Source organism: Castanea sativa, chromosome 9 (assembly GCF_040712315.1).
Source record: "Castanea sativa cultivar Marrone di Chiusa Pesio chromosome 9, ASM4071231v1".
Lineage (NCBI taxonomy): Eukaryota > Viridiplantae > Streptophyta > Magnoliopsida > Fagales > Fagaceae > Castanea > Castanea sativa.
Genome location: NC_134021.1, coordinates 24,187,914 through 24,248,861, shown reverse-complemented (window position 1 = coordinate 24,248,861; position 60,948 = coordinate 24,187,914). Strand labels below are relative to the sequence as shown.

The 60,948-nt window shown below is 35.7% G+C and overlaps 3 protein-coding genes across 3 annotated transcripts; 1 reads left to right on the top strand and 2 right to left on the bottom strand.

Annotated features, from left to right (window-relative positions):
- The first annotated feature begins 1,358 nt into the window (after positions 1–1,358).
- LOC142610002 (zinc finger protein 8) lies at positions 1,359–2,668 on the top strand. The gene has a single exon (XM_075781720.1). It carries the CDS (start codon positions 1,713–1,715, stop codon positions 2,463–2,465), a length of 753 nt encoding a protein of 250 aa, XP_075637835.1. The 5' UTR covers positions 1,359–1,712; the 3' UTR covers positions 2,466–2,668.
- An 18,895-nt stretch (positions 2,669–21,563) lies between these two features.
- Positions 21,564–31,252, bottom strand: LOC142611373 (uncharacterized). Its single transcript, XM_075783486.1, has 6 exons — positions 30,991–31,252; positions 30,841–30,891; positions 30,405–30,456; positions 30,244–30,302; positions 30,066–30,111; positions 21,564–21,930 (listed from the first exon to the last, which is right to left on the bottom strand). Exons 1-6 carry the CDS (start codon positions 31,117–31,119, stop codon positions 21,788–21,790), a joined length of 480 nt encoding a protein of 159 aa, XP_075639601.1. The 5' UTR covers positions 31,120–31,252; the 3' UTR covers positions 21,564–21,787.
- A 5,530-nt stretch (positions 31,253–36,782) lies between these two features.
- Positions 36,783–42,124, bottom strand: LOC142608946 (uncharacterized). The gene is made up of 4 exons (XM_075780597.1): positions 42,058–42,124; positions 40,411–41,889; positions 38,588–39,760; positions 36,783–37,177 (listed from the first exon to the last, which is right to left on the bottom strand). Exons 1-4 carry the CDS (start codon positions 42,122–42,124, stop codon positions 36,783–36,785), a joined length of 3,114 nt encoding a protein of 1,037 aa, XP_075636712.1.
- Positions 42,125–60,948: the final 18,824 nt, after the last annotated feature.

Below are 60,948 nucleotides of genomic sequence, written 5' to 3'. Positions count from 1 at the left end.
TTATTACATTATGGTCCAGTCACTATATCTTCTCAGCATGCTTTTGAATCCATACATGATGAATCATTACATACCTTTAGATGATGATTTGTGCAAAAAAATTCTTGATTGTACATTAACAAAACTTGCTACGATCCTAAGAACGTGAACATAGAGGTGATATAACATTAGTTAGTTTTTTTTTTTTTTTTTTAATGAACATATAACCTTTGTTGATATGCACTCAAATGAACTAATGAAGCCAATTTCATGGCCTTAAAAATCAGAAAAGGGATGAGAAGAGACGGGGCCCATACAACTTGTGAAAGAACTTTCAATTATGATCATCGTATTGACTTGATCATAATTGATGACTGCCTTCTACCTTGTGTCTTTCAAACTCCAGTAAGCTGTCACTTCTTGCAGTAATAACATTGTAACGTACGTTGGCATCATACTGATAACTAGAGGATGCATGTGTTATGCACCATTGAAAAGAAGTAAAATCTGCATTGATAATTTGAAAATGCTAGGAAAGCAAAATATTTAATATGAACCTATTTCTTAGCATACTAAAACTTTGGCATTTAAATTTTTTTTTTTTTTGAAATAGAAACCTTGGCATCAATTAATTAATAAAAATTCAAATAAATTTTGTAACAATCAAAGTCGCTCCCTATAGTTTCTACCAATACCTATAAAGACTTCGCAACTCTTAAAATAGAAAAAAAAAATACTAGTACTAGGCTACAGAACTGAAATTTTGTTCACTTCTAATCAATTAGACATTTATATATTAAGTATATTGCACTAACAAGTAATTAAAATGCACGTTCTCTTCTCTTTTTATTTTAGTTTTTCATGGTACGTAATTATCATGTTCGTAATGGAGGCCCACTAGAATAGCAGAGCAATTGATGTAGGCCTGCCACTGGCTTAGCATGTTCTTATTTGGTGTACTAAAACAACCATAGTAAATGTTGTAAATATTAAAGTACATCGCCAATTAACTTATGGAATTATCAGTAAAATGTTGTAATACATCAACGATGATGCCGTTTATTGATATGTGTTTTTTTTTTTTTTGGAGGAGGTTCGAAGCTTAGTAAATTTAGGATTTGTAACACAAGAAATATTCATCTACAAATGTCGCGCTATTAACTCATCCTCTTTTGAACCATAATAAGTGGATTTAATAGTTCCTAAGGTCTTATGAGATGTATAAAGTATTGGTTTGAAATTTTTAACCACTAACTTAGAGACGCCACGTCTAATGAATTCTTTACTATAATTACCTGGTGCGCGAAGAGAAGCTTCCCAAAAAAAAAAACTCTCTTTTTTTAGTGACATGGGGGAGATACAAATTATCAAAACTTAGAGGGTGTAGTTGTGTAAAGAACTTTCCATATCAAAGGAAAACTGAGTGAAAGGAGGCAAAGGTGGTACTTTGAGTTTGAGAGGAGCCGAAGCCACTCTCAAAAAATAACTTGAGGGCTTTGTCAGGCTTCACTCTCAGATGGGTCAGCCCCAATTGTCTAAAAATCAGACCTCTCCGCCCTCCTCCCCTTTATAGGTCCCACCACACACAATACAATCTCTCAATACCAAACCTCTCTCAGCCGAGGTAGTAGTACTAATTGATTCACCCATTTTTCTATACCTATATCTCTATTTCTCTCTTTCTCTCTCTCTCTTTCTCTCTGAATCTCTGTGTTCATCTTCTTCTTCTCCACATGGACAAGACGAGTGATAGAGAAACCCATGACTTCATGAACGTTGAATCATTCTCTCAGCTCCCTTTCATTCGACCAGCACCAGTTAAAGAAAAAAGCATTAGGCTTTTTGGCATAGAGTTTGGCAGTGACAACAACATCCCAGCTTCCACCACAGATGAATCCGAGTCAGCTGAGCTCAACGCATGCGATGATATTACAAAAGACAACAACAATAGCACCAACAACAACAGTGAAAACGGTGAGAGCAACCGGAGATTCGAGTGCCATTACTGTTGTCGAAACTTCCCTACCTCTCAAGCCTTAGGGGGTCATCAAAACGCACATAAAAGGGAACGTCAACACGCAAAAAGAGCACACCTTCAGTCAGCTATGGTGCATAGTAGTCTCTCTGATGCACACGTCTATGGCCTCATGAATTACCACCGGCTTGGCTCTTCTCCAATGCCACCTATGACTTACCCTTCATGGAACACTAATAATTCTAACACAGCCAGGTATTATGGAAGCCACACTAGCTCGTATTCTCAGCCTGCACCTATAAATGGGAGTCCTTTACCTTTGTGGAGAATCCCAACTGTCCAAAGTAGTAACCCTACTACTCGGAACTCGATGCACCCTTTGCCACTGTTTGCTGGTGATGAGTTAAAGCCTTCACACTCGCAGGTTGGTGGCTCTACTTCACAAAGCAGGTATGTTTATGAATCCAAAACGAGCGTGACAGACCATGTCAGTTTGGATCTTCATCTTTAGTGATATATTTCATCAATTACATCGTGAAGAAGAATTTGAGATTTAGAGCTGCTGGCAATCTTTTGATAGGCAAACGAGGAAATTCTAAGGAACCCCCATAACTGTTTTTTTTTTTTTCTACTTTTTTAATTTGACATCGTAATTTTAGTACGAGTTAATATGTATATGAAATGAAAAAAAAAAAAAAAAAATTGTTTTGTTAATTTTTATGTCTTTGAATATGGGACAGCATGTTGTTCGGGTTAATTAAGAAAGCATCATTAGGTTAACATTTGGAAACACTTTTCTTGGTTTGAGAAGCAGAAACTACACACTAGTTTATGCTCTTAAGTGCCAGATAAGTGATTTGGAGTGCTAACGGTACAGTTTACCAATTGGTTAATTTCTTTGTTAAATTCCATTGAATTTTGTAAGAAAAAGATAAGAAAATACTTCTCTAGTGCAATCTATATCTCTTCCTTCAGTGTTTCACACGTGTGTGGAATATAAGGTATCATTTGGGTGAGCATGAAGTCTGCTTGTACACACGTGTGCATATATCTATTTATGTTGCTAGACAGGTGGGGTGGGAAGGGAGGTGGGATTCGTTTCAGTGCAACAGAGAGATAAGAAAGATCAGGTGATAAGGTTTGATGTCTCTTCTGCTTATGATGCAGAAAGATAATGATATTTCCATGGCATTTGGGGGTGGCATAGTTCCCAATCTTTAATGCATATTCTACCTTTGCTTCACACACTTACTGTGAGCAAAACATTGAGTGTGTAAGAGTGAGAGAGATCTGTATGTATGTGTTCCTACTAAAGTTCAATTTTTGTCTTGCCTCTACTTAAAAGAGTGCTGTTGATCTTCCTGCCATGAGGCCTAGGGCTGAGGAAACAAAGTCAGTAATTGTAAGACCACTGCTCTTTTTCTTTTTTCTTTTTTCAAATAAAAAATATGATTGTACTTGGTGTCATATAGTTTGTTCTTATGACCCAAGTTTGTGAAAAAAGGGAAGATTTATATTGTAGTAGGTTAATGGTAGACTAAAATTTCGTGACTTTAATATTAAAGGACCCACTATAGATATTCATTGGGGCATCTCTTAACATATAGTCCATCATGACTAATTTGTTGTTAGTCCATAGTCGATCTGATAATATTTGAGACTAAAGCTTGGTTGTTGTCGACATATTAAAAAAAAAATATGTATGATGGAATTCGTAATTAGATATCCAAAAACCTACACCATCTGATATTGATCATTTGGGGTTTAGAGTTGTGGGACCTTGGTTGTTATACAACATGTTGAAATTAACTGGTTGCGATGTAAGACACAACATGTTGGAGTAGCGGAATGAAAACAAGATTATTCAAAAATAAAGTGACATGTGTGATTACTAAGTTGATGAGGGTCTACAACTAGGAAGGCATGGGCCACGTCTCTGTGGCTGTTTCTAAACACAAATTTTCAACATTCAGAGGCAGCAGTACCAAAGCTTTCATGGCTTTAAAATGGCAAAACCGACCCTCGGAAAAGGATGTGTCTTCCTTTTCCCTCTTAAGGAATCGAACATATGAACATGGTAGTTAGACTGCCACCTTTATTTTTACATCTTTTGTACCTCTGCTTTTATGTGTTTGTTTGTGTGTGTGTGTGTGTGTGAGAGAGAGAGAGAGAGAGAGAGAGAGAGAGAGGTGTTAGGTCGCTTAGATTTAGGTGAGTAGAGCAGTGGAGTTTAGAGATTCTTCTCTAGGGAAGAAGAGGGCATTTTTCTCTCGGCAATAATTCAGTGATAGTTAGTACTTATGGATCTATCTACTTCTTTAATTTAACTGTTATTTTGGCAGCAGAACTTGGTCAGAGTTTTAGATAATAATTGATACGGCTCAATGAATCCCTTACAAAATACGGATAAAGCAGTCAATTATAAAGAGTAAAACTTTTTCATTGACATTGATTTTGGGATATGTGTTCTGTCTCAACCATCTTTCAAGAAAAATGTGTTCTATAGTGTTTGAATACAGTGATCTTTTTATTGCTATAGATCTTTTTCTCGTTGAAGTTGCTTGATTGAAGAGGAGAAAGCCCTAAACTTGGCATGTTCTGCACCTTTCTTAGGGAATGACATCAAGAATTTCATGTTTCCCAACATGAATTTCAACACATTAAAATAATAAAAAGAAGAATGATTTCCTGTTGAACTGGTAGAGCAAGTGTAAATTGCATGAATAAAAAAGTTAACAACAATGTTAAGTCAGAAACCATAATGTTGTTCCAGTTCAAAGTACCTTCATGAATCTACGAGCACAAAGAGAGTCTGTGCCAGCTACTTGAAGCGTAATGAATCTACTTTTGCATTACAGTGTGTTCTTAGATTTTTTTTTTTTTGGAATTCTAATATCTGTGATATGCTTTCCTATAGTCGAGTCGCTATCATTGATATAAAAGGTCCTTCACCAGAATATATAAATAACTAAATAACATGCCATTTCAATATAACTTGAAGGGATTTCGTTGTTAACATAAAAGCAATTCCTAAATGCTGTATTACCACTTCAAAGTCGACCATTAATTTCATATGATACATCAGTTGCAGCAGAACAAAGCCCATGTTATCACGTAATAACAAGTCCAGCAGCCTCAATTATTTATTTATTTTATTGTTATATATATTGGGTATAAGAAATCTAAGAACACAAATTAATTCAAAACTTCTTGCCAGAATTGTGACGTGGTAGAGTATGAACAGTAGAAAAAAAAAGTTTGTTCATGTTTAAATGATAAACAATTACAAGTCATTTACTATATCAAATATGTGACAAAAAAGTTGTAAAATAATTTGTAGTAAAGAAATTTATTTTAAATTAACCATTGATACTATGTTTCCAGCTTCCTTACAATTTACTACTAACCATTACATGCAATGACAGAGCCACGTTAGTCAATGGGGGCATCCCCACCACTCCCCCCCCCCCACCCCCCCAGTTTTGAATTTCTTTTACCATTAATTGCGTTCTTTTGAAGATTTTTAGTTTTTACAATTTGGGTATTCAAAAACTGACTTGGGCCCCCTAAAATTTTTTAGTTTATTCAAAAGAGAAACATTTGCGAGTCGGAACAATACCTTTCGGGAAATGAAAAAAAAAAAAACCAACTGTATTCTAGATAGGTAGCCCCCTAAAATAAAAGAAAGCTTTTTAACACCCCACCCATTTTAACCTATGGCGTCCGCTCCAGATAATAATTCTTTATTATCAGACCAAAACACTAATCAGTTTTTGGTGTAGGCAGGAATTGAATTCCAGATATCTTATTCAACCATTAGAGACTTTACCAATTGAGCTAACTAGAACCCACACATTTTTATAATTAGTTATTCATTTGTCATAGATATTATTTTCTTTATATATATAGACAAATATTATATATAATGCTTTGATTTATCAAAAATAAAGAATCATTATTATTATTATTATGGATATTTTTGTATATGTTCAAAGAAAACTAGATAACTTTTGTATATTCCTTATAATTTAGAAAGATAATAAGTTCTCTTTAATACATACATACATACATATATATATATATATATATATATATATATATATATATATATATATATATCATTTGATAAATTTATATACAATATGTCAATGAGTTATAACTTATTTTGCAATTAAAAAATTTTAATTTGTATTTTTCAAACACACATTGTAAATTTGTATACATTTGTGTTTTTCATACACACATATTATAAATTTGTATGCATGTCTTTTGAGTATATTTTAATTGATTTACTAAAATCATAACTTGGCTCCACCACTGATTATTCGGGGAAAAGTACTAAAACTATCTGAGTTAATCCAAAAACAAAATAGTTTTGTTTAAAAAACAAAACAAAATTGTTTGCACCACAGTAGGAAGATCCTGAAACTCCTCATAAGCCGGCACCAATTGATGCCAGATTAGCCTCAATAGTTGCAACATTGGGAAGAAAACTAGTCACGTAAAGAAGTCATAGAAATTCTCTCATTGTCATTATTGTACCTAACATAGTTTAAGGCATTTTGGAATACGTCCATCATTAGAAAACATCATACTTAACCCTGGCAATACGAAAAGTTTAAATAAGGGTATGCGTTTTACAGAACTAATTACACAAAATGTATTATTTCCTCTTTAAAGAAAGACTTCCATTGTGGACAGAACGACTTTTAGTAACCGAGAAGAAATAGATCTTAAGAAATGAACAAAAAGTGTATCGTGAAGAAGACTTCATCAAGAAACCCCACAACCATCTTTAGTAGCACCTAGCAGTTATTAAAGTAATGTGATTTAACAGATACTAAAGGATCAAAAAATTTAGCGGGTCCCTGCAGAGATGATAATCAAGCAATGGGCAATTTCGTTTCTAATTCATGAACTTGCAAATAGTTAGGTGGAAAATTTGTTTCTAAACCAAATTCAGAATGTGTCTATCAACAGAGGCTTTAAACTTTTATCTAAATAATCCCCCAAATTGAAAAATGTTAAAAGTACTACAAATCACTTACAACATTGATATGATGATAAATATGATTGATGCTATTTTAACAACATAATAATTAAATATTGAATTATTTTTTGTGATTAATTAGTGATTTGTGATACCTGAATTGATATAGAAAAATATGCTGTAATTTGCGGGTTACTCCTCAATATATATTACTTTGGTGGCTATAAAATGAGCCAAGACGGCAAGTTGAGCATTTAGATGTTCAAAGCTTGATTCTGTACTTTTTTTTCCCTAGAGCTAACAACAGGCTCAATTTTTATATTCAAGTTTTGTTCATTAGTTTCTCAATAACTTAATGAGGTTGAGCTTGCTCATGAGTTCTACTAAGTTGGTTAAGTTTATTAACTTAGTGCAATTTTTACTTAAGAAACCTATGTTTATACATTTCTCAGTGCATTAGCTACCAAACTTTATACTAAAATTGTTTATAAAAAAAAAAAACTAGAATTTACTAGTTCATTATGTACACTTCATTAATTATAGTTTTTATAAAACAGGAAGCCAAATGTGTGCATTTTTGGATAAGTGCTTCTTTAATGTTTCAAATTATAGAAAGTACTATATATTATAGTTAATGTTCACGAACATATATAGCAAGCGACGCTTGGCTTTGTTCAAGCTTGGTTCATTGCTAATTGAGCTTTACAATTGGGACTTGGTTTAGGTTTAGTGCATCTAGTACTGCACTGGAACTTGTCAGATGGTGACATTTGTCCAAAAGTGAACACATGTCATCATCTCAATAGGTCTAGTACTACTAGATACTAGAATTAAGCCTAACCCTTACACGTGAAATCAAATATTATTTGTATAGTTGAGAATATTAGGGGCAATTTGGAAACTCTATAAAGAATTCATTTCACTGATTCCATAAACTAAAAGGACAAAGATTAGCTCTAATTTAGTTTGGAGAAAATTTTCACAATCAACTACGTGGCGAATTATAAGATTATTTATGTATATCATTTGAATAAGTTACATAATTCATTGAAACCGTCATGTGACTAAAATTGTACAAAGATATGTCTCTTCAATTGCAACATAATGGGTTGAAGGAAGATAACTCCAAATCGAACTGGAGCTAAAATTTTTTCAAAATAAAATGCATTTTATATTTCATTTAGGTTGTGTTTGGTTAATTAGATTTGAATTTGGATTTTGAGTTTGAATTTTTAAGTGATGGATTTGAAATGCTTTCATTCCAAATCCATAAATATTAAAATCTATGAGTTTATGATTTATTTCAAACTCAAGAATTTTAAGTAGGGGTATCAATGTTTGATACGACCCTTAAACACGACACTAGTTTTTGTGAGTTATGGTTGGGACTTAGCCGGTTTGGGTTATAAACGGGTCGACTCGAAAGTGACGCAATAAGAAATTAATGTGTCATAAGCGAGTCAGCCCGCATGATCTGCAATAGACATATTTGACATGCCAATTTATTTGTGTTAACCTGAAATGACACATTTAACACACTTCGTTTAATTCGTATAACAAATAAATATTCATTTTATTTTAAATTTGTCAAATACCTTTTATATCCAACCTATATTTCAAACCTTAAAAAAAGTGAGTAATTACCAAAACTTATAAGTGATAAAATTGTAAATTGAAACTTTACAAAACCCTGGATCTCTAAACCCTACAAACTTTAAATCTCTAAACATTCTTATAATTTGTTGAACTGACTTGAAGTGTATGTATATACTACTTTTCGGATGTAAATAACTTATTTCTATATGGATGTTAATTTAATATTAAACAGGTTGAAATGAGTTGTATCATATTCGTGTCAACCCAACATGACCTATCTATTAAGCATGTCAAGTGAATTGGATTATGTCAACTCACTTCATTAACAGACCGGGTTAGGCTTGAATGATCATGACACAATTATTAAATAGGTTGAATTTGGGTTAAGACATTTAGTCAAATATTCTACCTCGACATAATACAAATATGACACGCTAACCCATATTGATACTTCTAATTTTAAGATTTAAAATCTTTGATATATTTGTCAAAATCCAAACCTTTAATAATTTTTAAACTGTCTAAATAAAATATTTGAATTTTAATCACCCAAAATCTTGTACTCAAATTCTTCCATCCAAACATACCATTGTGTGTTTGGTAAGTTGTTTTCAAATTCACAAGTCTCTAATTTTGCATTCTAGTTATTAATTTTGCTAAAGTGTATGGGGCCCACTTAATGTACACAGTACACCACACGGCCCCTCGACTCTTTTGAACCTGTTTCTTTCCCCTTTCCTTCCTCTCCTCTTCGGTTTCTCATCTCTCTGTACATCTTTTACTTCCTCAATCCAAAGTATATACAAACCATTTAAATGATGCAATAACAACTTCGTTGCCGATGAGGAGCCACCAACAATGGTGGCTTGGAGGCTAGGCAAATTCATTGATGGGCTCACGGTGAGTTGGTAGTGGTGTGAGCCTCAATTGAGGTTTTGTGGGTTTGGGGTAAGAATGGTGACCTATGATGGCATTCATGGCAATAAAGGTGAGGGGTTTCTGTCTTTTGGAGGAGTTTTCCGGCCGAGTGAGGCTGATAATTTAGCAGTGGTTTAGATCCTGGATGATGACTCAACGACTTTGGGGTTGAACTCTAATTGGTGGTTCTGATAATGGCGCTTTAAAAAAAAAAAAAATTAAGTGAGGATGAAATGGGTTTAGGAGAAAGGCTAATGGGAAATTTGGGAGCTGTGGGTGGGAATCCAATTGTTCGTGGAAGAATTGAATATATTTGATGAATAAGGTGTATGGGTAATCAAATCAATTGAATTATTTTAAAGAAATTGTTAAATAAAAAATGGTTAAAGGTTTTAAAAAAACAATTTGATAAACTAACAATTTATTTAGGCTAAAACAATTTAAACAATAATTATATTGTAGGATGGTCACTAATAAATTTAAAGTATACAAAATCTAATAAAGAGATAATTAAATATATTAATGTAAAAAAAAATACATATACACAAAGTATTGCAATTTATTTCTACTAACAAAGAGAAAAAGAAAAAGAAAAAGAAAAAAAAAAGGGATTGATAATAGATAAAGTAAAAAATGAGGGAGAGATAAAGTTACTTGCTTCCTTTGTTGAGCATTGCCGAACAGATGAAGGCTAGATTTGAACATCCAATGCTTGGTTGTTGAGGTTTTTAGGTTTCTAGATATGCACAAATTTGTTTAAGAATATCTAGAAATATGTGAATGGAAAGTTTTGATGTCCCAAGAGGTTACAACTTTGATGTTTGATAGGGTTAGTATGACTTATCTTTGGAAAATGCTAAAATCATAAATTATTTTATAAATTACTGATGTAACGAGTGGTTATTGAAAAACAAAAAAATAATGTCAGTGATGGGTTTAAATAAGAACTAACTAGTAAGAATTTGTCATATTAATTGTTTGTAAAAATGTTACAATAAAGATTGTTACAGACTTACGAGACCTATAAATATGTTTCGCAGTGGCCCCCTTGGGAGCCATATGTCATACCAAAAATTAATTGCATTTTCGTTTCCTCTTTGTTAGGTAAGCCCTTGCTTAGTGTATGTTTGACTCCAGCTTAGAAGTTCAGCTTATTTTACTATTTAACTTATTTTTGCTACTATTTATGGGTTTTACTGCACTTTTTGATATTATTCATGAGTTTCATTGTACTATTTTAACTAACTTTTACCTTTATCTACAATACTTTTAGTAAAATGTTTTCAATTTTAGCAAAATAAACAGATTCTAAACAAGCCTAATGTGGCTAATACCTCTCATTATAGCTTTCCAGATAAAGGAATCCGTTGTTCTAGTAGAAGCTAGTAAACATGAGGTTTTGAAAAAGTATTTGACTTTTAGTAACTGGGGCAATCGGCAATTTACATTAGTTTATTTTTAATAAATAATTTTGCATTAAAAAAGAAAGGACAATATACTTGCTAACAATTTCCTCATTTTCTCCAATGACATAGTCATACACAATTCCATTCATAATTACTTTTTAGTAATAGTTTCAGCGTATTACCAAATGCAAATAATTTAGAAAAATGCAATCTACCATAATGCATTTTTGCATTTTAATAAAATGCATTTTCCTGGAATACATTCATAAATATAAAAATAAAAAAAGTTACCAAATGTTACTTTAATGAGCGGACACAATTAATCTATTCATTTTACAATCCTATTTGATTTTTCTCCTTCCTTCACTAATATTTTTTTAAAAGAAAGCTAAGTAAAAGAGCACAAATATATACTGTAGAAGGGCAAGACTCTAAGAACAAGGGCAAATGAGAGAAGGCCAATGTCAGAAGAACAGACCTCAGAAAGCATTGGCAGTGAGTTCTCGGGGAAAATGTAAACAACTCACCACAAGTACAAGGAGACTACCATACCTGAGGACACCGAGGATATTGAACTGTCCTTGAAAGGGCTGAGGACTAGTTCTGAAGACTATCGAGCATAAACCGAGGAAGATAAAGACGATTTGTCGTCAAGTGAGAAAGGGAAGAATGTAGATAATGCATCCACCACCTCCGCATTCAATACTCTGAACCCACTTAGCTGACCGCATTAATGAAGAAATGACCTTTGAACAGTGTCATCACATCTCATTACCTGGTGTAGAAACTTTCTAGTGAGGCCCTGATGGGACACGTATTAGGGGAAATGAACCCTAACCCTCCAAGTGGAAGGCCAAGATACAACCTAGGGCAAACTATATAAGGCAGAGGCCTTTGTAAAGGGGGGCATGAAAACATCTGAAAGAAAGGGAGAAAATAGAGGATCATCATTGTAATCTTTAATCAAGTGTCATGTATATCTCGGGCCAATTTTGAGGAGCATAATATAAGCAATCCGAGACTATTGTTAATCAATTCCCATGTCTCATACTTATACTTAGCATTTATCCTTTCATTTTTAAGCTTAATTCACTTAAACAAGGGTAACAAAGGTTGATTAGCATTCCATTTCTATAAATTAGTTGTGTGAGGGTAAAGCCACATATTCCATACTTTTTTTTTTTTTTGACTGAAAATATATATCATACTTAATCATGTAATAGGCATATAACAAAAATACCTTTTGTTTGAGTAAGGGATTATTATTAAATGCTATTGGTCCCCCATTAATATAAAATCTAAACTAGCTGCCTAGCCAATATAATATACATGATGACTATGCGTTTGGTATGTTGGCAGTTTGGTTGTTTGCCTTTTTTAGACTTAAAATTAAAAGTTTGGGACTTTGCAATTGTTGTAATGATTTCTAACTCTACCTAAATCATTATTTAGACGTGGTTTTTGTCATTAGTAATTAATATGGCTTATAATTGAGCATTATATCGATTACATATTTTCTATGCTGCAGTAAATTCTCAACCACAATAATTAAATTATTGATTTAGTGAGTATGTTGTGAAATTTTTTATTCTTTAGCTCAATTCTGAGCCAGAGAGAGACACATGAATATTTTAACATTGATTATATTTGATTGTTGTAAGTGCACAATTGCACCTGGACCCAAAGACAACTACAGGCTCAGGCCCAACGAGCCTTAGACAATAAAATTTGTAGAGCGTGGGCTTGAAACCTAGATTAGAAGTGTTGAGAATTTGATAACGGGCTAAGAGTTACAAACACATGTAGATAACAAAAGATGACTGAAAATAGGCCTCCTCGGACGTAAGCCGAAGGCAACTTCTGTATTATTGCTATTTCTTCCTTAAAAGTTACAATTCTTAGTTTCTTTCTTTGTTGCTGATCCCCCCATCTCTTTGGCCTTCACCCCCTTTAAATACTTCCTTTCTTGATGCCTTTTGGCTAGTGACTAGAAGTTTCAGCCCTACTGTTCAGGGGTCACTTCCCCATTAATGCGGCCAGGAAGGTAGATGCAAAGTCTTTAATGCGAAAGTGGCAGCCTTTGCTCTAGATATTTTCCTTAACACTGGTGCATCGAAAAGGTTCAGGTTTTCCCCCTTTAACCATTGGACTTTCGAGAGTTGTGCTTTGACCTTCATAATGAAGTTTTGAGTTCTCTTGGATTTGTCTGAGGAGAAGCTCGTTCTCGGCTGTACCCTCGGATCCTCGGCGTATGGGCCAATTCGTAGAGTCTAATTCTGGAGTAGGTCGGTCCTCCATGCTACAGTCCAAAGGCCATATGCCCATTTGGGTCCTTTTATCCCCCACAATTGTCATGAGTATAAAAGTTTTATCAACAAGATTTTACAAATCATGAAAAAATAATATTGAAAGTCGAAATTCACCATTATGAGCATAATGTAGTTTTGCTCAACATCTAGAAAAAATTTGTTAAATACATATATGAATTTTGCCAACGATTTGTGAGGACTACAAAATCAACAACTTATCAATTTGTTTATATTGTTAAAATTAATTTTCAAAACAAAAAGGAAGATGATATTTTAATAGAAGCTTTAATTATATATATATATATATATATATATGAATTTAACGTATTTCTAATTCTTTAATAGTCAAAATGTTTATGTTTATGTTTTGACCCCCTAAAACCTAATAGCAACCCTAATTATGTATTCACTTCTTTGCATCAAAAGGGCAATAATAAGAATAAAGCAGTAATGGTGTCTTTTTGGAAAAAACATTGATGAAAGGATGCTTTCCTAGGTCCTACCAATGCTGGGTTGTACACAACAGCTACATGTGTTTAAAGGACGTTCTCAACTCTCAACTATACAGTGCATTGATAGATACCTGCAGTATTATATATGTCTTCTTCCACCGCAGTGATTGAGGGCCATTAGTGTAGGATTTTGAGCAATAATTTTCAGTTTTTAAACAACATTATATGTATTTTTACATATTTTTTCACTCATATGTATTTTCACAAAATACAAACAACATTATCAAACGAGCCTTGAGTTACCCCCTTCTTGAAAGACATTTCTACCTTTTCATTGTGTTAGGAATAGGATAATCGTATAAGACTATCCTTAAGTTCACGTCATGTAGGCATTTCTTAGAAACTGCAATGGAGCTTAACCAAATGGCAGGTTGGTCCACAAAATTTTTAAAGTTGAGTTAAATGTGTCAGGTCAAATAAATGTCATTGTAGTTTACTGTTGTTTTCCTTTAAATTTGGGGTGGAATGTCATTCTCCTAAACCTCAAAAGTAAAAAATGTAATTATACTTAATAATAATAATAATAATAATAATAATAATAAACAGTAAAAATCTTGGGTACACGTTCTATTTCTCTCTTTTTCTTATTATTTTTAATATAAAATTAAAAATATTGTTCTACTTTCCTAGGTAATATAAGAAAGATAAATAGTTATGTACACCTCCCATGATTCTTAGAATAGTTTTCTTATTAGCGGGGAGCAAATGATTAGGTTTCTATGGTTATTTTGACATTTATGCTCCATTTGTTTTTAAGTAAAATATTTTTCTATTTTTTGATATTTTTTTTTAATGTAAAACATGGTCAAACTTGTAAAATATTTTTCATTGATGGTAAAAAAACTTGTAAAATGTTTTATACTTAAAAACTTGATAAAACATTTTATAAAAGCACATAGTGACCCTTCCCCTCATCTGGTGGTAAGGTCACTAGAATCGTTGCTCCATCACCGACAGCCAAATGGTGATCGAGTCACCTGACCTTCGACACCACTACTCCAATAGCTAAACCACCAATTTTTGTGGTTTATACTCAAAAAAGGATACAAATTACATCAAACACTTAAAATTATTTTGTTTGAAAATAAACGAAAAGTTAATAACCAATTTGAGCATTACCTTAAAAAAAATGGGGGCATCATTATTTATTTAATTAATTAATTTTTTATTTATTTTTAAATTGTGACAGTGTTAACATCAACCCAACTATCGGCGGGGTCCACAAGTAAATGCAAGTATACAACATCTAATGGGGGAGCATGTGAAGAGCAAAGATGATAACAGGCACAATAAAGACAGGGTGAAGAGTTCATACATTATGATTAGGACCACTTTTTTTTTTTTTCCTACTCAATTTGAGAGTGAGAGAGAAGAACAGAGAGCAGTGGAATTTAAGAAACAAAGGCCCACACCTCTATAAAAGTCGCAAACGAAGTTGACAGTTTATACAGTAGTAGCCAGCCCCCTCGTGCTAACCTGCGCTAGAGTTGCGTGCATATCTCTTTTGCTATTATTATTTTTTATTTAAAAAAAAATTTGAAATAAGACTTTCAAAGTCTTTCTTGAATAGGTACATAGCAATAGACCAATAGTACCAGTAGTAGGAGTAGGTTAGTATTTGCAATAAATTCCCAAACAAACTCATAATCTCGTGGTCGGATCCATGTACGGTTCTGTATACTTATACAGTTATACGTATATGTTGTGTGCAAACTTCATATAAAAATAATTGAATACAGCTTTTATACATGATTTTAAACATTAAAAAGGTCAAAGTAAGTTAAAACTTAAAAGTGCAAAAAGTAGTTTGCATAAATGTCATTACTTCCTCAATTTCACCACCTTTATTATTATGTTATCCATAAAATAAAAAAAATTATGCCATTGTTTTGAGATAATAATAATCAGGCTAGCCAAAGAGGCATCTCAGAATTATATGTGCTAGTATCCTGGGCCTGCAGTTACAGGTGAAGCATCTTTTCGTTTATTTTTCCATTGTAAGTGTTAGCACTGATGCTGATCTCTGCTTTGTTTTTGCTCAAGTATCCAAAAGAAGTTCTATTGGTCTTTAATTTCGAATAAGAATCACATGGTTGAATGATCAATTTTATGATATGATATCATTATCAGCCAGGCATTTAGTATGTACAAATGATGCTACATGATCACCTTCCACAACCCATCAAGTGATTATATTTATCCAGTGGCAACTCAAAGAATTTTATTCAGGGTGTTCCTATTCCACTCTGAAAAAAATTTGGGTCATTTTGGTCTATTTTGGGTGTTTCGGGACGTTTCGGTAAATACCGGCCGAAATTCAAAATTTGGCAAGCGTGAAGTTTGTACTTAAAAAAAAAATTCTTAAAACTAAAACAAATTTGCATTCTGTTCACCGAAAAACCTCAAAAGGAAAAAAGAAAAAAAGAAAAAAAAAAGAAATGAAATGAACAAAGGTACCTATACAATAAACCAATGTTATGAATACCATTTCAGATTGTTTATTGGAACGGAATATTTTGGTACCGGTCAATATCGGTAAATATGTTGTACTATTTCGAAAGTACAGTCATAATATATATATTTACCATTTTGATATATATATATATATAGATATATTTGGTCAAACCTATAAAAATTATCATGAATCATAAAGTTTTTTTTTTTTTTTTAGGGGATCATGAATCTTAAAGTTAAAAGCCCATATTTAATATTAATAATAATTATTATTATAATAACTAACAAGTTTTAAAAAATGTAATAACAATAATATTAACTAGACCAAAAAAAAAAAAATCACAGAGAATGGAAAAGACACAAAGCCTGCAATCTATTAACTCTCCTTTTGAATTGTATTATTATAATGCTAGTCATGTGGAGTGGCTCACAAAACTAAAAAATTGGGACAGAAATGCCAAAATACAAAGCTCAATGAAAAAAAGTGGAGGGTAACTGAGAGGACGAAGTGCAGAAGAAAACAGAGAGGACGATGTACAAAGAAAAGAAGAAAACGGAGATGATGAAGTGCAGAAGAAAAGAACTGAAGAAGGCCAAGTTGCTGAGGCTACTGACGAATTGAGATGAACTGCGATGGTCTGTTGGGTATTTGTTTAGGATTGATGTTGGGTTTGTTCTGTTACCAATTTTTATTTTTATTTTTTAGATTCTTTGTTACAATTTTTTTTTAAAAAAATTTTAGTTCAAAATTTGTTTGGCATAAAAATTTTGAAGGTGTTTCTGATATTGCTTGAGGGTGTTTTTTTTTTTTTTTTTTTTTTTTTTTTTTTTTTTTTTTTTTTTTTTTTTTTTTTTTTTTAAGGTTAACAAATAAAAAAAATTAAATTATTATATATAAAAAAAATTCTAGTCAGGATGTTTGTAGGAGCATTCTATACTCTGAGTGGCGTCCCCAATTTATCAATAAAGGGCACAACCTATTTCATGGGCTGTGGTGTCCTCACTGTCTCAACGATGTCACTCACTAGCACCGTCTCTATTTATTGGGTCATTCTATCGTACCTTTTTTTTTTTTTTTTCATGAGCCTATCTAATCTTGACCATTCATCCATCACTATCAACTATAGTAGATAAGACAATAGCCTACGCTAATGGTTAAGATCAAATAGGTATGGTACATAAACTTTTTAAAAATAATAATAATATAGTGCACAATAGAATTCTCATTAATTTATTTATGAAAAAATTAATATAAACTTCTTGTTATAACAAAACTAATGTAATAACAAGAAACTAATGTAAACTTGTTGCCGACATAAAGTTACGGTTAAGACAAGAAAATCAGCTAACACTTTTCTTGCCACGTCAGGCAGATAAGTATGTTAACTTGCCCAGACGAGGTTTCGTTAGCCCAGCCCGATTGATTTTGCTATGTAGACCTATTATTCAAGCCCATTGCCACCTTGGTCAATGCATCAGAATGATCATAGGTCACAAAGACGAAGTATACAAAAAATTTGACTACTGCTAACAGGTTGTTAGTGGTAAGTGTGAGTTCCAGTTAGCTCAATTGGTAAAGTCTCTAATGGTTGAATAAGATATTTAAGTTTTAATATCCGCTTATACAAAAAACTAATTGTTGTATTGGTCTAATAATGATGAGTTATTATTAGGAGTGGACACAATAGGTTGAAACTATCTTAAAAAAAAAAAAGTTGTTAATGATAAGTAAAAAAATTATTTCAGTGATGAGCCTATATGAGAACCAGTAAAAACTTGCCAAATAAATGATTGTGAATTTTTTTTTTTTATTATTATTTTTTTTATGTCTGTCGGATTGGTCGGACACGAATGACGAATGGGCAAGATGTGGACCTTGAAAGATTTGTGGGAAAAACATGGTTTTCAAACCCAAACCGTTTAACGAACTAAAAAAGGGAGAGGTTCAAAATTTTTAAGGTCGGACTGAGATTCAACCGAGGTCGAACTGTGATAATGTCATAATTAATTTAATAATAATAAAATACAAATAAAGGTATTAAAATTGAAAACATTAACAAATTTTTACTAAAAGTATGTCTAAAAAAATTAAACTTTCAAAAGAATTTTCACCATTTTTATAAGGTTAATCGAAAATAATAAAGCATAAACAAGTGTCAAAAATTTGTGTTTAGTAATCTATCAAATAAAAAAATTATCTAAAATAAAATCATTTTCAGCATAAATTAATAAATTGTATATTCACATGTAAAAAGTGTAGTTCTTGAACCTCTAATAAAATTATCAAATAATAATAGATTGAGAGGGGTAATATAATAAATTGGAAAACTATAATCTAAATTGTAAATAAATAAAATATTAAATCCAAGAATGACACAACAAAGGATCATAGCCTATTGGTTATTGCATCTCGCCTATACCTATTTGAGATTTTTTATATTTAAAATGATTGAACCGTAAATTCCACTTAAAAAACTGGATTTCTTCCAGATTCAAGGTTACCCGGGTTGGATTGGCCGGTCCAGTCCGAGTCTGAAAACCTTAGGGAAAAGTAAGGGTGCAAAATCTGACACGACCTGCTAACCAGACACGACTAACCTGTTTATAAACAGGTCATAGGTTGAGACTAAACAAGTTCGGGTCATTCGTGTTGACACGGCTATCCTGTTTAATAAATGGGTCGGGTTTGTGTTCAGCATATGAATCTGTCTTACCTATTTAGCTTATAAAGTTATTGGTTATTTTGATATTATTACTTAATTTATGGTTGTTTTTATATGTTTATTACTAAATTTATAGTTGTAACTGTATTTAAATTTTATATACATGAGAATTGATAAAGATTATATTGGTTAAGTATGACCTATTAATTAGATAGATTATAAAACAGGTCATTTGTATTGACTTTTATATAACTTGTTAATTACATGAGTTAAACGTGTCGGGTCGGGTTGACCTGTTTAATAAACAGCTTGTGTTCAGGTTGAGGATTCCTGACACATTTAGTATACAGATCAAGTCTGAGTCAATCTATATAATCGAATGCTTATGACTTGACACGACACGACACAAACTCAACTCGCGAACACAAACTGTCACCCAAAAGGAAAAGTTCCAAGTCCAATTTGCCAACTTACTAGTAAAAGTAAAAATCAACCCAGATCAAGGCGTGTAGGAAAAAGAATTCTTACAACTAAGAGCATTCGTATCAACTCATGCAAATTTTTTATTATCTATTTTAACATAAGAACCTATTTTTTATTTATTTTGCATATTTACTCTTTAAAACACCTCATATCATATTTATCTATTTTACACAACATTTCATTAAAATATCAAATTTTCTTGATTTTTAATTTTTTTTACTTTTTTCATACGTAACAATCACTATTGAGTATTTTCCTTCATCCTTGAGATACGTAAAAAGACGATTAAAAAATTAAATGCAAAATGAATAAAACTAGTGTAAATTTATATGATTATTGTAGCAATTATGTATTTTTACATATCTTTGCATAACCTAATATACGTGAATTTTGAGCCTGATTGCTAAAATGTAGTGTTTTTTATTTATTTATTATTTTTTATTATACAAGCATGCCATTACTCTAAGTGAAGAAATTTGGATGACAATGAATCTCTCCACGTGGTTCCAATCACAAGACATGCATAACCTAGAGGGTTGCAACTTACAAGGAACACAACAGGTGAGCTTACGCACACTAAGGCAAGAGCCCGATGGGAGTCCAAACTCCAACGTAATACATAGCAGTCTTTCAGTAAAAACCAGATTCACCTGGCCGAAACTTTAAAAGGAAAACTGAAGAATGCATTGAATCCCCTAGCTGACACACTGCCACACCTGATGTACTGTAAAGTAAGTCATATCTCTTTCTTTTTTTCCCCTTATTGATTTCCCCCTCCCCCCTCCCCCCTCCCCTCTTTAAACAAGTAACTCTCTACTGCTCGATGCTGTTACTGCACAGCTCGAGGTTGAAACTCTGTTAGATGCGACAATTTATGACAAGCACTTTGCCAATCCTCTATACACTTTCAAGCTATATATATATATGCATCGAACCAATACAAAAACTTGTCTCTTTTTGGATGGAAAAGGACCAATAAAAAACATTACTTCTGCACACATTAGCATTGACCATGCAGCTTCAATTTACAAGAGATAAAAAGGCCAGTCCATGATTGTCAAATTTTGACAGGAGTCCGTGATTGAGAGCCAGTTACCTACTGGCCTAGTAATTGGGTAAAAAACTCGGGCAAAAGGAATACCGCATTCAGCAACTGATATAAATACCCCCCGTTTACCCTTACACAAGGTTAACTGGTTAGATATATTAAATGCCAATTTGCAACATTAGAGTTTGCTCCAAATTAGCATCTAAATTTTTGTAAATTTAGACAAATTAGCATCCAAATGCATATTAACTTCAATCACTTTTGCATTTATATAAATTTAGATGTATATTTAGACAAGTACTTCATATAAACACCAGAACAAAAAGAGCAAGGAATGAACACAGTTCCTTAGAAATCTAGATAGCTATAGCCAAATCATAGTGCATTTCCTCATAGTTCACTTTATCAAGAGCAATAAAACACAATCGATTTTTTTTTTTTTTTTAACAAAATCACAAGACATCTCCATAAAATTTGACTAAGTATTAGTTTCTGTTTGGGACAAGCTAAAAATTTCAGCTTATTCGCAATTTCAGCCTTATTTTTATTACTATTCATAAGTTTCATTGCACTTTTTAGTACTATTCATGAGTCTCACTGTACTATTTAGCTAACTTTTACCTTTATCTACAGTACTTTAAGTAAAAAGTTTTAATTTCAGCTAAATAAGTTGTTCCCAAACGAACATTTAGTTGAACATTTGAGTTAGTTCCCTCCTGCATTAGCCATACCATATATTAGCATAAGCTCTAGCCATACTATATATTAGCATATGCTCAGTATTATAACCATCCATTTGTATGTTAAGAACAAAAATAATACTCTTGTTTTTCTTTTTGCTTGTTTCTTAACACATTTCCCTTGAACATCCCATGCCATTTTTTTTATAAGCCCCTTGAATATATCATATTGTCCCACTAAAGCTTCAGTATAGTTCCTTAGGTAAAGTGCCTTAGGTTAACATTGTTTTTGTTGTATTGGTCAATAAAATCCTATGGCTGAATTCAGTTGAAGAACCTATGACACTGCATCAAAGGAACTGTACATAGGTTTTGCCCATTCTTTTATAAGGTATTAATAGGTGTGAATTATTATTTTTTCTCTATAATCGATACATAAGGCATATATTAGAGCAGTTCATCAAGACGACATGTTATGCAATGTAATGAGAAGCGGTCATAATCAACTACGTTGCCCATCTCAACGCAACAAGTCAAACTATTCAAAAAGTTAGAACATATAAAGTCATCTTTATAAATTATAATCATTATTATTATAACATGAATTTCCACCAAGTGAAGCAAATATTTTATTATAAACATATAAATAAAGAGGCAGAAAAGTGGTTCTCCACTAACGATCTAAAAGTTCATGCATCTACAACCACAAAATACTTTTGCTTACAAAATTGGGAAATGAACGGTAGACTTGTAAGTATGTGGACCTGCAAGAAATCATCCAAGCCTTTCTTGCCTAGTCTGGGTAGTGTGGGCCTCTTCAATATGTCGGGTAAGAAGGGAGATTCCATAATGGGAGGCACTTGAGGCAGCATAATAGGATGTCACTGTGAGTTGAGTGAACTTTGGTAGTGCATAACCTACAACAGATTAGCAGCCAATTTGATATATATATCCAAAATGAAAGTTTCTAAATGAATGTCTACCAAGATACCCAGTGCCTGAGACTCATTTGACAAACCAAGTCTTTACACTCATATATATGAGTAAAACCGAAAAGATTTAAGTGACATTAATCCTTTGAAGTTTTAAAACCTAACCACAAGTCAAATGGAGGATTCACAAGTCAAGTACCAAAATGAACTCCAGCAGCTTCCCAAGCAACATTGATAATTGAATTCTATACCTCAACAAAGCCTTAAATAGTGGTCCCATGATACGAAATCTAGGGAATCTTAGTAACGATGAAGCCTAATACCAAAACTTTGGTGTCCATCCACATCAAGGAAGACATTCTGGTATATTATTAGTACTCAATACTCATTCAGGTCATTAAGTTTTGGGAAATTTTCACTTTAAAGTTTAAAACCTATAGTTTAGGGGTAATCCACTGATCCAAATTAAACCCAGTAGTTTCAAAAGTACCAAATTAAACCCTATTCTTTTGAAAGGTAACAAATTAAAACCCTAGTGTCAAAATTGGAGCAACACCGTCAGCAAACATTAAAATCAAAAGTGAGAGAAAATCAGAAAAACCCTCTCTCTCAAAAGGCCTGCTGATGGACTTCATGCTTGCTGGACCACAGCCACTATTGGAGTGCAGGAAGCAAGAACATGGACTGGCGGATTTAAGAGCCTCTTACATAATATGCTTATGCAATTGCTATTGAAACCTTTTTAAGTCCACCCCTACTATAGAAATAAGTAGGTTTGGTCTTTGCTCTTTGGTCCCTCCACCTCCAGGACATTACAAACTGTGTTGGGCTATAAGTCCAACTGAGGAAGGTATAAGTTGATAGGTGTAGGGGCTATTGTGCGGGACTATCAAAGATCTTTCATGGCAGCATTGGCAAACTTATATCAAAATCAAATAAGCAAATTTTTTAAAGGGACTTTTGATGCTAATGTTAACGGTGTTAATCTTTTTTATTTTTTGAGAAACGTCAGCAGTGTTAAACTAATTTTGACTCCAGGGTGGTTTAATTTGTTACCTTTCAAAAGTTCAGGGTTTGTTTTGGACTATCTTTAAACTATAGGGTTTAAGGTGAAATTTGCCCTCAAGTTTCTTTATTCATTGAAATAACAGAGGTATAAGGCTAGCAGTGGGTCTATGTTTATGCCACTGTGCTGCCATTCGACTTGTATGGGTATGTTGGACTTTTTGGATCTGTGAATAAGGGTTTAAATTTATTGCTAAGATTTAATTGATAAAACGAATAGGACTTATTATCATTTAGGAAATTTTTTTTACAGGTATTACTGCATCTTAGGCCCACTTTTTGAGGAAAGTGGAATCTTCATGCTCAAATGGAAATTTTAAATCATGAGTTGTAGCCTTTATTTCTCTTTGAATGGAAAATTGGGATTGTTGAAGGCTACCAATGATTATAGAAGTAATCACAGCCAAGAAGAAAGCCAAACAGATGTTAAATTTTGTTAAGATATGCCTTAAAAACTAGGGGTTTTGAGTATTTTACTAGGATTTTGATTTTTTATTAGGGACTGTATAGTAATCTGATTATTCATGGAATTTAATAGCAATTAAAAATTGCAGAGAGAAACAGTTGGAAGGTTGCAATGTTCGGGCTTCAGTGCTACAAGAAATCAAGAACCAGTAACGTATTCTTTTGGAGTGTGATGTAGTACAAAGGAAGTAAAGTCCTTTTTGATTTGGAAATATGTGGTTAAAGGTTGATGGGTTCATTGACATGGTAAAAGGTTGGCGGAATTCTTATCAGTTTCATGGTATGCCAAGTTTCATTTTGTCTAATAACTCAAGGCAACTAGGCTTAAAGAAAAGGAATGAAACAGATTTTGGCAATATAGTTCGACAAAAGCTTCTCTTCTACTATTGATGGCTTACTAGGAACCGGAATCCTAGAGGCCTACTATTAATGGCTTAGGATTTGATTGTCTAGATGAGACTGAGAGGCTCTCACTAGAGAGGGATTTTGAGAAGGAGGAGATTCTTGAGGCATTAAACGAGGCAGAGGGAGATAAGGCCCTGGGGCCTGATGGGTTTACTATGGCATTCTTCCAAAAATGCTGGTGTAGTGGAAAGGGATGTAATGGTTTTCTTTGCAGATTTTCATAGACACGGCATCTTTGAGAAATCTCTTAATGCCATGTTTCTTTGTTTGATCCCTAAAAAGGTCAATTCTGTCAATATTTAGGACTTTCGCCCTATTAGTCTTGTGGGCAGCTTGTATAAGCTTCTGGCAAAGGTTTTAGCTCATAGGCGAAAAGGTATTTTGGATAAGCTTGTTTTGATTCTCAAAATTCTTTTGTTGGAGGGAGACAGATTCTCAACTCAGTCCTTATTGCAAATGAGTGTCTGGACAGTAGAGTAAAGAGTGGGATTCTTGGTGTGAATGTCAAGCTAGAGATTGAGAAGGCTTACGATCATGTGAACTAGAATGCTCTATTCTACCTTGTGGAGAGGATGGGTTTGGGGGAGAGGTGGTGGAGATGGATGAAGGCTTGCATTTCTACAGTTAGGTTCTCAATTCTTATTAATGGTTCTCCAACAAGTTTGTTTGGCAGTTCTCGCGGTCTTCATCAAGGGGATCCTTTATCTCCACTCTTATTTCTCTTGGTGATGGAGGTTCTTAGCAGGTTGCTGAAGAAGACGAAAGTGGGCGGTTTCTTGAGTGGATTCCAAGCAGGCTCCCATGTGCAAAGGGGTTTGAAAATCTCTCATCTTCTTTTTGCTGGTGACACTATCTTATTCTATGATGCTTCTAGAGAACAATTATTATATGTAAGAATGGTGTTGATCTTCTTTGAAACTATCACATGTTTGAAAGTCAACATTGGTAAGAGTGAGATTGTGCCAGTAGGTGAGGTAGGTAATTTACATGCTCTAGCTTGTGTGTTATGTTGTAGGGTGGGAAATCTACCTATGACTTACTTGGGAATGCCTCTTGGGGCACATTACAAGGATCCCTCGATATGGAATTCAATTCTATAAAAAATGGAAAGGAGACTTCTAGGTGGAAACAGTTATATTTGTCTAAGGGTGGCAGACTTACTTTGTTAAACAGTACTCTTTCGAGCCTTCCTACTTATTTTTTATCTCTGTTCACTATTCCTCAAGCTGTAGCAGTTAGATTGGAGAAGATACAAAGGAATTTCCTTTGGGGGACTTCTGATGAGGTCTTTAAATATTCTTTAGTCGCTTGGGAGAAAGTCTGATTATCGATGGAAGGTGGTTTGGGGATAAGGAGGGTGGGGTTGTTTAATCAAGCCTTGCCTGGTAAGTGGTTGTGGCGCTTTGGGAAAGAAGATCACAGGTTATGGCGTCGGGTTATAGCAACCAATATGAAGTGGATAGTGGGGGTTGGTGTACTAGGGATGTTCAAGGGACCCATCGTTGTGGACTATGGAAGAATATTAAAGCGGGAGCTAAGAGTTTCTTTAGATAGGTGGAGTATGCTGTGGGGGAAGGCCATCGTATTTGTTTTTGGTATGACCCTTGGAGTGGGCCTATCCCTCTAAAGGATCTCTATCCAGATATGTTTGCTTGTGCTGTTTCCAAAGAAGCTTCGATTTTTGATTTGGTTGTTTCTAATTTAGAAGGGGGTAATGGAAGCTGGAATTAACAGTTCCGTCGAGCTTTTCATGAAAGGGAGGTAGAAAGAGCATGTTCTCTGTTTAAGCATCTTTATTCTAATATGCCAAGGCGTGAGAGAGATGATACGTTGGCTTGGAAGTTGAATCATTCTGGTGTCTTTGATGTTTGCTCTTACTATAACTTGCTAGCTGATCCAGATGGCTCTTCTTCCATCCCTTTTCCCTGGATGTGTGCATTTGGAGTACAAAGGTACCTAAAAGGGTGTCTTTATTTTTATGGGTAGCAGCTAGGGGTAGTATTCTTACCATTGATAATTTGGTTCTTAGGCGGTTACCACTGGTTAATCGGTGTTGCATGTGCTGGTGTGATGAGGAAATTGTGGATCATCTTCTACTCCATTGTAAGTTTGCTTATGTCTTGTAGAGTGAAGTTTTTTGGATATTTGAAATCTAGTGGGTGATGCCAAAGATAGTAGCCTCCCTTCTTTTTGGCTGGTGGAATTGGCCGAGGAAACATTCTTCTAATATTTGGAATATGGTTCCAGCTTGTTTGATGTGGTTAATTTGGCGGGAGCGTTATAATCGTACTTTTGAAGATATTGTGAGATCAATAGATCTTTTGAAGCCTATACTAGTTGGGACCTTATTTAAGTGGGGTAAAATTTGGGGTTTTACACAATGTATTTCCATTTCTGAATTTCTTCTTTCCATTCGTACCTCTTCTTGAGGTACTTGTATTCGTTTTAAGTTCTGAGTGTTCACCATCGTGAACATGATGTCCATTTTATGAAATAAACCTTTGATTACCTATCAAAAAAAAAAAAAAAGCTTCTTTTCTAGGCTGTATTAAGTCTATGGATGAGATTGAAGGAGCTGGATCTTTGCTAGAGGGTGAAAAACTACAATGTGATCAAGCCAAAGCGGATCTTGAGAGAATTATGTTGATGGAGGAAATTACTTTGGAGACAAAAATCTTGGTTGCTATGGTTTAAAGAAGGGGATAAAATACTATGTTCTTTCATAGACTTGCAAGCTCACACCATCTCAATAACACCATAGTGAACTTTTATAAGGTCCTATTCTCAGAATCGGGATTTTGCAGGCCCTTGTTGAATAGGCTTGTTTTTTCAGCTTTGGAGTATGATGTTTCTTACCGGTTGGAAAGGTGTTTATGGAGGATAAGATGTATGAGGTGGTCTCCAATATTAATGGGAATAAAGCCCCCGGTCCTGGTGGGTTCAAGATGGCTCTTTCCCAATCATATTGGGGCATTTTAAAGGAAGATGTTATGAAGGTATTTCACTAATTCCATGCACATGGCGCTTTTGAGAAAAGTATCAATGACACTCTCCTCACTCTCATCCCAAAAAAACCCAGGGTGGTGGAGATTAAGGAATTCTGGCCTATTAGTCTCATTATGTGGGTCAATAAAATCCTAGTGAAGGTTTAAAACCGATGAACTTACCCTCTACCCCATTATTATAGGGGGAGGAATCATGTCTTGAGGTTTATTAGGTTTAGATCATGATAGTAACAACTGATCCTCACCCTTTCAGTCCTATGTTCAAACCTACCAAATTTAAAAGAACTCAAAATGTCCAGAAATACCAAAACCAGCAAAGAAATTGGAACTACATTATCATGCACAGTATTACATTATAATGACTTGAAATTTCTATTTGGTTAATAATTAAATAGAATAAAAACTAGACCTAACCATAGCTATTTATTAATCAAATAAAGTATCATGGATAACATTTCCTTATTTTATTCTTGATTGTAGTAGGGTTCATAGTTACCAAGATAAAACATTTTCCGTAATCAATAGAGAATCACCTTTGCCACCAATTGGTTGGATTATCTACAATGCTTGGGTATAGATACGATAAAATTTTAACCTATGGTCTTCACTCCATGATTATTACCCTTTATCGTCAGGCCAATACATTAGTTGATTTTTGGTGTAAACTGGGTTCAAACCTCATATCTCTTATTCACCAACAAAATACTTTACCAACTGAGCTAACTAGAACCCACAGTTCATGGGTTTTCTTTTATTAATAAGTAAGCCTTATTTAGTTTATAGGTCTTTATGTATGGGCTTTGGTTTAATTCAATTAGGGTTTGGTTTACTAGTCAAAGTAAAAGTCCTAGTTCTACTAGGAGAAGTTAAGACTATGGTCTGCATAAGTGTCTTATTGTACTCACTACTCAAATAAGTTAAAGTTTGATCAATAAAATTATTGAGTATTGAGGGACATTGGCTTTAGGGTTCTTTTTCCCTCCTCCTTTTCTCTTCTTTCTTTCTTTTCTTTTCACAGGTACTGTTCACATCATTTTTCATACTATTCACATATTTTAAAAATTCTATTTATATTTCTTCTGTTTTCAACCATAAATCCAATCTTTTCTCTCTTGAACCCTAAAATATTAGGGGAATTTATCTATGTGTGGTTGTGGTGGATTAAGGCTTAGGAGGATTTGCGGATTTTGAAGTTTAAAACCCTTTTTGGAAGACAGCTTAGAGTTCATTGGAGAAAAGATTGGATTTGTGATTGAAAAGAGAGGAAAAAAAGAGAATGTTTATTTTAATACGTGAACAGTGCATGAACAGTATCAAAAAACAGTATATGAACAGCACCCGAGGAAAGAAAAGGAAGAAAGAAGAGAAAAAAATGGAAAAAAGAGAGCCTTGATACTCAATTTTATTAATCAACTCTAACTTGTTTGAGTACAATATGACTTTCACATAGACCATTCTCTTAACTTCTCCCAATGCAACTAAGACTTCTACTTTGACTAGTAAACCAAACCATAATTGAATTAAACCAAAGCTCATACATAAAGACCATAATGTAAATAAGACTAATTAATGAGAAGACTAATTCACTGTAGCATGGCTTTCAAGTTATGGAGTTTTACCTTTAGGATGTTTGGGGTTCAGTGGGTTTTACCGGAGATGGTCCTTGATTTATTATGTGGGTGGCAATGTCATGGACCAAATTTGGATATCTGGAATCTTATCCCTTTATGTTTGATGTGTGGACTATATGGAGGGCACGAAATTGGTGTATTTTTTAAGATGGGGAGTACACGTCTTCTCAAATACAAGCATCCTACATTAGTTCTTTTTATGAGTGGTCTTTTGTATCAAGTCTTATTGATAGTATTTTTATTCACTCCTTCATAGAGTCAACTCATATGTAGATATTACCCCATTGTAATTTTTTAGGCTGCTTCATGTTTCTTTCACAATGTAGTCTCTTTTCAATAATATTATTTTTACCTATAATATATATTTATATATATATGTATAATTAATTAATTAATTAATTAACTACCATGGACACTTATTTTGGGCTTTTCCTTAACCTTAGGCCTCCAAAAAAAAGGATATTCTTTCACTAACCATTCTATGGTTGCGCCATCAATTCCAAAATCCGCAAATCCTACTAAACCTTAACCCACCACTACCACATGTAGACAAACTCCCCCAATTTGACCTACGTCATTATTACCCTATGAGCTGCCCAGCATCCATCAGACTCACAACCATCTATTCCCTTTGTCTTATATTTTGTTTTCCTAATTTTATTGATGATTGATGCTAGCAAACTCTGACTCCAATGGACCTTCTCCCTTTGTTTTTGCTGAGGTTATGGGTTCAAGATCCATCAAGTGTGTTGTGTGTGTAACTTAACTAACTAATCAAAGAAAAAACTTAGAGCTGATTGATCCCAAGGAGAAGGGAAGAGAAAAACTACAACCCCTAGTATTCCTTTATCTTAAAACATATTTATCTTATTTAAATTTTCTTTGAGAAGTTATTTTTATTGGCTATGCATCGACAGCTTCAATTTTCTTAAACATGAATCCCATACCTACTAAAAGGCATACCTTTCAATTCCCTTTAAATAAGCCTCATCAATTTCACCAGTCAAAGCATCCAATACAAGATATGATTGAAAATTCTTCATTTTGAACTCACATTCCATAAGCATATACTCCACACCAAAGGCTCACTGAAAGGTATTCAAACAAAACTCCTTAAGATCCATCATCCAAGACCCACCCCCTCAAAGGTACAAGTACCATTTTCCGTCAAATTTATGAAATAGCATCCCAAAATCCATTGCAAAGTTAGATAAAATTTTTATGGATTAGTAACTCACATTCTTTTATGGAATAGTCTCCCAAAATCCATCAAATTTTCACAGATTAGATTGCAGCTTAACCTAACGAACACACGCAACAATATTCCTAGATGGAACATGTTCCCAAAACCCGCAATTGCAAAGTTAGATCATCAAGTATTAGCAGATAAAGGATCAATTAAGCAAGTGAATCAGATTGTATGACACATCAAACTTAAGGCAATCTGAAAGCCCTTTTCTAAGAATAGAACTGAAAAATCACCCCCTTTTTTTTTGGCTAGATAAATCACCCCACTTTAAACATAGTGAATGAAGGGAAATATCCTTACCTCCGAATGCAGCGCTGGTACCAGAAAAGAGTAGCAATGGAGGAAGCTGTGAAAAAAGAAGATAATGGATCATGTCATGCAGGTTAACAGACAAATCTTCGGCAATTAATGGAAGAACAGGAAGGTCAATTTACATTCAAAGAATTAGAAAACCACAAAAGAAGTATATAAGATCTACCCCAACTAGGAAAGGAAGCCACTTCGGTCCCTTCACACGATTTTGAAGGTATGGGATCCCTGCAATTGAAAAAACACAAAGCAATTTCTATACATTAAGTTTTAAAAAAAAAAAAAAAAAAAAAAAAAAAAATCATAAAACACAAAGGGACACAAATTTACCTGTATTGAAACCATGTACTGCACTAAGCATTGCACCAATACCTGTACCCGCCTATTTAAATGAAAACAGCAGAAAGAGTTAAAACGGTAAAATCACTTGTACAACTATACTCATTAACAATATCATATAATTAAGCAGTCGGGTCATTACTGGTTTCATTCCATACAAGAGCCAGAACTAAACAGTAACAAACTAAAACTAAAACTAAAACTAATGTTCTTGCTCCACCTTTAAAACCATATACATCATATTCCATCAAGTTTATGGATACCCGCATCGTTTAACACATTTTTAAGAGAGTTCCATTAATAACATATATAAATTACATGAGCATAGATCTAAAATCCAATTAATATAATGAAATTCAATTCAGAATTCTACATAAGCAGCAATTAAAGTGTTGTGGAAAATGAAAGAAGCGGAGAAGAAACTGACCACAACAGTGGCGTCGTGTAGGACGGAAGTGATAGTCCATTCACCTCCAGCCTGAATCATCATCAATCACAAAGTAGTAGTATTATGAAAGAGTAAATTGATCAAACAGGTAGTGTTCATTGTAAAAGAAAAGGGAGAGAGAATGGTTACGGAGTTAGGGTTTAAGAGGGAGAGACAGCGAGGGCAGCGTGGGGATCCGAGGCCAGGGTTTATGGTTGGGTCGTGATGATACATATTGCCACTCCTCAGCTTCTCTTCGTACACCTCTCTCGTCCCCATCTTTTTCTACTTTTCTTTCCCAACTCCTCGCGCACAAACTCACAGATGCTGTCTCTCTTTTCAGTTTTATTAAACCCTTTAAAACTCTCTGCCTCACGATTTTTTTTTTTTTTTTTTTTTTTTTGGGTCCTTTGCCTTTTAGGTTCCTTTACCTATTTTAAAGATTGGAGAAAATCTTCACTTTTTCTTTTTTTTTCTTTTATACTAAAAAGATGAGAAATGTGGTGCTTATAATATTTTCACAATAATTTTAGGTGGCATATTATTACTTGCTGTAACTGGTGTGTAAAAAAGTAATTTCAATAATGAATTCAAATTAAATTTAATAATAATTTACTACGTAAGATTTATTGTAAACATAACATTTTTTTTAATATTTCATATTTGTATATCATTATTCATTAGTTCTTACATGACACAACAAAAAAATCATAAAAATTTCAAAAGATTCTCAAATTAGTCTATCACCCTACTCATGGCCATTAGAAAAAAAAAAAAAAAATAGAGATTGTGGTAAGTCCTTGGGTAAGGTAGTAGCTTAATTTGAAAATATTGTGAATTTTTATTGTATTCATAGATATCATTATTATATGAGAAATGTTAACCAAGGCCCTTAGAGCATTGATTTATGAGCTATTCTTAGAAATATTTTACTGGAAGGATGATAAAATAATAAATGATGTTGATAACTTTTTATATTTCCTATGAAAGTAATTTCTTTTATTTATTTTTTTTTTTTTGAAAGCTTATAAAAGTGATTTCAAAACTTTTTCGTTACGGCTAATTAATAATTGCCTTAAAGATATCCGTTAACATGATCCTTATTATAAATTGAGTTTAACACTAACCAAATAACTAGAAATAGGAGGGGATCCAATTTTGCTATTTATGTCTTGACACCGTTTACTTTGCCTAATATGGGTTTACGAGTGCATCAAGTGTGGTCTCTTCAAGTAATATTAGAACTACAACTTTTGTCATAATTTTTACCACAACTTGCTTATGTAGCAAATTGTAAGTGGTGGAGTTGTGGACCCATATGAACCCACCACTATTACTACACCCCTCAAAATTTGCCATATAAAGAATTTTGACAAAAATTATGATAAAAATTGTAGTTCTCGTATTACTTGGTCATCCTCAGCTTAAGCAAGGTACAGAGATTGAGTACCTACGACTAGCAAGGTGGGCCATTAAAGAAAAAGTCTTGAGGAGCAAGTGTCGTTGTACCCTCCTAGAATGGTGATGATTTTTTTTTTTTTTTGGATATGAGAATGGTGGTGATTTATTGATGAATTTGCGATGTGAGTCATTTCTTTATCCTTTATCTAAATTTACTCGTCATTTTTGCTAATTCTTTGGAGTTTGGACTAATCTTTCATGTCACGTGTCAGATGAAGACAAATCCTTGGAAGGATATTGTGCGCTACTGGCTGATAGAGCTTGCTCTTCTCTTTGTTTGGAACCAGATGATGTGGGAGAGTCCCTAAGGTAATATTGGTATCCAGGTGAATTGGGCAGCTTGATCAATTTGGGGCTTTAACCAAAAATTAAATTGAAACCTTTTATATATTTTAAAATAATTTCTTTTATAAAAATTAATATTACTTAAACTCTATTATTTTCTAATTAACCACATAAAATATTTTTAGAAAGCTTATAGACACAAAAAATTTGACAAATCTTTTCACATCTATTGATGTAGTAGATTGATTATGGCAAGTAAAAATGTGATGTTAGTGGTGAATTTAGATGAGAACTAATAAAAATTTGTTACCCCAATTGTTGTGAAATTTTTTTTGTATTGCTTTTTTTGTTTTTTAAGTGCTACATTCACAATATTTTTCCAATAAATCTTAAGTATTAAGTTGTTACTAGGTTTAATTTGAACCCACAACCGAAATTAATTTTTTTCCAGCTAATAACAACCTTACACTTAAAATTTACTGTGAAAAATGTAATAGATCTAGCATTTCTCTCTCTATTTTTTCTTTTTTATATACAAATATATTATTTAATTTATTAGTTAATGTAAGGACTTGATTTTGACCCCCAGCCCATCAACAATGGATGATGGCCTAACAAGCCAAAAACAACGTATTTGTTAGAGAGTGGATTTCACAAGAAACGAATTCTGTAAATCAGGTATGGGCCTCAATGGATTGGACTAATGCCAAGAAGATAAGAAAACACGCTTTAATAGAAATAACACTCCTTGGTCAGATCTGAGGATGATGTGCTCTTATATTCACTCAAATTTATCTAACTACAAAATGTTATTACTCTCTTTTTCTTTCCCACATTACATGCCCCATTTTTCACGAGGCCTTTCCCTTATATAGTCCCTCCATCTTCAATCCTAACCTTCCACTTGTTGATCACGTGGGTGATCTCCTAGATGCTTGTCCCATCAGAAACCTCTTAAAAGCTTTGTGAGTAGCTGTGAACTGAGATATTGCTGTTCAGGTGCCATTTCCACATAAATGCAGCTAGTTGGTTAGGTGCAGAGCATTTAATGTGATGGTAGCAGCCTTCTTCTCAGATATTTCTTTTTTTGTTGTTAGTTATCTTCCTTGAAGCTTATCCATAAAAGGAATGATTACCTTTTGTATAATTCCCAGGATGGCTGGGTTCCAACCTTCCACAATGCTTTTCCAAGGAAGCTCGGCTCCTCAGGAACTACCACCAATTTGTTGTTATACTTTCTCGTCCTCGGCTCGTTGATCCCAAAACTTAATAAACCTTACGACCATCCTCAGGTTCCTAAGTGTTCTCAGGCGTGGCCCACGGCCCAACTCATTTACTTGGCCTGCTCACCCTTATAGTTAATATTTGGATTTAATTAATACTATTATAATGAAATAAATAACCCTATTAATTCTTATAAAAAAAAACCTATTAATTAAAATTTAGGAGCATTTTTCTATTTGGAGGCCTTAAACGACTGCCTCATTCATCTATAGCATTGGGCCAGCTTGGGTGAAAACGTAGGGAATCGGGTAAATGGTGGAACAACTAAACGACCAATATCAGCCTAGGGGTATTAGTATTATTGTTCAGTGCAAGTCTGGGGATTATGAAGAGTTTAAAAGGGCTCAACTTTAAGGTCGTTTAGCTGCTCCACCAGAAGGAGAGAGGTAAAGTTTTTTAAATTCATTTTTCACATTTTGAATTCCTTGTTATCGATTCATTTGTGTAACTTCTCCCTTTTATTCATTTAGGAGCCAGAAGGGTGTTGGCCTAAGCGGTTCATCAGGGCAACCTAAGGTGTCGAAGTCAGAGGAGTCTAGTGATCGGAATTTAAAATTTTTTGACTATCTTAAATTCTTTTCGAAATATTATGGCATCTTGTATAAATTTTTTTAACATCCTTTCCAGTTTGAGAACTATTTCGTAAAAACCTTTTTTAAGTATTGAAAATGTAACGTTTGGTTTTGAATTACCATTTTTTTTTTTGAAATATTCTACTAAATTACATTGATAATTTTGTCGTTAAATAAGTCTTTCAAGGTTAAGAACATGAGTGATACTCAACACTCATGTTTCTATGTTGAAGGGTCAATGCACCTATGTTCAATTTTCTTTTTGATGATTTTTTTTTTAAAATATATATGTGTATTAAAAAAAGACGAAAATACAATGTTGGTTCTTGAAGTTTGTCTATTGTGCATTTTTGGTCTCTTAAGTTTTGAGTGAGCATTATTAGTCCCTGAAGTTTAAAAAATGAGCATTGTTGGTCCCTCAATTAACTTTTGTTAAATTCTTGCATATGTGTCTAAAGGAACAATGACATGGAACTTATTTTTTTCCATGTGGCAACTTATTTTGTTTACAGAAAAAAAAGTTACACTCATAAATTTGACCCGTTCCAATTTGCATCCTTTTTTTTTTTTTTGAGAATCAAGACAGCAATATATTATTAGCTTAGGCCATTCAAATCAGCCATGTATACAGAGTTAAGGTCTGGTGGTATTTCTTCCATCCAGATAGACATATTAGGGGTAGAGGATGCTCGACGAGCTAAGGCATGTGCCAATCTATTACAATGTCTCCTAACATGAGATAAGCTAAGCGAGGAAAACTGAGACATAAGAATATGAATATCTGCAGTTAAATGACCATAATGAGACAAAGAGTTGCAGCCCATCTTTAATGATTTGATCAATACTTCAGAGTCCCCTTTAAGAGTGATGTTGTCGAAGTCGAGTTCAAGTGTAAGCTCTAATGCTCTCCGTGCAGCCAAGACTTCTACCTCTATAAATGAAACGGGGCAGAGGTATTTGCTGAGTAAGTGAAGCCATGATCAGTCCTTGGTCATTACGGATTACTACTCCCAAGCCAACAAGTCCTTCCTCTGCAAAAATCGCGCCATCGAAGTTGACTTTATAAGCATGTTGATCCGGTGCCTTCCAAGCTGCTACCTGATGGGGTCGGGATTGTTGAAAAACCATGCTGCAAGAAACTCTCTCCAAGATTCGGTCTTGAGCAAAATCAACCACCTGGCCGAGTGAGTGAGCAGGCTTGCCCAAGCGCAAGTTATTCCTCCTATGCCATAGTGTCCACAGCACAACAACAAACAGATCGGGCTCCCTGTTACCTGCAAAAATAAGCTAAAAAATATCAATGAAAGAGTACCACGCCTAAAGCATGCTGTGATTCCATTGGGCCCGAGATCTCCAAATAGGTTGCAAGGCTGGACAAAGGAACAAGGCATGAACCACATCCTCCTGATGCAATTTGAAAGCATCGCAGCAGCCCTCAGTAATCACCCTTCGACAAATCAGATTAGTCTTGGTTGGCAAAGAATCCTTACAAGCCTTCCAAGCCAGGTGCTTGACTTTATTTGGGACTTGAAGCCCCCAAATTTTCTTCCAAAGAGGCTTGAGCACCGAACTATCTAAAGGTCTAAGCAAGCCGTGTTGTTGCTGCTCGTGCAAGTACCCATAGCCGGATTTGACAATATAGACTCCATCGAGGTCAAAAGGCCAAATTAGGACGTCATCTTGTATAGATCTGCAGAGAGGCATACTTTTGATAAGGGTTGCTTCAAAGTCATAGAACAAACTATCAATGACATCCGTCTTCCACTCTTTAAGGTCCGGATCAATCAAGTCAGAAACCATACTCATTCCCCTCCCTTCAATCCGTGGTGATAAGACCTTGGGATTACATGATTTGGGCAACCAATTCTTAGCCCAAATATGGACAGACCTGCCCGACCCAATCCTCCATTTTGCTCCCACTTGATCACGCTTCTACCCTTCATAATACTCTTCCAAGCATACTAGGAGTTGGTTGGGATTTTTGCCTCCATAGCCAAGGTATTAGGGAAGTACTTTGCCTTGAAAACACAGTAGAATAAAGATGACTTGTCATGGAGCAAGCGCCACGTTTGTTTGGCCAAGAGCGCATCATTGAATAGAGACAAATCTTTAAACCCCATACCACCATGTGTCTTGGGCTTACAAAGTTTCGCCCACTTCACCTAGTGAATCTTCCTATTATCACCCCTTTGCCCCCCCCCCCCCCCCAAAAATCTACAAATCATGCTCTCAAGTTCGTGGCAAAGTGAGGCAGGAAGTTTAAAGCATGCCATGGTATAAGTTGGGAGGGATTGTGCCACCGCCTTAATTAGTATCTCTCGGCCTGCCTGACTAAGTAACTTACCCTCCCACCCTTGAATCCTCTTCCATACTTGCTGCTTGATGAAGGTGAAACTTTCCTTTATTTCGGCCAACTAATGATGGAAGTCCAAGATATTTCTCGTATTGCCGAACAACATTAACACCCAACAAGTTTTGAATTGCTATTTGAGTGTCTGCATTGGTGGAATTACTAAAGAAAATAGTGGTCTTTGTACGATTGACTTGCTGCCCAGAAGCTCTCTCATACTTGGCCAACACCTCAAGCAAACTTTGACATTCCTCTTCTCTAGCTCTGCAGAAAAGTAGGCTATCATCGGCAAAAAAGAGGTGAGTGATTCTAGGTCCATTTCGGCAAAGAGATACACCCCGAATGTCACCATTGTGGGCTGCCTGACTAATTAACCCATGAAGACCTTCAGTACACATGAGGAAAAAATAGGGGGACAATGGATCACCCTGGCGCAAGCCACGTGTGGGAGTGATGTGTCCATGGGGATCCCCATTAATTAGCACTAAGTAGGAGGCTGTAGTGATACACATCATCATCAATTGTATCCATCTAGAATGGAAACTAGGGGTGTTTTGGTTCGGTTTCGGTCGGTTTTTATGGGTATGGCCAACCGAAACCGAATATTTCGGTTTGTGAAATTCTCAACCGAAACCGACTGAAATGGCTGGAATCCGAACGGTTTCGGTGTATTTTGGTTTCGGTCGGTTTTCGATTTTTCAAATAAAGGGTTATTAAGATTTTCAAAACCCTAACTTTAATCACATATAAAAAACAAAGTAATAGAGCAACAGAGAGGGAGCTATTGAACAAATCAAAACGACAAAGAAAGAAAATTTTCCAACAATATTTGTTCAACAATTTACACACAGATTCGAACAAAAAATTGAACTTTACCACACCATAGCAGGAGCCTACCACCATGCTTGAGCTTACCAGTGATTTTTCGCTCTCTGTACAGAGATGTAACTCAGAGAGAAGAGAAAGGCATGGCCATGGTCCATGGGACTCATAGAGAACAAAAAGAAATGAAAAAAATGGGGAGGTTGAGGTAGATGGGGAAGGAGCTGCTGAATTGAAGCGAGAACGGCAGTGAGAAGGGTAGACGTGAGAAGGGCTGATGAAAAGAAAAGAGAAGAAGAAAATAGTGAGACAGAGAAAAAATTGGTGAAGGGGGCGATTGAAAAAAAAAAAAAAAAAAAAAGAGAAGAAGAAATTAGGGAGGATAGGGGCGGCTGGAAAAAAGAAAAGAGAAGAAGAAATTAGGGAGGATAGGGGCGGCTGGAAAAAAAGAAAAGAGAAGAAGAGAGAAGAAGAAATTAGGGATAGGGCCGGCTGGAAAGAAATGAAAAAGAAGAAGAAATTAGGATATTTATATCATGCTATAGTACTAGGGTTTTAAAAAATTAAATAGCAAAAAAGTCACTCACGCCCACACGAAGGCTCGATCTCCGGATCTGCTAGCCAAAACTTAAGGAGCATACCATTAAGCCACTGAAGAGTTATGTTTTAAAGTTACGTAAATCTATATATCTATATATATATATATATATATATATATATATATATATATATATATATATATATATATATATATATATATATATATATATATATATATATATATATCGGTTTGGTTCGGTTGGTTTCGGGGTGAAAAAATCCAGCACCGAAACCAAAACCGAAAATTTTAGTTTTTAAAAAATGAAACCGAAACCGAACCGCACCGAAACCAAACCGAAATTTTGGCAATGGTTCGGTCGGTTTCAATCGGTTTGTTCGGTTCCTCGATTTTTTGCACACCCCTAATGGAAACCCATATTTATCATTACTCTCTCCATGTACTCCCACTCCACTCTGTCATAGGTCTTGCTCATATCAAACTTCAAGGCCAGAAAGCCAAATTTCCCCTTATTGTGATTCTGCATATAATGTAAGGTCTCAAATGCCACCAAGATATTATCTGAAATCAACCTATCAGACATGAATGCACTCTGATGCTCTGAAATAAGATTTGGCATAATAACTTGCAAATTATTGGTGAGAACTTTAGCAAAAATACGATACAAAACATTGTTCAAGCTAATAGGTCTAAATTCAGAGACATATGTGGGATCCTTTACCTTAGGAATCAATGTAATAAAAGAATGACAAAGGGATTGGGGGAGAGTGCCCGAATTAAGATAGTGTAAAATAGTGGTTGACACATCAGACCCAAGTAAGGACCAATAACTTTGGTAAAAGAGAGGAGGCATACCATCCGAACCGGGGGCTTTTAGGGGTGCCATCTGCTTCAGAGCAACCTCCACTTCCTTAGTGTTGAATTCGGCCATAAGCATATCATTCATCTCCTTGGTTATAACTTGTGGAATATTCTCAATGACCTCCTCAAAATTGCTAGGGCTACCCGAGGTAAAGAGATTTTGGTAGAAGTCAACAATGGTGGCATTAACTTGATCTTGGCTTGAGCACCATCCTCCATTAACATCATGCAACTTGGTAATATAGTTTTGCCTACGGCGCTGAGAAGCCTTGCTATGGAAAAACCGAGTATTACGATCCCCATCACAGAGCCATGCAACTTTGGATCGCTGCCTCCAGATTTTGGCTTCCTTATCAAGGAGTTGATTAACCTCCTCCTCCAACATCCTCATACAACTTGAGTCTCCAGACCGGATAGCATGTTGCTCTGCTACTTTCAACCACTTACGAGCAGATTCCAATTGTTTCTTGATACTACCAAAAGACTTTTTACTCCACTTAGACAAAGCCTGCCCACATGACTCAAGCTTCCTTAGCACACGGGAATCCCATGACTCATTTGAATTTATACTCCACACAGCCTCCACGGTGTCACTACAACCCTTTTCAGTCATCCACATTTGTTCAAAGCGGAAGGGCTTTTGAAAATTGCAATACATATGCTCCGGTGAGATCCATAGAGCTTTATGGTCTGATGATGTAACATCTAAGTGGTGCACCTTTGTACCTGCAAACATTGAGAACCACTCATTAGTAGCAACTACTTTGTCTAATCTTTCCCATATAGTAAAATTGGGATAGTGTTTATGCCAAGTGAATGGAAAACCAACAAAATCAAGGTCCATAAATCCACACTCGTCAAGAATATCCCTAAAGGCCTGCATTTGATGATGGGGCCGAGATCGCCAACCTTGCTTCTCAGATTGTTGTGTGATTTCATTAAAGTCCCCCGCACACAACCAAGGTATATACCTAAGGTTTTTTAGAGCTCGTAGTTTGGATCATGCTTCATGTCTCTTAGTGGTTCCCGGTTCTCCATAAAACCCGATAAACCTTTATGCATTCTCCTTGCCTTTATTGATGACAGTATCAATATAATTCTTTGAAAACTTCTTAACTTCCAAGGGAAATCCTTCCTTCCACAAAATGGCCAACCCTCCCGCCTTATTACAACGAGGAACCACAAAAAGATTTTTAAACTGAATACGTCGTTGAACCTATTCTAGCCTTGCTTTATTTGTCCATGTCTCGGCTAAAAACACAATAGAGGGATCTTTTGCCCACACAAAATTTGCAAGTTGGTCTTCTGTACGCAGGTTCCCAAGCCCACGACAGTTCCAAACTAAGAGACTCATTGCTTCTGGCAAGGCTGGAAACCAGCCTCCGCCAATATCTTTTTATTGTCTTCCACAATCTGTGAAACCGCATAACGTTTACTTGGTAACTCAGGCTGAACCTCATTTAGAGCACGTTTACTCCCACTGATTGGGCTTAAATTATTTATGTGTTCAACAGTGGCTTTGAATATTCTTTTCCAAGATGAGATGTGGTTTGGAAGGGGGTGGGGAAGTGTCTTGGTTGGAATATTTGGGTTAGTAGCATGGGTGGAATTTATGAGTGGAAGGTCAAAGGGTATTGTGGTCGAGTTTGGGGTGTCATCAACATTTTGGGATTGGGGGTGGGGATAAATGGGTTGAGGTGGCATATGGTAATGTGGGGCAGGTGTTAGAGACGTGGCATGCATAGGATTATCAAATTTCATCAAGTCCTGGTCTATAGATTGTAATTGTTTGTCAAAGGTTGAGTCTGAGGTGTAAACAGGTCCTAGGTCCGTGTGTAAGTGTGAAGGGTCAGCTGTATTATTTTCCATATGGGCAGAATTGGTTGACATAAAAGCAGGGTGAAAATTATTTTGGAAAGAAACATCCTTGACTGAATCAGAAAAGGAATTACCATATGTGGCTTGTAGCATGTCAGAAGTCGGTGTGGTTGGCATAACCCTAGCCGTCGTTAAGCTCCCCATCTCATCGGACCGCCGTTTGCCTAAGCGTTCTACCTTCAAATTCGAGTAAACTCCCGGCACCTCGACTATAGAATTACGGGCTCTAGACCATGGTGAAGCTGTCAGCTTTGCACCATATTCCTTGGCTGCATCAGTAAGTGATCCTTCACTCTTAATCCAACGATCACAGTCTCGGTCATTGTGTGTGAGGCGTCCACACCAATAGCAAAGGTTGGGAAGCCTCTCATATTTGAAGGAGACACAGATTTCCCTACTGTCATCAAGTGTGACCACCCTTCCACGGTAGAGTGGCTGTGAGATATCCACCATAACTCGGACTCGCATAAATCCTCCACACTCTTCAGTCTTAGCATTTGGTAGGTTCAAAATCTGCCCAGCAGGTTCACACAATGTCTCTGCCACTGCCGTAGTCATAAAATTCACCGGAAGACCATGTAATTGAATCCAAAACGGGGTGCTATTGAAGTCTAAGTCCTCTATCTTACTAACCCCATCATATTTTTGCAAAATCATTAAATGTTTGTCAAAGCTCCATGGGGCGTTTGCAAGGATAGTATCAACTTCGGTTTCACTGTCCAAAGTAAAGAGCATGACATGGTTTCCCATATTCTTGATTTTGAAGCCTTTTTTGGACCACCATATAGGGGTAAAGGTGGCTGCAATGGCCTCAAGGTTGAGTGCTCTCTTGGTAAGGAACTTGGCAGCGATAATGGAGTTAGAGGCAGCCATCTCATCTTGTAATCGGAACTTGGGACCTTCTCTCTGGGAGATGGTGAGCCTAGACCACTGCTTGGTGAGATCGTCCATGGGGAAGATGATTGTTTCCCACAAACCTGTAAAAAGAAAAAAAAAAAAAAAACAAAACAAAACAAAAGCCCTAGGGTAACCGTGTTACTCTAAGGTACAACAAAACTCTTCCAGGAAAAGACGGCAATTCTACAGCCTAAGAGAAGATGGAGAGCCCACCTTTCACTAGCAACAGAGAAACCCTAATTATTCACCAGTCTCAAGAAGCTTGTGCATGGTTTTATCTAAATCTCTCTTATGTTCCTTAGAAAATTTATCCATGTTATCAATTTCATAATGGTTTTACCATTCATCAATTTTAAACCACATATTATTCAAACAATTCACAATCCCTTGGTTTGATTTGGTAGCATACAATGGAAACTCTTAATTAATAATTATATTATGATTTATGCCCAATACTTGTAAACAGTAACATAAAAAAATGGTTTTGAAATCAATCTAGAGAGAAAAACCATTTGGCAATCTTATAGCCCCTTGTTGAAAAACGAATACCAATTGAATACCAAACGGAATTTATGACTTGGAAATGAAAAATAGTAAGGCAAATACCAAATAATTATAAAGAAAGCACATCCATTGAGACCTTTGTGGACGTGACAGCATGTTGTTGCTCCGGTGTGTGTTACATCTCGATTAGTATGATTTCATTTTGAGAAAGTAGTCAACTACCAAGCAGGGGCAGCTCAACAAATTTTGAGGCCTAAAGCAATATATTTATGTGGGGCCTTTTTGTTATTAATTAAATAATATTTAACTAGTTGTCAATATCATAATTTTTATATAACAAAAATGCATTCTTTTTATCTTGTAATATTTTTTTTTGAAGAAATGCTAAAGCTATAACAAATTTTACTAAAAAAAACGTACAAATGTTGTAGCAATGAATGTGATTAATGACACCTCAAGAATATAATAAACAAGTATTTGAATGAATGATGTTAGGGATATTATAAATTTTACAACATGATACTTATAAAGATGTATCACTAAGTAATTTAAAATTGCATTTAATAAGTTGTTGACGTCTACAAATAATATTAATTGTCATATCAATTTGTATAAAGATTTTAAAGTCAAATTTAAAGTATTTATAGTATTTCCTATCTAAATTATTTCTTGTAATTTTTTTTTGATACAAGATAGAATTTACTATTTGGCAATCTTATAGCCCCTTGTTGAAAAACGAATACAAATTGAATACCAAATGGAATTTATGACTTGGAAATGAAAAATAGTAAGGCAAATACCAAATAATTATAAAGAAAGCACATCCATTGAGACCTTTGTGGACGTGACAGCATGTTGTTGCTCTGGTGTGTGTTACATCTCGATTAGTATGATTTCATTTTGAGAAAGTAGTAAACTACCAAGCAGGGGCGGCCCAACAAATTTTGAGGCCTAAGGCAATATATTTATGTGGGGCCTTTTTGTTATTAATTAATTAATATTTAACTAGTTGTCAATATCATAATTTTTATATAACAAAAATGCATTCTTTTTATCTTGTAATATTTTTTTTTTGAAGAAATCCTAAAGCTATAACAAATTTTACTAAAAAAAATGTACAAATGTTGTAGCAATGAATGTGATTAATGACACCTCAAGAAGATAATAAACAAGTATTTGAATGAATGATGTTAGGGATATTATAAATTTTACAACATGATACTTATAAAGATGTATCACTAAGTAATTTAAAATTGCATTTAATAAGTTGTTGACGTCTAAAAAATAATATTAATTGTAACATCAATTTGTATAAAGGTTTTAAAGTCAAATATAAAGTATTTATAGTATTTCCTATCTAAATTATTTCTTGTAATTTTTTTTGATACAAGATAGAATTTATACTCTAGCCTAATCTAAGTGTATATGTGTGTGAAACTCCCTCTTGGAGACTTGAATCTTGACCCTTGCCCCCCACACCCCACAAGCATTTATACTTGTAGACTGACCACTGCACCAAGGGGGAGTGATGGTTTATTTGTTGTAATTAATGACACATATTTGTAAGCCCTGTGTATTTAAATTGTAATATCTCTAGCATGACTCAATTCTTTGGTACTTCTTAAAAATAGAAGAAAAATGTAAAACTAATTTTTTTTCTCTTATATCTCAAAAAAAAAAAAAAATTTAAAAAATATATATCTCAATTTTTGCCCCAAAATTTGGGGGCTTTTCTCTAATAGGGGGCCCTAGGCGATTGCCTAAGTGGCCTAAGCATAGGCCTGGCCTTGCTACCAAGGTCTTCTGCAGTTGGGTTTAAATAGAGAAAAAGAAGCGAGTCTGGATTTTAATCACATGTGTGATTTTTTAATAAAAATGAGTTGCCACAGAGGAAAAAAAAGTGTCATGTCAATTTTTTGTTAGATACATACGCAAGAATTTAACTGAAGTTAATGGAAGGACCAAGAGCGTTCATTTTTTAAACTTGAGAGACTAATAGTGCTCACTCGAAATTTAAGGGATCAAAAGCGCATAATAGACAATCTTCAGGGACCAACACTGTATTTTCGCTTAAAAAAATATGTAGTAACTTAATATACACCAAACCTAGATAAATTGCAACCCTTACAATTTGTTTTGATACAAGAATTTAGTCAACAATCTAAATCCTAACACAGTTGTTCAAAGTGGAGTTTTTATGCATTATACCAACTTTCTATTATTGATATATTGGGTTTTTCTGTTAGGGCAAACAGTTTGCAGCAAAAAGTTTGTCTATTATCCAATACTTCAAGAAAATAAAATAGAATTTTGAAATCATTAAATTTAAAACACGATTTTAGTTAAATTTTGAAATCATTGTTTTCAAGACATGATTTTAATTAAATTTTGAACTTGTTGTTTCAAGACATGATTTTACTATTTCAAATTTATAATTGAAATCGTTTTTGAACACAAGATTTCCAAGTGATGTGGATAACATGTGTGCACTTCACTGTGTGCAGCAAAAATTCTATATATATATATATATATATATATATATATATATATATATATATATATATATATATATATTCTAGAATATATACTTTATTTGTCTCAAAGTAATATTTTCTACATTTTTTAGTATTTTGTGTCATTGAAAATCTTCATCAACATGAAATCTCTGAGCAATGTTACATATACAAAAAAATTTATAATAGTTGAGTTCTTCTTTAGGCTTACCGCTAACATCACTTTTTTCACCTACCACTAGTAGTCTGTCACATCAGCAGTTGTCAAATGTTTTGTGTATGTAAACTTTCTCAAAATCTTTTCTAGAAGCAATAGATAAAAGATATATGAAAATTTTTTCCCTTTACACCTTGCCCGACCTTTTTCCCCCCTTCTTTTTTGATTGGATTTGAATCAAGTTCTCCTCATTAAAGAGATCGATGATATCAGAAAATATAATTGGGCTACAAGATTTTTTTACAACAACTTCCTTTATATATAGAACATTACCACACAAAAGCCCCTCTTAATTATACTTTAACAATGACTCTTTTTTGTGATATATTTGATAGAATTTCAAATTATGGTGTTTGCTTTATGATGATTGCTCATTATTATCAGACTAAGATATCAATCGATTTCTTGTGTAAATAGGATTTGATCATCAAATCTCTTATTCAATGAGAAGAGAATTTACCTGTAGAATTAAATCGATTAATTATGGACAAATTTTGCACTATAGCACGGTTTTCAAACGTATTGTGTCAAGTTGCCCCCATCCAAGGTTATTTGGGAAAATAGCCCTCATCATAAAGATTTTTCAAGAACTCAACTCTTAAAGAGTTGTGTTTTATTATGTCACATTCGCGGAAATGATTGCAAATGATGTTGCATTTCTTAAATTTTGTGCCCACTTGGAACTTGACTTTAAAAGTTGAGTTCATTTTGAGACTGCTTTATAGGTTTAGAATCTCACACTCTCGTCTCAATGTTTATTTCCATCTCAATCAAATATTAAATGACAAAATTTAGTTATAAAATTAGTTATTGTCTTAGGCTACAATAACACTCAATATTTTTTTATTGGAAATAAATTTTGACAAAGCTTCTATTGGATTACATCTTCTTTTTATATTCTCCATCCTCACAAAATTTTTAGAAAATTAAAGATCAAGAGCTACGTCTCAAAATTTCTAGAAAATTAAAGATCAATAGCTACGTCATCAATAAATTGTTTAAATTTCAAGTTTTTGTAATTTTAAACTATGCATAAAATATAAGCTTATAAATTATATAGTGAATAATATCTGATTGATACAAAATTTGACATGTGAATTAAGAGCAAAAAGAACATGTAATTCAACGATTTGATTTTCAAAATATATAGTAATGTTTATTTTATTGAGTAAGGTTGTAGCCTTAGAAAAAACTTTGTCCAAAATTCAACATCCTTCTCTTTCACTCTCTCCAGATACAATACACTTTCTCACACTCATTAGTACTCTCATGGAAAAATCATTGTCGTCCTTCTCATCCTCTCTATGTTTTTCATTATTTGAAGAAAACCCTGAAGGTAAAATTTCATGAATTATTTAGAAAAAAAAAAAACAATTGTTAAGGTGTTGTTGCTTTGCACTATTTTGTTGAGAGGTTGGTGAGCTTGTTGGAGACTAAAAAAGGGGATTAAACTAACCAAAATTTAGAAATATGAGATTTGTTGAGATCATTGGAAGTACTCTTGATACTTTTTTTTTGTGAATATCAAATAATTTTATTGGTCTTCTAAATCTTTTACACACACACACACACACACACACACACACATATATATATATATATATATATATATATATATATATATATATTTAAATAAGTTTAAAATTACTCAATTTGACAATTTGTGTTTCATGATATAATATAGTTGTAATTTTTTATTATTAAATTTTATAAGCTCCTGGGTAATCCATTGAAAGGCTAAGGCCCAATTTGGTAGCTTAGCTCATGAAAGACAAAATGGAAATTACCTATGGGTTCGGGTTTTCTCTCTAATCTGACGTATTGATTAGTCAACGAGCCACTAGGCAATAGGCCTGGTAAAATCTAGGTTGGGTTAGCCCATTGCCGACTCTTACATCTATTTTCATAATTTTATCAACTCAAAATCTTTGGAAAAATTTAGGTTAGGTAGTGTAATATAATAATCTTCAATCAACCATGTGACTACATTGACCAATTCAATACAATCCATGTTATCTTCTATTAATGAAAATTAATTTTAATCTTGTGATTTATTAGCCAATGTAGACACGTGATTGAGTCTAATTGGGGAACCTAAGATAGAACATTTAAAAAACTTAAACTAATTAATTTTTCCCAAAACTTTGATAAGTTTAATTTATCATGGAATCAAAATATAGATGGTTGACTTAAATCATGTTTTCACTTTACATTTCATTTAAAGTAAGAAATTCTAAATTTTTTAGACACTACTTGATGATGCAAAAAATTAATAGTTGAGCTCATTGTCGTAGCGGATGGATGATGCTGTGAATGAAGTCGTCTCTATAGATGAGAAACTTGAAAAATGAATTGGATGAAAAAGTAACACGCTAGTGTGGCGTTAGCCAAACCGCCTCCGATGCTTAAGTCAATAAGGGAGAAAGATTCTAGAAAGAAAATGAGTAAAGAGTGATTTCCTGAAGTATTTGTGTGTACCTTTAGCTTCTGTTATCTTCTCTTTTTATAATTGTATACCTCATTAATGGGCAATGATGCGCTGCATTTATGCTCAACGGCTAGTGCGTTACAGAATCTTTGTCTGGAGGCCACAACTCATTCTATGACCGTTGCTCCGTCAGTTACGTTTTATCATCAATGACCGTAATAAATGCGTAACATCTTCTCTGAGTGAATGACAATCTGCGTATAATGACGACCATAAATTTCTAGTTCATTAGCTGCCCCCTTGTTCGTTTTCTCGTCCTTTAGATGAGGTAAGAACAAATTCTTCTGACTCTTCATATTCTGTGTGCTGCGCATTTATGACGACTTGATGTCTGGGTGGTTGGGTGCCATGTGTATGGCTAGGATGTGTTCGACGTGCGAATATGTCTCGGTTTTCCCGCGTGAGTTTTGGCCACTTGTTTTGCATTTTTCTCTCCTCTTTCCTTTCTTCTATATTTTTCCTTATTCAGTTTTCTGTTCTAAGGTTTGTTTCTCCTCCGAGCTTTCTTTCTCTATTCTACGTTTCCTGGTAAGTCCTTCATGCTTCTTCTTCTTTTCTGATTCTTCCATGGTAGATTATTTTGCAGTTAGAGTAGATTGTCCTTTGATAGCTTTCTTTTTTGCTCACTTAGGTAGTTTAATTGAGTTCGTAGAAGGGAAGCTTCTTGAGAGGATCAGTTCCTATGTAGGGAAGGACTGTCTGCATACTTCTGTCCTCTCTTCTTTATTTCCTTTAGTTTCCCATTCTGTTGAGGTAGCTAGGTTGCTACAGATGTCTGAGGTAAGGTCTAGTGACTTGGAGACGGGGTTATCCTCATCTGATGATCATGTGGTCTTGGAGGCCACTTCTGTTTTTACCCGTATAAAGCCTAGAACATCTCATGTTCCCTCTCAGAAAAGGATGAGAAGCGGATTAGGGATAGATTTCAGTTCCCTGTTCTATGAAAATTAGGATCCCTAGTGACGAAGAAAGGGCTTGTCACTTGTATGCTGATGAGATTTATTTTTATGAGGCCGACTTTGCCAGTGGCCTTTGTTTCCCTGTTCATCCCTTTGTTAGGGAACTTTTTTCCTATTTGCATCTCGCTCCGGCGCAATTGGTGCCTAACTCTTAGTAGATCCTTATTTCTTGCATGGTGGTATGGATGTCTGCCAATGATGGTGATGTCATTAGAAGGGACGAATTCCTCCATTTTTATCATTCGAGGAAGTCTAAGGACCCCGGATATTATAAGTTTAAGTTGTATGATAGGGTTTCTAGGTTAATCCTTGATTACCCCTCGTCTCTCCGAAACTGGAAGCCAAATTTATTTTTTATCTCTAGAAGTGGTTGGGAGTTTCCAAGTCCTTTTGGTGAGGACTTGGATGAAGCCCCCAAGTTTTTTTGTAGTTGGGGAGTTCCCGTGTTTGGTGCGTCTTCCTCTTCTTTTTATTTGTTTCCACCCCCCCCTTTTTAGTTGTCTTCCTCTTGTCTTGCATTTGCCCAGCGTCCTCGTCTGAAGAAAAGGTACCAACCTCGTGTTGAAAAAGTAAGGGAATATTTGGAGACCATCAAGGATTTTGACGAGCTCGTCTCTCCTTAATCTTTATTTCTTCATTTCTTGGGTCTAGAATCGTCTACTAAGGTTCGGAGAGATTTGGAAGTTGTGAAGAAGAGTGAGTGCTTTTGAGGTCTGGAACTATCTCCTCAAAATTTTTTTTTATATGTTTTTCTTCCTTTTAGGAATGATGACCAGGTTCAGCAAACAAAATTAGCCGAAGCTCAAGAGAGGAAGGCTAAGGGTGGAACCATCAATGGCCTTTTGTCCAAGAAGAAAGCTGGAGACATCGTTAAGAAAGATCATGTGAAAAAGCCTCCTCTTGCCAAGCGCCCTGCCTCTGCCACTTCGTCACTAAAGATGATTGCCTCTGGTGGAGAGGAGATTAGGAAGAAGAAGAAAGTTGGTGGTAAATCCTTCCTTCCTACCTTCTGGGATGATGCTAACGCGGCAACTTTGAAGGCCCATGAGGCACTTTTGGTGGATGATCTGAGTCCTTTGATGGTGAAGTCATCCAGTGAAATGATGTTGTCTCACATCCAAAAGCATGTGCAGGTATGTGTCGTTGGTCGTCTTTGCTTCTCCTTTTTTCTTTCGCTTTATTTTTACTGAGGGAAGTTTTTGTAGGCTTTGGGGGAATCTCTTTTCGTCTCTAGAAAACTCTTGGATTTGGAAAAGAAGGTGTCTACGTCCGAGCCTTTAATCAAGTCTTTATCCACTGAAAATGAGACGTTTAAGAACAAGGTTGCCATCCTCTCTACTGAAGCTGAGAATGACAAGGAGTGTGTGGCAACCTTGGAGAAGAGCCTACAAGTGGAGGAATTTTGCAAGCTAAAGGACAAGTAGATTGGTGACCTGGAGTTAAAGCTGCAGAATGTTAGGGCCACAGTGGTATAAGATTTTAAAGACTCTAACGAGTACTCTGATGAATCATGCAAGTACTACGTGGAGGGCTTTGATCTTCTCTTGAAGTGGATGGCAAAGCATCATCTTGGCTTGGACCTTTCTAGCTTGGCTGTTGACAATGTTGAAAAAGAGCTTATGTCTAATCGTCCTTTTGAGGCCACAGTGGAGAATGTGACGAAGGAAGCCACAGATGTTGCTTGAGGAATGAAGGAGGCCACTGTTGTAACCCCTGCAAACCTTGTCCCTAATGAGTAGTATTTTTTTTTCTCACTTTTTTTTTTATTTACTTGCAAGGCAAGAACAATATTTTTCTTTAGGGCCATTGTTTTGGGCAACTAAACAATTCCTTTGACGATAATAGATAGATTTATGGATTTCCTGCTTTTAGCTGTAGTTAACAACTCTTTTATGCTTGGACAACCCTTTGTGATGATGTTAGTTGTGTTGAGACAACTTTTATGTTTAGCTTGCATTTGAGCAGCTTTTTCATACTTAGCTTGTATATGAACAACTTTTTACCTTCAGTTGCGTTGGAATGATTTTTTATTGAGTCATTTTTTACTAGCAATTCCTAGTTGTATTTGAACAGCTTAGCGATGATCTTGGTTGCACTTGAACAACTTAGTAAGTTTGAATAGTTTTTTATTGAGTCATGTTTGAATGATGATGTTAGTTGTGTTTGAACAACTTAGTATTTTTTAGTTGTGTTTGAATAGCTTTTTATTGAGTCATGTCTGAATGACGATCTTAGTTGTTTTTGAACAACTCAGTATTTGTAGCTGTGTTTGAACAACTTTTTATTAAGTCATGTTTGAATGACAATGTTAGTTGTGTTTGAACAATTTAGTATTTTTTAGTTGTGTTTGAATTGCTTTTTATTGAGTCATGTTTGAATAACGATGTTAGTTGTGTTTGAACAACTTAGTATTTTTTAGCTTTGTTTGAACAACTTTTTATTGAGTCATGTTTGAATGACGATCTTAGTTTTGTTTGAACAACTTAGTATTTTTAGCTGTGTTTGAACAGCTTTTTTAGTTAGTCATGTTTGAATGACGATGTTAGTTGTGTTTGAACAACTTAGTATTTTTTAGCTATGTTAGAATAGCTTTTTATTGAGTCATGTTTGAATGAAAATCTTAGTTGTGTTTGAACAACTTAGTGTTTTTAGCTATGTTTGAACAACCTTTCATTGAGTCATGTTTTAATGACGATGTTAGTTGTGTTTGAACAACTTAGTATTTTTAGCTGTGTTTGAACAGTTTTTTTTATTGAGTCATGTTTGAATGACGATTATATTGGTTGTGTTTGAACAACTCTGATTTAGTCGACTTTGGTAGTTGTGTATCAACAACTTCAATGGCTATGATGTCATTGGGCTGTGCGTGAATAGCTTTTAATTTGAAATTTTAATGACGGAGATCCTTGAGACGTTTCCCAAGGACGACTCCTAAGCATTACACACGTTTTGATAGTGATAGGCCATGGATAATCATTAATAAATATGTATTGTGCATGTTTTGACAAGTCATGGATAATCATTGATAAATACGAATGGATAATGCTTTCATATATTATTGATCTTATGAATGACAAAAGTAATGGTTATCATACATACTGATATGAAGATTAGGCAACTTGAAAATGTAAAGCGTTCCTTACTGGTAGTATTTCTTTAAGTGTTCTATGTTCCATGGTCAAGGCAGTTCTTGGCCATCTAGAGATTTCAATTAGTAGGAGCCTTCTCTAGAATGACAGATTACTTTGTAGGGGCCTTTCCAGGCCGATCCCAGTTTTCCTTATGATGGGTCCTTTGTTGCCTGTGATACTTTTCTAAGAATGAGGTCTCCTGTGTTGAACCTTCTTGCCTTAATTTTTCTGTTATAGTATTCGGCCATTGCTTCCTTGTGTTTGGCCATTCGCTTCATAGTTTCTTCTCTAACTTCATCAACTAAGTCTAGGTTGTTGTTAAGCTCTTGCTGATTCTTATGGTCTTCATATGTTTTGACTCGAAAACTCGTCAGTCCTACTTCAACTGGTATGATGGCCTCAGTGCCAAACATTAGTCTGAATGGTGTTTCTCCTATTGGTACTCGAGTGGTCGTCCTATACGCCCAAAAGGACATTTTGTAGTTCTTCAGGCCATTCCTCCTTTGCCCCCTCAAGCCTAGTTTTGATAATTTTGAGCAATCTTCTGTTCGTCACTTTTGTCTGGCTGTTGGCCTGAGAGTGTCTTGGAGAAGAGTAGTGATTCTTGACTCCTAAGTCTTGGCAAAATTTTCGAAACTTGGGGTTGATGAATTACTTTCCATTGTCTAATATTATGACGTGTGGAACTCTAAATCTGCAGATGATGCTTTTCCATACAAAGCTTGTGACTTTAGCCTCTATTATCCTCGTCATTGGCTCTTCTTCTACCCATTTTGTGAAATAGTCAATTGAGACGATTAGAAACCTAAGTTGCTTCTTCCCTAGAGGGAATGGACCCATGATATCAATTCCCCATTGGGTGAAGGGCCATGGTGAGGATATGGGTGTCATCGTTTCTCCTGGTCTCTTCTCGATATTTGTGAAGCGTTGACACTTGTCTCATGCTCTGACAATGTTGTATGCGTCTTTCTGTAGAGTTGGCTAGTAATATCCTGCTCTGAGCGCCTTTCTAGCTAAGGATCTTTCCCCAGCATGATTTCCATAGATTCCCTCGTGTATCTCGCAGAGCACATAATTTGCTTCTTCAGAACTGGCACATCTTAGATATGGAAGTGAATATCCTTGTCTGTATAGCATGTCGTCGATAATGACGAAGCGAGCTGCTCTGATCTATATCTTTCTTGGTTCCATCTAATCTTCAGGGAGCCATCCTTCTTTCAAGTGACAGACGATGGGAGTCATCCACTCATCTTATTCTTTTATCTTCAGAACTTGTTTACCTTTTGTGCTCGGCTGCCCCCTTATCTCTACACATAGTTCGGAGGTTGCATTGTAATCGTTTGACGAGGCCGATCTTGCTAGAAAGTCTGCTTCTGCATTTTTGGCTTGAGGTATTTGTACAAAGTCTAGATTGTCAAAGTACTGTGAGAGTCATTGGATGATCTTTAAGTAATTTTGCATCCTTTCTTCTTTGGCTTCGTAATCTCCCTTCACTTGTCCAATTATTAGCTGAGAATCAGCTTGGATGATAAGATTCTTTGCTCCTAGAGCTTTTGTTAGGCCTAAACCTGTTAGCAATGCTTCGTATTCTGCCTCGTTATTCGTTGCTAGGAACTATAATTTGACTGCATACTTCAATGTTTCTTTCTCTAGAGATATGAACACTACTCTTGCTCCTCCTACTTTCCTCGTTGCAGACCCATCTATTTGGACTGTCCATGTTTCCATGGGAGATTCTTCTTCCTTATAGGGGTAAGTGAATTCTGCAATGAAGTCTACTAGCACCTGGGCTTTTATTACTGTTCGGGGCCGATATTCAATGTCAAATTGGCCTAATTCGATTGCTTATTGAATGAGTAGTCCTACTGCGTCTATCTTGTTCATCGTCTTTCTTATGGGCTGGTTTATCATCACAACAATGGGGTGCGCTTGAAAATAAGGATAAAGCTTTCTGAAGGCGACCAACAATGCGAAAACTATCTTTTCCATCCTTGGGTAAATTGCCTTTGCTCCTTGGAATGCTTGGCTAGTGTAATAAACAAGTTTTTGGACGTTCCCTTCTTCTTTAATTGGTGCCAAACTGACTGCAGTGTTGGATATTGCTATGTAGAGGTACAACTTCTCTCCCATCACCGAGGGGCTTAGTAGAGGTGACTTCATTAAGTACTCCTTTAACTTGGCAAGGGCTTCCTCGCATTCATCAGTTCATTAAAAGGCTTTTTTCAATACCTTGAAGAATGGCATGCACTTGTTTGTTGCCTTAGAGACGAATCTATTTAGGGCTATAACCTTTCTTGTCAAGCTCTGCACCTCTTTCACTGTTTTTGGTGATTTGACCTTGATTATTGCTTTTACTTTATCTAAATTTTCCTCTATACCTCGTTGGGATATCATTAATCCCAAGAATTTTCCTGAAGCAACAGTAAAAACACACTTTGTAGGGTTTAACTTCATATTGTACTTACGTAATGTGTTGAAGGTCTCCTTTAGGTCATCTAAGTGATTGGCTTTGTCCTTACTTTTTACTAGCATATCATCCACATGCACCTCCACATTCATTCCTATCTTGTGAGAGAACATACGGTTCACCAATCTTTGGTAAGTGGCTCCTGCGTTCTTCAGTCCAAAGGGCATGACTTTGTAGCAGTACAACTCTTGGCTGGTGATGAACGAGGTCTTTTCTTGATCGTTTTCATCCATAAGAATTTGGTTGTATCCAGAGAATACGTCCATGAAACTCAAGAGCTTGTGTCCAGCAGTTGAGTCTACTAATTGATCAATCCTTGGCAAGGGGAAGCTGTCTTTTGGGTAGGTCTTATTTAGATCTGTGAAGTTGACACACATTCTCCACTTGCCATTGCTCTTCTTTACCATAATAACGTTTGCTAGCCACTCTGGATAGAATACTTCCCTGATGAAATCAACTTTTAGTAGTTTCTCTACTTCTTTAGTTACAACTTTGTTGCGTTCTGGTGCAAATACTCTTCACTTTTGCTATACAGGTTTACATTCTGGGTTGACATTGAGACAATGCTGTATGATCTTCCTATCAATTATAGGCATATCCTCATGTCTCTAGGCGAAGACATCTTGGTTTGCCCTTAAGAAAGAGATCATTTTCTCTTTCTATGCTGTTGGGAGTGCTGTTCCAATCTTCAATACCCTCAACGAATCTCTAGGGACGATCTCAATTTCTTGTGGTGTTTTTTACGGTTCGGGAATGGGTTTTGGTTCATTGATCACCCATGTGTGGTTCTCGCCAGCTGTTAAGGCAACTTGATAGCACTTTCTTGCAAGAACTTGGTCTCTTCTGATTTCTCCTACTCTATGGGCTGTTGGAAATTTCACCTTCAAGTTATATGTTGACGTTGCTACTCTTAGTCTGTTGAGTGCAGGTCTTCCTAAGATGATGTTGTATATTGAAGGGCAATCAACTATGAGGAAATCAATTTCCTTGGTGACTTGTGCCGGATAAGTTCCTGTAATCATAGTTAGAGTGACGATTCTATCCCTTGTGAAGCTTACCAGAGGCGAGGTGAAAGGCCTAATCCTCTTCTTATCCATCTTCATTTGTTGAAATGCTGGCAAGTAGGTGATATTCTCTGAACTCCGTTGTCAATGAGCACCCAGGTGGATGTTGAACTCCTTTACTCTGAGCACGATTACAAGTGGATCATCATAGGGTTGCCTAATGCCGCGACCGTCTCTCCCTAAGAAGAAAATATCGGGTTCGTCATTCCTTGGCATCTTCATTGGAGGGAGCTGTGAATGGACATTGTTTATCTCCCTTCCCTATGCCTTTTTTAGGGATTTCAACGTTCCATATGCTATTATTCCTCCCGAGATTGTCTTTATTTCTCCTGTAGGGGGTTTGGTATCCTCTATCTCTAAAGTTCTGTCCTGGTCGTTCTTCCGTTGGTTCCTGTACGACTTCGTCTTTTTGATGTACTTTTGCAACTTCCCTTGCCGAATTAAAGTCTCCACCTGGTCTTTCAAATGCCTGCACTCATTAGTACGATGCCCGTGGTCTTGGTGGAACCTATAGTACTTGCTCTTGTCTCTTCTATTTACTGGACTGCTAATTGGCTTCGGCCATTGCAGGGAAGGATCGTCTCTTATCTGTATAAGGACCTGCTCAATTGGCATTATTAGGGGAGTGAAGTTGGTGAATGTTTGGAAGCTCCTTCTTTTTCCCTGTGGTCTGTCCAACACCTCGTGTCTCCTTCTTCTTATCGCGACTGCTACTTGTTCCTTCATCTCTTTTCCTTTTTCCTTTCATCTCATTCGCGAGCACCACATCTTTTGTGTTCATGTACTTCTGAGCTTTACAGAGCAATTTTCACGACTGTTTTTGGTGGACTTTTAGTGATCGAGAAGAAGAAACCTACTGGCAACAACCCTACTTGGAAGGTTGTTAAAATAACTTGATCTTCAGCTTCGTTTACCTACAGTAGCTCCTTGTTAAATCGAGTGACGTACTATTTTCCAGATGGCTTTCCTCTTATTTACTCTTGACAAGCATATCATCAGCATAGACTTCCATATTTCTCTCGATTTGTTTGCTGAACATTTGGTTTACTATCCTCTGGCATGTGGCTCCGGCATTTTTCAACTCGAAAGGCATGACCCTATAGCAATAGAGTCCCTGACTGGTGATGGAAGTTGTTTTCCCCTGGTCCTCCTTTGACATCTGGATTTGGTTGTAGCCTGAGAAAGCATACATGAAGGTGAGGAGTTTATGTCCTACTATTGAATCAACGAGCTAGTCAATTCTTGGCAGGGGGAAGCTATTTTTGGGGCAAGTGTTATTCAGGTCTATAAAATGCACGCACATTCTCCATTTCCCGTTCGCCTTTTTTACCATGATGATGTTTGCCAACCAATCTGGATAATAAACTTTCCGGATGAAATTGGAAGTAAGCAACTTGTCCCCTTTGTCCATTATTGCTCTATATCGTTCAGTGGCAAAGACCCTCATTCTCTGTTGGACTAGTTTTCTTTTGGGATTCACATTTAGAAGGTGTTGGATGATGTCCACTGATATGCTGGGCATGTCTTCGTGGCTCCATGCAAAAACGTCTAGGTTCTCTTTCAAAAAACCTATAATTTTCTCCTTCATCAAGATAGTGAGGTTCGTCCCTACCTTGGTTACCTTCATCGGTTCCCCTTCCACTAGCTCGATTGTCTCGAGAGCCTCCATGACCTCCGAGGTCTTTTCGCCAACCATCTAGGTATGGTATTGATCATCCTTATTTCTCCTATGGCATTCCTCGGACAATCTTGTGATTGGTCCTCGTCTCTAGGCTTTTCTTCTAATCTTGCTCGTATGCTATGCTTATACTATCCTAACACATCCTTCTTCACGAACTTTTGTAGCTTCCCTCTTCTGATTAGTTCTTCTATTTGTTCTTTTAAATCCATGCAATCCTTCATATAGTGATAGTGATCTTTGTGGAAACGACAATACTTATTCTTGCCACGAACATTGGGTGATGAGTGGAAAGGTTTTGGCCATTTAAGGGCATAGTTGTCCTTAATCTACATCAATATTTTGTCAACAAGCATTACTAAAGGGGTGAATTTTACCGTCCTCGGGGGGTTTGTCGTATCTCTTTTTGACAGTATCACAGCTGGAAGAATGATCTCCTCTTTCCCTTTTCTTTCCTTTCTGGTCTTCTCGAATGCTCATTCTTTCCTTCCATGCGCCCCCTGCTCAATCACTGCCAAAGCGTCTTCCATGTTCATGTACTTCTAGGTTTTTAACAACATCTTTGCCATTGATCCGGGAGGACTCTTTGCAAGGGCGACCACAAATTCTTTGGATTTTTTTTGAACGAAAGGTTAGAGTTTTATTAAAGTAAACATGTTTACAAGTATGGCCAAACTAAATAGAGTGGCCTTGTGGGGTGCAACTACAGCATAGTCTAACCCCTGATAAAATGAACTTTCAGGAACTATCCCATACGCAAGCCCAAAATATCTAGCTTTAAGGTCATAACTGCTGTGCTACCATTAGGTTTTGGTACTCGGCCAACAATTCCACTGCACTTTCCATGATCCACCGTGGCTGTGACTGAACATGCTTGAAGTAATATCTGTTTCGTGCATTCCATATACTCCAAGCCGTGATTGCCCACTTGTCCAGTTCTGCTGGCTCTAACGTCTTCTGCATATGCTTGAAGAGCAGAAAGAAGTCATCCATGTTGTTGTTGCATTTCTATACTCGCCCTCTGACCAGCGCCCATACATTCCTTGCCAATGGGCATTTCTAGAGTACATGTACTATTGTCTCTGGTTCCTTGCGGCAATTCTTGCGTGTTACCTCAACCCGTAACTTTCTACGACTTAAGTTTTCCCTTGTTGGTAGACAATTTGAGCAGGCTCTCCATAGAAAAGTTTTCACTTTCGGTGGAACGTTGAGCTTCCAGATTTTTCCCCATGTAACGTCGTGTGCTCGAACCGAAGAGTGCTCTACCAAGGCTTTGGATTTAAGTCGCAAAGCTACTCTGTATGCTGTCTTTACCGAGAATGTTTTCAATTTGTTTGCAGTCCAGACCAGCTTGTCCTGGGAGTCAAGATTGTTGAGGGGAATAGATAAAATTTGTTTACAAGTGCTAGGGGTGAAGGTTGCTGCCAGTTTACCCCTGTCCTAGTGCCGTGAACTTTGGTCTATTAACTCGCACACCTTCAGCTCCTCGTTTGGTTCATGTAAGAAGGTTGGTGCATTTGGGAGCCATTTATGTGTGGTAACCCCTATTCTGCTACCATTCCCAATCTGCCATATAGACCCTTCCCTTAACACATCTCTTGCAGCCAGTAGTGACCTCCACACAAATGATGGATTAGAGCCCAATTCTGCCATCAAGAAGTTGTAGTTAGGAAAATACCTCACCTTGTACACCCTATAGAAGAGTGACTGTTCATTATGCAGGAGCCTCCATGCTTGCTTAGCCAACATTGCCAAATTAAACGCCAAGATGTCTCGAAATCCCATACCTCCCCTCTTCTTGTCTTGACACAATTTTTTCCAGTTAATCTAGTGGATCTTCTTTTCGTCCTTGGTTTGCCCCTACCAATAATTTGATAGGAGGGAGTTAATTTTATCACAAATGGCATTTGGTAGTTTGAACAAACACATGGAGTAGGTGGGTATAGATTGGGCAACCATCTTAATTAGGATCTCCCGACTTGCTTTAGATATAAGTTTTCCTTCCACCCCATCACCCTTTTAGTGATTTTTTCTTGAAGCTCCTTAAAGGTATTAACCTTTGATTTTCCACTCACCATTGGTAGTCCCAAGTATTTTTCACAATTCACCATAGTCCTTGCCCCCATCATTTGTTGAATTGCCCTCCTCACTTCCGGTTTGGTATTGGTGCTAAAGAACAGAGTTGTTTTTTGTCTGTTGATGGCTTGACCTGATACAGCTTCATAAGTCCCCAAGAGATTGAGTACTCTTTGACACTCCTCCACAGTGGCTCGGCAAAATAAGAGGTTGTCATCAACAAACAAGAGGTGAGAGATGCACACCCCATGTTGGCTAGATTTTATACCTCTCAGAATATGGCTCTCTTTGGCTTTTCTTAGCATGGCAGACAAGCCTTCAGCACGGCAGACAAGCCTTCAGCACAAAACAGGAACAAGTATGGGGAAAGTGGGTCACCTTGCTTTAGTCCTAATGATGGTTTTATTAATCCTCATGGCTCCCCATTGATTAGGACTGAATATGAGGCTGTTGTGATTATCTCCATGGCCAAATGGACCCATTTAGGATTAAAACCCAGCTTCAACATTATCTGGCGTAGAAAACCCCACTCTACTCGTTCATAGGCCTTGCTAATGTCTAGCTTAACTGCCATTTGTCCCATTCTTCCTTTTCTTCAGTTCCTCATCCTGTGTAACAACTCATATGCTACAGTAGTATTGTCAGTGATAAGCCTATTAGGTACAAAAGCACTTTGTGCATTAAATATCACCATAAGGAGGACATGTTTCAAACAATTGGCTACGACCTTAGAAACAATTCTGGATATTACATTCCCCAAACTTATAGGCCTATAATCAGCCATGGTTTTCAATTCATTATTTTTTGGGATTAATACAATATGTGTAAAGTTCATCTTATGCAGCATGTAACCAGAATTTAAAACTAAAAGAACTGCTACTGTAACATCATGACCCACTATATGCCAAAACTTTGAAAAAAAGAAAGGGGGCATACCATCTGGTCCGAGTGATTTTAAGGGGTGCATCTGAAACAATGCTTGCTTGACTTCCTCGGATGTATACCTTTGGAGTAAGGTTGTGTTCATAGCTGGTGTGACTACGTGGTCCATTGAGTTCAAAACCCCACTAAAGTCCTTCGAGTTGGAGGATATGAATAAATCCTGGAAGTAATTGATGGCAGTCTTGGCTATCTGATCCTCGGACTGGCACCATACCCCGGTTTGAGACATGATACCAGAAATATGGTTTTTCCTACGTCGTTGGCTGGCTCTTTGGTGGAAAAACTTCATGTTTTTGCCAGCTGCCGGTAACCAAAAGGATCTTGACCTTTGACGCTAATAAACTTCATCCTGGTGGAGGAGTGCATTAATCTCATTTTTCAATGCTCTAATTGTTGGCTGGTTTGTTGGGTCATTTTGTAAAGATAATTCCTCCAAGGCTGACTACTTTCCTTTTATTTTTTCTTTGAAATTCCCCACTGTGTTACGGCTCCACTGAATCAAGTCTTGTCTACACCGTCTAATCTTCTCAAATAGTCGAAACATAGGGTTGCCAGCCCCACTCTCGGCCACCCAAGCAGCTTGGACCACCTCTTCACACCCTTCATGTTGTGCCAACTTTTCCTCAAACCTTCTTGGTATTTTTTTCCTTCCTGCATATTTGGTTAGGCATGAATATATTGACAAGTATCGGATTGTGATCGAAATAGGAAGATTGAATGTGAATGACCTTTGCATAGGGAAAAAGAGATCTCCACTCTGATGTTGCACATGCTCTATCCAACCTTTCTTGAACAAAAGCCTCCCCAGGACGTCCATTATTCCATGTAAAAATATTCCCTTAAAAGCCGAGGTCCACCAAACCACAATGAAGAAGTGCAGCTCGAAATTCCATCATTGGTTGTTGTTGTTTTGGTAGGCGTCCTTGCTTCTCTAAGGATTGTAAAATCTCATTGAAGTCACCACAACATAGCCATGAGACTGAAAATATTGTATGCAGGTGTTTTAGGAGTTGCCAAGATTCCCTCTTCCTTTGTTCTTCCGACCATCCGTAAAAGCCTGTTAATCTCCATGGTGTATTTGAACCATTCCGTATGAGGGC

Bases quoted from the DNA above. Each gene is read 5' to 3' on its own strand.
- LOC142610002 (XM_075781720.1), top strand. From the start codon at position 1,713: ATGGACAAGACGAGTGATAGAGAAACCCATGACTTCATGAACGTTGAA.
- LOC142611373 (XM_075783486.1), bottom strand. From the start codon at position 31,119: ATGGGGACGAGAGAGGTGTACGAAGAGAAGCTGAGGAGTGGCAATATG. The intron at 30,457-30,840 runs GTCAGTTTCTTC...TCATTTAAATAG, and splicing joins TACACGACGCCACTGTTGTG to GCGGGTACAGGTATTGGTGC. The intron at 30,112-30,243 runs GTAGATCTTATA...CTTTTTTCACAG, and splicing joins GGCTTCCTTTCCTAGTTGGG to CTTCCTCCATTGCTACTCTT.
- LOC142608946 (XM_075780597.1), bottom strand. From the start codon at position 42,124: ATGGATAAATTTTCTAAGGAACATAAGAGAGATTTAGATAAAACCATG. The intron at 39,761-40,410 runs GTTTCCAGCCTT...CAATGTTTGCAG, and splicing joins AAAGATATTGGCGGAGGCTG to GTACAAAGGTGCACCACTTA. The intron at 37,178-38,587 runs GTTTCCATTAGG...TGTGTACTGAAG, and splicing joins GAGAGTAATGATAAATATGG to GTCTTCATGGGTTAATTAGT.